The sequence below is a fragment of the Salvia splendens genome, chromosome 15 (assembly GCF_004379255.2).
Source record: "Salvia splendens isolate huo1 chromosome 15, SspV2, whole genome shotgun sequence".
NCBI classification, from domain to species: domain Eukaryota; kingdom Viridiplantae; phylum Streptophyta; class Magnoliopsida; order Lamiales; family Lamiaceae; genus Salvia; species Salvia splendens.
In genome coordinates this window covers 10,656,253-10,726,843 of record NC_056046.1, presented here as the reverse complement: position 1 = coordinate 10,726,843, position 70,591 = coordinate 10,656,253, and the positions used below count along the sequence as shown (strand labels likewise).

Here is a 70,591-nt window from a genome sequence, read left to right as displayed (position 1 = left end):
AAGCTGGAGCAGAAAATGGACTTGAAGATGGATGAACTGAAGAAGTCACTTTTGAGTGCCATCGAGAAGAGCACTCCACCACCTCTCCCAACTGGGAACTACAAGGGTGCAGAGCAGGGGAATCAAGGGGCCCAATACGAGCATCCGAATGACTTGATCAGTACGGAGCAAGCTAATGCTGCTGGGTATTTTAACCAGAATGGGAATTGGATCCAGGGGAGACAACGGGATGCACCATGGAGGGACCACCCGAATTTTCGATGGGGAGAAGGGAACCAAAACCAGAACCAAGGTCAAGGCCAGAACCAATATAACCCTTACCCGAACCAAAACCCTAACCGTGGACCAGCAAACCCAGACTTCCAGCCCAACTGGTCAGGAAGAAACCAACAAGCCCAAAACTATAACCCACAAAGCTCAAACTCGAACCCTGTTTACGTGCCACCCCATCAGAGAAACTTCCAAAACCACCAAAATCAACCAAACCAAGCATCCCAACACCATCAGAACCAGAATCAATTCCAAGCCCAGCACCAGAATCAATATCCTCAAGATCAGTACACTCCTCCTGCCCAATATAACCAATACCCGCCTAATCAAGGACAGCAAACCTTCCAGAACTATCAACACCAAGGGCCGGGTCATTTCCAAAACTCGAACAGGCCGAGGAGATCCGTTGAGGACATGATGAGTGAAATGCTAGCATCACAACAGAACATCAAAGGGGAATTGCAAGCCCATAATGAGGTCGTGCAGGGGATGCAAAATGCCCAGAAAGAACATAAGGCGAACATGGATATGATGAATAGGCAGTTAGCTCAACTGGCCAGTTCGATGGGTGATTTGAAGGGAAATGCAGGAAAACTCCCATCTACAGTCCAAATGCCCGAGAAGGCAAATGTGAGTAAGGTCACGTTGAGGTCAGGAACTACTTATGATGCACCTCAACCGAAACAGCCGAGTGAAGGATCGAATGGAACGAAGATAGGAGGCGAGACAATTTCAGCTGAGGAAATAGGGAATTTCATGCCTCGAATGCAGGATCCATTCTTCCTGGATGATACACCAAGTATAAGAGGTGAACCCGATGCCTTACTGACCAGGAAGGAACCTCCTCAAGAGAAAAATCCCAGAATGGAGGCTCGGACCCAAGAGCTACCAAAGAAAGTTGCTGAGGAACCCGTAGAAGAGAAAAAAGGGGAGAAACCATTCCCATTCCGATTTGTTACAAAGAGGAAGAAAGAGAACCCGGTCGACTACTTGTCGATTTTTGGAAGGTTGGACGTCACCATACCATTCCTCCAAGCCGTGAAACTACCCCCGCTCGGAAAATTCATTAAGGATTTCATAGCCGGGAAAGCTCAAAAAGATGGACAAATCATGGTGGAAGGGATCGCATCCGCAATTGTGCAAGAGAAACTGCCGCCCAAAAGGGCCGATCCAGGTATGTTCACTTTACCCATAACTATAGGGGATGTGAAGGTTGAACATGCGATGTGTGATCTTGGAGCTTCCATTAATGTCATGCCATTATCAATCTATAACCGACTGAAAGGAGTGAGGCTGTCAAACACTAGGGTGTTGATCCAGCTGGCTGATAGGTCGTGCATAAGCCCTGAGGGAGTTTTAGAGAACGTGTTGGTTAGAGTACAGGAGTTCACATACCCTGCTGATTTTTATGTGATCAAAATGAGTGAGCATGAAGCGAGAGAGTCTAGTGGAGTCTTGTTAGGGAGACCTTTTTTGAGAACGGCTAAGACAATAGTGGATATGGCCGAGGGGACTATTTGCATTGATTTTAATGGTGAGAAGTTTACTTTTGATGTAAATGATGCCATGAAGAAACCCATTGATTCTGAAAATCTATGCTTTGTTGATGTGATTGACCCTCTAGTCCAAGATTTTCTTGAGACCGAACTATTACAGGAAAAACTCCAGGCTTTAGATGCTTGTGATCAGGCCGACGAAGAAGCTGCTGCGTGGTGTGAGTTGATCAGTAGCCAGGGGTTGACCGACGAAGAAATAGAAGGAGCGATCAAGGAATTCTGTCAAAAGTCGGCGTTCATTGGAGCCGCAGGGGCCAAGCTTCCAGTCAGTACGGAAGAACCTTCAGGGGAGGCCCAGAAAAACCCTCTACCCGAAGACACACTTCCACCCCAAGTCGAGCTAAAAAAGTTACCATCGAACTTGAAGTATGCCTACCTCGGGGAGGAGAACTCATATCCCGTAATCATCAACAGCAGTCTCACAAAAGAACAAGAAGCGCGGCTACTGACTGTGTTGAATAGGAATAAGAAGGCAATCGGATGGAGCCTTACAGATCTAGTAGGGATAAGCCCCGACGTTTGCATGCACCACATCAGGCTAGAAGAGGGAGCGAAGGCTCATCGAGATGCTCAAAGGAAGGTAAACCCTAACATGCGAGAGGAAATTTTAAAGGAAATCTTGAAGTTGTTGTCGCTAGGGATTATCTATTCAGTGCCGGACAGTGAGTGGGTCAGCCCGATCCACATGGTTCCAAAGAAATCCGGGATCCAAGTTGTCAAGAATGAGAGGAACGAGCTGATTCCAACAAGGCTGGTCACGGGTTGGCGAATGTGCATCGACTACCGGAAGCTGAACAACGCAACAAGGAAGGACCATTTTCCTTTGCCTTTCATCGACCAGATATTAGAGAGATTAGCTGGGAAAAAATTTTTCTGCTTCCTAGATGGGTACAACGGTTACTTCCAAATTCACGTGGATCCTGAGGACCAGGACAAAACCACTTTTACTTGCCCGTTTGGAACCTATGCATACCGTCGCATGCCTTTCGGTTTATGCAACGCTCCAGGAACGTTTCAACGATGCATGATGAGCATATTTTCCGATTTGATTGAGGAGTGCATAGAAATATTTATGGATGACTTCACGGTTTACGGAGACTCGTTCGACTCTTGCCTTCATCATTTGGACATAGTTTTGGAAAGGTGTCAAGCAAAGAGTCTGGTTTTGAACTTCGAGAAGTGCCATTTTATGGTCACCGAAGGGATAGTCCTAGGACACGTAGTCTCAGAAAGAGGTATCCAGGTGGATCGAGCCAAGGTGGATGTCATATCCAAATTACCATTCCCTACTGATCAGAAGGGAATAAGGGGTTTCCTGGGACATGCTGGATTTTATCGAAGATTTATAAAGGATTTCTCCAAAATCGCCCAACCCCTTACCAGACTGCTTCAAAATGATGTGGAGTTCGTTTTTGATGAGCAATGCAAGGCAGCTTTCGATCTTCTCAAAGAAAAATTAGTATCCGCACCTATCATACGAGCTCCTGATTGGAACCATCCTTTCGAAGTAATGTGCGACGCCAGCGACTTTGCGGTAGGGGCCGTGCTGGGTCAGAAGATCGATGGGAGGAGGCACGTAATTTTTTATGCGTCCAAGACTCTAAATCAAGCCCAGCGGAATTACGATACCACCGAAAAGGAGATGCTGGCAGTGGTGTTTTCTTTCGAGAAGTTCCGGCCATATCTGCTGGGATCTAAGGTCGTAGTATACACTGACCATGCAGCCCTTAAGTATCTAGTTACCAAGAGAGAATCAAAACCACGCTTGATCCGATGGGTACTCTTGTTGCAAGAATTTGATTGGGAGGTGGAAGATAAGAGAGGAGTCGAAAACAAGGTGGCAGACCATTTGAGCAGAATAGTGCAAGAAGGAAACAGCGAGGAGGTGCACGACCAGTTTCCAGAGGAACACTTATGTGAGGTGATTTTTGCACCCAGAAAAATTGATTGGGAAGAAGTGTACAAACTTACTGGTCAGAATGATGCAGCAAAAGGAAAAGAGAAGGTAGGGCAGGAGCCATGGTATGCGGACCTGGCCAACTACCTAGTAACTGGAGAACTTCCAGAGGTACCAAGTGTTACCAAAGCCCAACGAATGAAGATCAAGAGTGAGGCAAAATATTATTTTTGGGACGACCCTTACCTATGGAGGGTAGGATCCGATCAAGTGATAAGAAGGTGCATTCCTGACTGGGAACAGCGGGATGTGTTGACCCACTGCCATTCGTTAGCATGTGGAGGGCACTTCGGATCCAAGAAGACGGCAAGGAAGATTCTGGATAGCGGTTTTTACTGGCCAACTCTCAACAAAGATGCATACGAGTTCTGCAGGAGCTGTGAGCGTTGCCAACTGACCGGTGGAATATCTGCCCAAGATGAGATGCCGCAAGTACCGATTATTGTTTGTGAATTATTCGACATATGGGGAATGGATTTCATGGGGCCTTTTCCCTCGTCCTATGGCAATCTGTATATCCTAGTCGCGGTGGATTACGTCTCCAAATGGGTAGAAGCGACGGCCACAAGTACGTGTGAAGCAAAGGAGGTGGCCAAATTCTTAAAGAGTCACATTTTCAGCCGTTTCGGAGTCCCAAGGGCGATCATCTCTGATCAAGGTACACACTTTTGTAATCGTACAATTGAAGCTTTAATGAAAAAGTACGGTGTGCACCATAGACTTTCAAGCCCCTACCACCCGCAAGCTAACGGCCAAGCCGAGATCTCTAATCGAGAGATAAAGAAGATTTTGGAGAAAACTGTAAATCCTTCTCGGAAGGATTGGAGCGTGAGATTAGAGGATGCTCTCTGGGCATATCGAACAGCCTACAAGACCCCCATTGGTATGTCCCCTTACCGAATAGTTTTTGGAAAAATGTGCCACTTACCTGTAGGGATCGAGCACCGAGCATACTGGGCAGTACAGAAAGTGAATATGGATGCTACAGCCTGTGAGGAGGAAAGGAAGCTGCAATTACAGGAGCTTGAAGAACTTAGATTGGAATCTTTCGACTCGGCCATGTGGTACAAGGAGCGAACGAAATTATGGCATGATAGAAATCTGAGAACCAAGGAGCTCCATGTTGGCCAGAAAGTACTACTCTTCCAGTCGAGATTGAAGTTAATGCCCGGGAAACTCAAATCTAAGTGGACAGGACCGTACATCGTAACAGCCCTCCGAGCTAATGGAGCGGTGGAGATTTCAGGGAGTCTTTCTAACTCTGAGCCTTTTGTTGTGAATGGACATAGGTTGAAAATCTTTAGGGATAATAGTGAGGTGGGGGTAGTGGATGAAATTCCACTACTACCACATACTAAGGTCACATACTGATTAGTAAGATAGGAATTTGGAATTCCACGTGGCTAGTTTCATTTTGATAATATTCTGCATATACTGGCTAGGTAGGATTCCAAATTACCTAAGGAGAATGTAAATACTGTATATACGTAATTAATTTTTGCATGCTTAAAAATTTTCTAAAAATCCAAAAATATATTTTCGGGCCTTAAATTTAGGTTGGGGTACACTTTGACCAAAAGATTACCTATTTAGTGTAATAGGTAAGTATAGAGGGAAATTGTGGATAGGACGTAAATTTGAATTAAGCGTGTGCAGCTTTTGCAGGGTGGCAGTGCTGGAATGGTGTGGAGCAGAGAGAGTACACACGCTAGCCAATCAGGAACCAACGCCTGTCGCCCAACCACTTTTCACATGAAGCGGCATGACCGGTAACCACTGATAGCCGGTTGAAATCACCCGCAACTGCCATTTCTAATCCGAACTAAACCAACCGACCCTCCCTTTCTCCCTCAAAAACCCTCATTTCCAAAATACCTTTCAAGAAATTCTCCTCTATCCCTCTCACAGAACCATCGTTCTCAAACCAAACCCTAATTTCTACCGTCAAATCACAAATTACAGTCATGGGTAAGAAAGCTATCGCGAGGAAAATCAAGCCCCGTCGTGCGAACACCCAAGATACGCAGCCGCTGCGAGAAGATACCCCGGAGGCCCAACCACAGTCGAACCAACCACCCGCACCGACTGCTCAACCGCCGGCCACTATTTCTTTGGATACCGTAATGGTATTCCTTCGCCAACAAGACCCGTCTAGGGACTGGACGGCGGCATTGACCAATTTCGGCCACACGGGGGGCATAGGAACCGCACCCAGTGAAATTCCTCATGCACAGGTCAGACACGCAGAACTACAGTCGGAGGAAGGATCTCCCTCAGCCACCGCGGCATCGGAACCCTCGGCACCAGATTCGGCAGACCTGGAAGCTATCGCCGCGTTTTACAGCTCCGACTCTGAGGAGCGAAAGAAAAGGTCCAGCCAAGTAAGGGAAACCCAGGGAGAGAGTGGCGGAGCAAAAATGACGCCCGAGAAGGACCCAGTATTTCAAGAAGTAAGACGGCCAGAGATAGATCTGAACGAATCAGCCAGGAAACAGGGCCTCATGACGGACGAGGAGTTTGACTCGATAATGAACAGGGTAAACCGAAGAGAGGAGACAACTGACTTGGTGGCTGAGGGTCTGGACCTCGCACCAAGATCAGTAGGAGAGAATGAACAAGCTCTTAGAGAACCCATACCGAAGGATAAGACATCCCAGTCAGAAGGAGAAGAGGAGAGGGAAAAGCAGAGTGAAGCCAAGGAAGCAGGAACAGAGACAACAGAACCAGAGGTAGAGGCATCCACCCCAGGGGCACCTCCGGTAGTTAAACCGATCCCCGTCAGAAGGAAACTGGTAGTGAAGACAGGCTCCAAGGCAGAGCCACCCAAACCGCAGAGGAAATCGCAGCGTTGTTTGGGTAAGTGGGCACCCAACAGGGCGAAACCGAACACGGCGGAGGATCCCCTAGAGATCGTGAGTGACGACGAACCCTGTCCGGCGCAAGAGGATCAGGGTGTGGAAGCCGAACGGGTGGCTGAGGGACTGGACCTCGCACCCGAGTCAGTGAGCCCCGAACAATTGGAGAAGGAAGATGCCAAGAAAGAGTGTAGCTCCACTACCCAGGAGACGCCACCAACCAAGGCGGAAGAGGAAGCTAGATACCAAGCAGAAAGGAAAAGAAAGGGCAAGACCGTTGTGGAGAAAAAATCAAAAACCAAAAGAATGCGTACCCCGAACACAGGCATAGTGATCACTGAGACTGCCCGGAGGACCCCATCAAACCGGCAGACACAGAGCGATAGTGAGTACGAGGCCAGTGAAGAATCTGAATCAGATAGCGACACAACCATGGAAGAGGAGGAATACAAGGAGCGGGAACTCCCCAACGATCATCGAGAACTGTTGCATCCACCTGCCGAACCACTCCGGTATAAGCGTTGGACGGTGGAACTCACGGATGACGTTGTGGAAGAGATGAAGTTGTTTGACGACAAGAAGCTCCAGTCAGTTTACCGCACAAAGAACGCAAAAGGCAAGAAGGTTAAGTGTGGAAAGGTAATTCATCTCCCATCCTTAGATGAGATGCAAATTAGTGAATCGTTTCTAGCCCTTTTGCATGAGTTGGGTTTTGAATGGTTGTTGAGGAATGAGAAGTTAAGTGTCCCGGTCGATTTGGCCAAGGAGTTTTTCGCAACTTTTCGATTCGAAGTCACAACTGATTTGGATATAGAGTGTGTTAGCTTCAGGGTATTTGGAGGAGAAATTAGGATGAATCTGATTGAGTGGACTGTGAGGTTGGGTATATGCAGTTTGGAGGAGGCAATAGGACTTGAATGGAGGAACAGGGAGCGGGGGATTCCCCGCCGGCATGTGGAATTTGAGCCCCAGTCGGCTTGGGAGGAACTTACTCACCCCGGAGCAGGGCAGTTCCAATCCACGATCTCCCGATCGATCCACCTTAGCGACCCCGTTTTACGCCTGGTTCAACTTTTTTAGACTACAATCTTTTGGGGCAGTCTAATTCGGCAGTCCGGACATCAATGACGGAGTTGTACCTTATATGGTGTGCAAAAAAGGGCAAGAAGCTGCACTTAGGGTTCTGGACTGCATACACATGTCACCTCGTCGCAACTCACCCAGCACGGAATATTTCCCTCTGCCATATATTGGGAATCTTCATGAGGAACAACATCACCGTTTCGGAGGACGAAGACCTAACCCCACTAACGATGGTGAGCGCCCCAGGATTGTTCGACATCCCTCTGTTCGTCCGAACGAACACGGTGTACATGAGGCAGGGCGTGCCCTACTTTTATGCGATGGGAGAAGAGGCAATACCCACTGCTCGGATAGCAACAGCTCAGGAAGCACCAGGACATGACCAGAGGCGAGACAGAATTGAACAATCTGTGGAAAAGATGGCTGAGGAAAATAGACAGATGAGGGAAGAGATGATTCGTTTAGCGTCAGCAATGGAACAGGTATTGAAGGAGTCTGCGGAGCAGAGAATACTGACTCAGAAGCAAGCCGCTCTAGAAAGGACAGTCACTGAAATGGCAGAGGAGAATCAGCAATTGAAGGCAGAGGTGATCAAGCTGGCAGGAGTTGTGGAAAGGATGTTGAAGGGCTCTGCAGAGCAGGATATGATGCATCAGAGGCAGGCGGCCATGGAAGCTATCGTATCAGATCTCGGGGAGGAAAACTCCAAGATGCAAAAAGCAATGAACAGAATGTTAACCAGTATGGATAACATCTTAGAAGAAATGACCTACCTGAGGAAGGAGCAAGCTGCAGGACCGAGTGGCCATGGTGGCCGGACTGATGAACCACATATCCAAGAGACCGGAGTAGCAGATGAGCAAGAGACAGCGGACGCCGAGGTGCCGGCAAGAGCCGAGGAGCCGGCGAAGGAAAATGAAACTGGAACGGAAGAGGACAACCCGAAGGAACAACCTGCACCACCTGCCCCACGAAGGAGCAGGCGACTTCGATAGACTCCCCCCTACTGACCAAGTTAGTTTTTTTTTTTTAAGCTTTTTTAACTTTTCGTATTTTTGTTATGTTGTGGTATTCGGTTAGGTAGTATAATCTGTGTTTGCGAGCAAACCCCACTTTATAACACTTAGCCTATTCCATAGTCTAAGTGTGAGAAGTTAGGGTTTGTTTCTTGGTAGCATGTTTTCTGTGTTTCTTTTGTATATACGTGTTTCTTTGTTTAGTGGATTTTGTCCGGTGTTCAAACCTCTCCCACTTAGCCTATTCCATAGCCTAAGTGTGAGAAGTTTCTGTTTGAGTTGTTATTTTTGTTTGTTATTTTGTTGTCTGTGTGTCTACCATACTGGCCAGTACTTTTTTTTTTCCACTTCACAGCCTTATCTGGGGCAGACACTTGTGAAGTAGGAGGGGGGACGTAATGGCCAGTATGATGTATATATGTGTGTTCTGTGTTTGTGCTCGTTTTGTGTTTTTTAGGTCTAGTTTTTTTATGTTGTGTGCTGATTTGGGCTTAAAACTCAACCGTCCTGAGCTGGAGGTGAGGGGAATTGAGGGAGATAAGACAAGCTGGAAAACCGAAACCACTCTCCTTAGTACCTCCTGACCAGTATAGATGATGTGAGTATGAGAGAAAAGCCCACACTTAGAGCCAAACACGAAAGCACTCTAAAATGTGAGTTATAAGCCTTAAAGTGGAACCACTTTCCACATACACTTAAAGAAAAGAGAGGCTGCCACAATTTGCCTAGTCATTGATAAATATTGACAAATGGTGTGATTAAGTTGGATAAATATTGATGATGTGGAAGAGATAGACATGAATTAAATATTGAAAAAGTGGATAGTTGGGTTGAGTTTGGTGGTTGCTGAGAGCATCTCCAATGGCGGACGTCCGGTCGGACGTCCGCGACGGGCGATCGGGACGTCCGCCATTGTGGCGTCGAAGGTCGGATACGGACGTCCCGTAAGGACGTCGGGTGTCCTCGGACGTGCGGGCGACGGGCGGGCGGACGTCCGCCATTGTGGAGTGGGTCGGACGTCCGGGTCGGACATCCGGTAATTAATTTTTTTTTAAAACTCTATATATACGGCTCGTTGAACTTCATTTCATTCGCACCACTTGTGTTAACAAGTTTCTCTCTTCTTTTACTACAAATTTCATTTCTACTTAATGGAGAACGATAGGAACTCCCCTGCCACGAGCGAGTCGCAGACTCCGGCGTTTCCCATCGACCTGGAGGGAAACGTTAGCGGAAATGCGACAACAGTTCCGACAATGTCGGGGATGGGTGGAATGGGTGGGATGATGTCCCCTTATATGTACAATTGGATGGGTGGGATGGGTGGTATGATGCCCAGGGCTGCGGGGATGGGGGACATGACCCCAAATATGATGATGCCGGGGATGGGGATGGGGGGCATGACCCCAAATATGATGATGCCGGGGTCGGGGATGGGGATGGAGGGCACGATCCCAAATATGATGGGGATGAGTGGGATGATGCCGGGGATGATGCCGAGGGGAGGGGGTGGCAGGGGCCCACAAGCGGACGATGTCTATCGGCCAGTTATCGATATGCTGTCTACTGATACCCCCTCCACTTATGTTCCGGAGACTCAGTTCACCAGCTTGGAAACTTTCTCTTTTGAGGAGTTGGGGCTATCTTCAGTCAGGGAGACTCCAGGCAGGGGGAAGGGACGTGGCAAGGGCAAGGGGAAAGCCCCTGGCTCTTCCTCGCGAACGGTAGCAGAGGAGGAGGATGAGGATGAGACGGGAAAGAGGACGGTATGGAGCCCGTGGGAAAATGTCGCTCTTGCGAAGGCTTGGGTTTCAGTAGTCGAGGATCCCTATGTCGGTGCCAACCAACATATTGACAGACTGTGGTATCGCATCACTGAAGCCTACCACACACACAAACCGGCTGGGGCGAAGCGTCGCGTTCCCGAACAGTGCCGGAAACAGTGGGAGGGGTTGAGGCCTAAGCTTAGTCGATTTGCGGGCCTCTACCAAAACAATCTCCGCCAGGCAAGCAGCGGTATGTCCGAGGAGGATGTCCGGAACCGTGCCTTTGCTCAGTACCCCGACAGAGCCTTGAAGTTCGAACAATTCGATCAGTGGGAGGCCTTTCTCGTGGTGAAGGATTCCCCAAAGTTTTGTGGGGGAGTCGAATCGGGCTGGGCGAAGCGGACGAAGATCAACGCTTCTGGTGAATACAGCAGCAGTGCTGGTTCGCATGAGCTCCCAGAAGCCGACGAAGTGTCCCCGCTACCTCAATCAGACTCTCGCCGCCGTCGTTGCCCGGTTGGGCAAAAGGCTGCGCAGCGGAGGGCTAGGGGAAGCATCAGCGGGTCGTTCGAGGTCCAATCGGAGGCCCCTGCTCCCCCAGAAGATATCGACCGACTCGCCCGCGCGTAATTAACGACTAGCTTGGTCCGGACCATGCATAGGTGGCATAGCACGACCGATCCGGTGTACAAGAGGATGTTGAAGGATGTCATCGATGGATGTCGGCGCGATTTGGGGATGCCACCCATTGGAGATGATGGCGCCGAGATTAGCGGCGGGGACGACGGAGCCGGCACGGGCGACGGGGGCGGCACGGGCGACGAGGACAGCGCGGAGTGAGCCGGGGATATTGGACTATGTATTTTTCTTTTTTTGAATGACTATGTATTTTGTTTTTTTTCTAACTATGTTTTTTTTTATGTTTTATGACTATGTATTTTTGCCCATATTTTGCTTTCCCGTATTCCGTGTCAAAATTATAATTCTGTTTTTACGTAATTACATTATTGTGATTTTTTTATTGCGGGAAGTCCTAGTGGGAAGGGCGATGGGAAGGGCGGATTGTGCAGGGGATGTCCTAGTGACGTGGCAGTGGGATGAGAAGTCCTAGTGACGTGGCAGAAGGTGTTTTTGGGATGTTCTAGTGGATGTCCGAGTGGGACATCCGCCCACTGGAGATGCTCTGATAAACATGGTCTTACAATTCCATTTTTAATTGTTGGATAATTGTACCAAATTAACCACTTTATTAGTTTCAAATGGTTGTTTTATTATTGCGTAGGGAGAAAGAGTGGTGTAACTAACCTACGGAAAGCTAAGCGAGAAATGAAAAACAAGGGGGGAATTGGGGAACAATTTTGATCGAAGGTAATAAAATTAAGTGAAAGAAATACGTTTTATTTAATTTTCAGAGAATAACTTTTCAGTTAGTACTTAGTGATAAATAACCGGGAGCCACCAGCCGCCGTCAACACAATTAAGAAATATCATCGAAAATAACCTTTTATTCGGCCAACGTTTTCTAGAAATATTCGTTTATTTGAACGGAATTTCAATATTTCATTTTGAAATCATATTCCCTCTATTCATTATAATGATTAAAACTTCCATTTTATCATTATTAATTAATTTATTCGGCAATATAAGTCTTAGCTTATTTTTATTATAATCAGGTCGCACATTTCATTAATACAAATTTAATTATAAAATTAACATAAAGTGAGATTCATATTTTAATAATTTGTATAGTATTTCATTTTAAATATTACTCCTAGTAAATGAATGGGAGTAATTATTTCTGATATATTTAAAATTATAAAAAAAATAATGTCAAAATTTTCAGTAGTTCTGTCACATCAAACAGTAATTCTACTCCAACCATTTATACCAAACTCAAACTCAAAAGAATATTCCATATTCACCGATTTTTTTATCTTTTCAATCTTATCTACATATTTATTTAAATTACACATAGAGTCCACAATACTTTATCAATAATTTCTCAAACATAATTAAATAATTTACTACAATTGTTTATATTGATATATTTTTATATATTAAATTCTCCATTCATTATACATTCAATAAAAAATATATATAATATCACAAATTATACAAAATAAATAATAATAATAATAATAATAATAATAATTTATATAAGATAAAATGGATCTTATATAAAATGTATTGCAAAATAATTAATAATAAATTATCAATAAAAATTAATATGTCAAAAATTGAAAACATATTCAATTTAAAGTAAAATATATCATGTGTGATCATTGAATTAAGTCCATTCACTTCAAGATAACATTTTATTTGGGCAATTAAGATTTAAAAACATCTTTAATTAATCTTTAAAATTTTAATAAATATATTTAATTGAATTGCCCAAAAGCCCAACTTTGAAGTCCATTTATAACCTAACGAAAACTGAGCCGTTGTCTTCTTCATTATATTCTTCTTCTCCATTTTTCCGTTTCTGCATATCTCTCGTCTCTCTGTCTTCTTCGAATATCATAAAAAAGGAAGGGCTCAATTGCAATTTTGGATAAGTTTTGCGTCGTGCTACAGTGCTACTCCAAAGATGGCGTAGTACTGTTCAAAAACTCAAAAAAGGACAACTTTGGGATGGGTTATGGGGTATTGTTGGAGCTCAATTCCAGCCAAAAAAATGGGTTTTCCAGTATGGTTGGGATGCCCTAAAGAACGGCATATTTGGGTCAAATATTCATTAAGGAAAAAATTGGTTGAGAACTGAAAGGCGCAGCGCGGCGGAAATTGTCGTCGTTGCAGTTAAGCCCTCCCAAAATTGGAAGCCAAAATCTTGCCCAACAAGAAGAAATGCAGCAACGCCTCACCCTTGTCCACAGTGCCAACCAACCCATGATAAACCTGCAAAATTTCGTCTTGGCACTCGCCCAAGCTCGCCCAATACCTCCCTCCGCCGAAACCCTCATTCGGGATCGCCTTCACCGCTTTATTTCCGACTACAGAACCCCCGACCACCCAACCTACTCTCATGTAATCATCCTTTCCCTTTCGTATCTGTTTGTTACGTTTCTTTTCAAATTATATATGCGAATTTCATGTTTGAGGCCATATTCATTCAATGTCACATTGTCGTATGAAAAGTTGAAATCTTATGTATCAAATCATTGTGACATTATTTAAATTTGGTGAAATTTTGTGCTAATATGTGGTATTTACCTTTTCAGTTTTATGGATTTGTGCGTGATTTCGTTTTGGCAGTGTGTAATCACACATATTCATCTGTTCTTAGTCAAGATGGTTTATATGATGGCATTGTTTTTGACCCAGGATCTCGTATATGATACTTCTGTGTGTATGTGAGATGGAATTTGAGTCCATAATTTGTTTGAAAATTTTAATAGATTTGTGTAGCATTATGCCTCCTATTTTTAATTGAGCTGGTCTCCCGTTGAGGATGGGGGGAAGGGAGGACTGAGGAGGGTGTGCGAATCGAAGTTTTCGCCTTTTTAGTTATCTGGTTGAAGTTTATCATGGCCTAGATTTTGTTTTCTCGTTGTGCTTCTCAGATGATAGAAAATGCTCTTGGTGTATTGAATGAGAAAGGAGGCTCCTCCCAGAAATCTATATCCCAGTATCTCGAGAAAAACTACGATAATCTGCCTTGGGCGCATGCCGGTTTGCTGAAGCATCATCTGCAGAGGGCTTGTCAAGAAGGGCAGGTTATAAGAAGTCGCAGAAACAAATATCGGCTTGCTAGGGATGTGGATTCGGGTACAAAAGTCAGCAAGAAGCCACGACAGACGAATTGGAAATGGGAGTGTGAGGCAGAGAAGCCCCAACAGCTTAAGATTAGACTGGTCAAGAAGAGAAATGACGAGAGCGAAACAGTCAAGGAATGTGATGAGAAAGAAGAAGCTTTAACAGAAAACAGTGAGGATCAGACGAAAAGTTGGCTATCTTGTGTTGGAGAAAAAAGTTTCCATACCAATTCTCCTTCCATTTTGCAAGATGGCATGATTGCTGCCGCTGATGAAAAGAAATGCTCTGAAGAGGAAGACGGACCTTGCTCAGTTGCAGAAGCCGGCATTCATACACCAGAGCATCGAGTAGACCATGAGCAGCCAGAGCCTTCCACTCCTGAAAGGCCTCCGGGTCTTGATTCGTTTGGAGTTGAGAATGTACATGAGTCAGATGTTGTGGATGTCATAAAAGGCCACGAAGAATCTGAGTTGCCTGCAGTGCTTCAGACTGAGCCAGATATGATGACTATAGATTCTTCTGAGTTTGCATTGTTGATTGAACAAGAACCTCAAGAACAACCCCCGTTGCCAAAAGAAGAGATTTTGCAAGGGAAGCAACTACGAAGGAGTCTGAGAACTCGCCCCGCCAGACCCCAAATTTCTCGAGATATAGCTGCATTGCTGCCAATAGATTGTCATAAAGGGCATCCAGTAACAGTCCCCAGGCGTCAAAGGATGTTGTTGAAGCAAAGCCCTAGGAGCTGGCCACCCACAAAAGCCACCTCTGTGGATAAACTTCAGGATTCTCCCAAATCTCGAAACGAAATAATGCCGCGGCTACTCAAACCTGTAAAGTATGTGGATGACTGCAGAGAAGAGGAGTTCAAGCAAACGGGATCCACCCATGTGCCTAAACCGCATCTGCACAAAGCGCTAAAAGAACAACAGCTTGGAAGACCACCAACACGTCGTTCTGCCAGGCTCCTGAACCAAACATGACGCATCCTCATCATATTCAACGCACTTACTTGAATTTGGATGAACAGAGTCTCAGCATTCCACTTAAAGCCCCAAACGTCGAAGCCATTGGAGACCTGCTAGGGTCGGATGCAACCTTAAGCCAGCTTAGGTGACTGGAGGAGGCTTCAAAAGACTGATTTTCAGTTCAACCTAGGTCTTTATTTGATCACTTATTTGTTTATTTATTTAAACTAATTTAATGCTTTCTTCAATAGCTACTGATTAGTTCATTATAAGATCGTTATATTACTTTCTAACATTTCATTTCTGAACTCAGAAACAATGCTGGCTAGTCAGCAAACACGGTAAGAGATGAAAACATCAAATTTTCCCTATTTGTGGTTTCTTGAAATGTATTTAGATGAGGAAGGCTTTGCACATTATATTAGAAACATATGTATAGTAGTTAAGATTATGAGCATGTGACAGTAAGCCGAAGCATGAGCAATTATGAATGGCCACACACACAGAGAGATTTATATCTTACAACTTATACATAATTCTTCCACTTTTGTGATTTCGAAAGTATTTGGGAAGATATTTGTTGTTTTAGTTATATATGTAAAGACACGATTGCTGATACAGAGTTGCCTGTTTTTCAACACTTCCATATCTAGAGAATGCTCCTGTTCATGCTTTCATGCAATCATCACTTTGCACACACCAACTATATTAATTCATTAAAGTATCAATGTATCATCAGATTTAATATTTTATGGACTTCTAACTTTACATAGCTTGAGCTATTTTTTTCATAAAATATGCTGAGTTTCATACCTTCGGATCATCGGATGCCTGGTGCATTACATCCACTATGGGACCGCCGCGCCTATAGCCCCGGCGGGGGCGGTCCCGGGGCGGTTTATAGTGGGGGAGATGTCCGCCCCCGGGGCGGACGACGAATTTGGGGCGGTATGCGGCGGACGACGGGAGGGCGAGGACGCGCCGGGCGTCCTTTCGCCGCGCCTATCGGCGCGCCGGCGGTCACCTCGAATTTTTATTTATTTTTATTACTTACCTCTATAAATACCACTCTCCACCACCTATTTTTTCACAATTTTCACAAAATCCCTCAATTCACTATCTACACTTTTACTCTCTGTAAAATGCACGGTGGAGACGACGAATCACCCGGCTCGCAAGAATCGGGCTATGGCGGCAATCCTTCGCAGCCGTCGGCCGGCTATCCTTCACAGCCATCGTTGTATAATTTTACCCTTTTGCAATACAACGAATATTCGGCCCAAATTACCTCGTTTTCTAATTATTTACATTGCGATAATTTTAATTATACTTGATTGAAACTAAAAACATTTTAAAATGAAAATTGATTATAAAATTTGGGGGCTATTGGAAGTGTCCACCATAGTGGCGGAAACAAAATTTTGGGGCTATTGACAAAAAAAACTGGGGCTATGGACAAAAACTGGGGCAGGGCTATTGGGGTGTCCGTCTTATAGTGGACACCCTTAATTCTAATCCAAATAATGATCAATAAGTTTTACATAGTATATTATATGGGGGAGTGATCAATTGCTAACTCATCATTTAATTGTTAACTACAGTTGATTTAAGACCATAGGATTTTATAAATCTTATGGTCTAAAATTTGACAAGTGTAATTTTTCATTTTTATTAATTAAATAAAAAAAGAAAAAAACCCTACCAAATTAGGGTTTTGGATGAAAATGTAAATATAGTGTTTCGAAAATATTAACACAATGCTTTGAGAATGTCAACATAATGTTTTGAGAATGTTAACACATTGCTTATATTGACATTCTACATGTATTATATTAACATATTTTATATACTATGTTGACATTTGTTGTTGTACGAAAAATTGAAAAATTTTGAATTTTTTTTCAAATTTTGACATCGGAACATATGCAAGTGAGATCTCGTTAGAATCCTTATGAAATTATCTCTAATTTGATATATGTTGTCTGAAAAAATAATTTAAATCAAGAAAGTTATATGCGTTTTAAAGTTATGGGATATTTTTCAAAAGTTAGTTACAACTAATTTGTTGTAAATTGACCTTAATACCCTTGTTGACGTTTTTTGTTGATCGTATTGACATTCCGGGGCTGATGATCGAGGCCATTGATTTGAATATCTAATGGCTATTATTTAATTGTAGTTAACAATTAAGTATCGAGTTAGCAATATAACACTTCTCATACTATATTATATGACTATATGAGGGCATCAGCAATGGGGCGACCTAAGGGGCGCCCTAAAGCCCGCCCTATGCACCGCCACGTCAGCATTTTATCCTCCCACCCTTCCACCTGCAGTGGGGCGCTCTAAGGCGCGCCCTATAGGTTTTGCTATTGTTTTGTTAATTAATTTAAACGTTTTCAAATATATAAATGCAAACTAATTAAAAAATACTACGATTAAATGAAAACGACAAATACTACATTGATTAAAAAAAAGGTACACGAGTTAGAAAAAAAAACAGTTCTACTCTACAAAATTCCCATCTTCCGTCACAGCTCATCGATCAACCCCTAGAGGTATTCGGCTCTGACCGGATCCATACACTTCATGTGGGCGTTGTGCGTGTCCAACAACGTCCGCGCCATCGAGGCCGTTGCCAACTCCAAGTAGGCAAGTGCCACCGGGGTCGGGGTAGGGGTCGAGGTCGGGATCGGCGATGGGGAGGCGGCTTGCGAGGAGGATGTCGCCTTCGCCTTCCCCTTATTCTTCGCAGACTTGACGCCTATGGGACGCCGGGAGGACGAGTTTCGCTTTCGCTGCTCGTGTAACCACTAGCGTCGGTGGTCTTCGTCCTCTTTGTCGCACCGGTGTGCAGAATCCCGCCTTGGAACTTCTGTTTGTCCCTCAAGAGCGCCCAGATGCTTGAAATGCTTGAAGTCGTCGTACATGGACTTGTACGACAACATCGCTCTATCGCGCACATCGCTCAAGCTCTCGCCGCTTCCCTGCTCCCTCGAGCACTTCTCGTATTCCGCCGCAAACAGGTTGACTTTCTTCTTCACCTGATCCAAGTGCTTGCGGAGCTGCTCCCTATGGCACTTATACGCGGTCGGCGGCTTCGCCTCATTGTAGCGCTCGGCGATGCGCTCCCAGTACGCGAGCTGCTTTTGGTTGTTTGCGAATATTGGATCCTCCGATATATCCACCGAACACCTCGCCAAGACGAGGGTTTCATCCGGTTGGTAGTTAGTACGTCCGGGAGCATACTCTTCATTCGTTGCTGGAGGTGGCAACTTGTACGCCCTGTACTTGGTCCGCTTCTTTCTGGCGGGGGCGGCGGCGCGACGGGAAGGGGCGGCAGGGCGAGTTGGAGACGGCTCCATGTCAGCGACATCGTACGAATCCGTACTGAAATCGGGATTGTACTGCGTGTTGGGGTCGAACGACCGATATTCGTCAGGTTGTGTACCCGGCCAACGTGCACCGTCTCCAAACATCGGGCTAATGGTACTTGAGTATTCACCGGAATCCATTCTATAGCGTAAGTTGAGAGTGGAAAACAGAATCGAAAGGTTACAAATGAAATGTGGGGTAGGGGTATTTATATAAACACAATTTTCGAATTTAAAAAATAAAAAAATCAAAACGCGTTGCATCGTCTGCGTCACCCACAGTGGGCGGCCGATGGCGCGTACGATGCCTATCGTCCGCGCTTCGTCCGCGGACTAAGCTTAGGGCGAGGACGGCGCATCGTTCATCGTCCGTGCACCCACAGTGGCGGACGATGGCACGCCCGAGGCATTGGGCGGCCTATCGTCCGCCCCACTGTGGATGTCCCATAAAAATAGAAACTTTTGAGATTACACGAGTTTTAATCCACAATTACTAAAATAAGAGAAAAATAATTGAGGTATAGTGGAAAATAGACTCACCTTATTAGACATAAAGAATTTACCAAAAATGAAAGTATGCTCTTTTTATGGGATAAATCAAAATGAAAAGAATTTATATTTTCTTGGGATGAATAGAATAATTTTTTTCCCTTGTATTTCACGCTAAAGATACTCTAGTTTACCCAATTTGATATGTATTCAAACTCTGTGTCTATTATAAGATACTCTAATTCTAATTCTAATTCTAATTCTAATTCTAATTCTAATTCTAATTCTAATTCTAATTCTAATTCTAATTTTTCCAATTCATATTCTAATTTTAATTCTAATTCTACTCTAGCAAAGGTTTCAAACTGTAATTTGTGGTGAATGATGACAATTTCCAATTCCGTGATTTACACGCTTGGGAGACGGCAGGGGAGTGGGGGGACCACTCGCATTCGGGTGCCCTACCGTGAGGTCATAATTGCAGAAAACAGAGGGCCCCACCTGTGCCCCCCCCAACATGTAGGTGGTGGGCCCCCCCACAACAACGGCATGTTTGGAGCCTGCCTCCTTAATGCGCCTTCCCATCATTAATTAATGTCGCCCTCGTGTGTCTAATTCTACATCTACATTTACCCTAATTTCGTGTTTCCACAAAATTGCACCTCCCCATTCCGGAAATTGTAATTGTAATTATAATTATTCATCCAACATTTTTCATGATTTACTTGTCTCGTTGCTCCATCATCCATGCTACAATTTTCAACTATGCTACTCATTTCTAATTATTGTGTTCCACCCGTGGAAATTTACCAAATCGGATCAAATTCTTTTGTTATTATAGTTTAAACTTCAGTCAATCCTTAACGGGGCGGACGATAGCGCCCGATTTATTACTATAGTTTAAACTTCAAGCCATCTACAATGAGGCGGACGATAGCGAGCCTAATGCATCGGGCGCGCTATCGTCCGTCATTGTGGCACCGCGGACGATGGACGATGCGTCATCCGTCGTCGCCTGACGCTTAGTCCGCGGACGAAGCGCGGAAGATAGGGCATCGTCGGCGTCATTGTCCGCCCACTGTGGGCGACGTGGACGATGACGCGGACGATGCAACGCGTTTTAGTAGGGATAGGAATAAGAAGGCAATCGGATGGAGCCTTACAGAACTCATATCCCGTAATCATCAACAGCAGTCTCACAAAAGAACAAGAAGCGCGGCTACTGACTGTGTTGAATAGGAATAAGAAGGCAATCGGATGGAGCCTTACAGATCTAGTAGGGATAAGCCCCGACGTTTGCATGCACCACATCAGGCTAGAAGAGGGAGCGAAGGCTCATCGAGATGCTCAAAGGAAGGTAAACCCTAACATGCGAGAGGAAATTTTAAAGGAAATCTTGAAGTTGTTGTCGCTAGGGATTATCTATTCAGTGCCGGACAGTGAGTGGGTCAGCCCGATCCACATGGTTCCAAAGAAATCCGGGATCCAAGTTGTCAAGAATGAGAGGAACGAGCTGATTCCAACAAGGCTGGTCACGGGTTGGCGAATGTGCATCGACTACCGGAAGCTGAACAACGCAACAAGGAAGGACCATTTTCCTTTGCCTTTCATCGACCAGATATTAGAGAGATTAGCTGGGAAAAAATTTTTCTGCTTCCTAGATGGGTACAACGGTTACTTCCAAATTCACGTGGATCCTGAGGACCAGGACAAAACCACTTTTACTTGCCCGTTTGGAACCTATGCATACCGTCGCATGCCTTTCGGTTTATGCAACGCTCCAGGAACGTTTCAACGATGCATGATGAGCATATTTTCCGATTTGATTGAGGAGTGCATAGAAATATTTATGGATGACTTCACGGTTTACGGAGACTCGTTCGACTCTTGCCTTCATCATTTGGACATAGTTTTGGAAAGGTGTCAAGCAAAGAGTCTGGTTTTGAACTTCGAGAAGTGCCATTTTATGGTCACCGAAGGGATAGTCCTAGGACACGTAGTCTCAGAAAGAGGTATCCAGGTGGATCGAGCCAAGGTGGATGTCATATCCAAATTACCATTCCCTACTGATCAGAAGGGAATAAGGGGTTTCCTGGGACATGCTGGATTTTATCGAAGATTTATAAAGGATTTCTCCAAAATCGCCCAACCCCTTACCAGACTGCTTCAAAATGATGTGGAGTTCGTTTTTGATGAGCAATGCAAGGCAGCTTTCGATCTTCTCAAAGAAAAATTAGTATCCGCACCTATCATACGAGCTCCTGATTGGAACCATCCTTTCGAAGTAATGTGCGACGCCAGCGACTTTGCGGTAGGGGCCGTGCTGGGTCAGAAGATCGATGGGAGGAGGCACGTAATTTTTTATGCGTCCAAGACTCTAAATCAAGCCCAGCGGAATTACGATACCACCGAAAAGGAGATGCTGGCAGTGGTGTTTTCTTTCGAGAAGTTCCGGCCATATCTGCTGGGATCTAAGGTCGTAGTATACACTGACCATGCAGCCCTTAAGTATCTAGTTACCAAGAGAGAATCAAAACCACGCTTGATCCGATGGGTACTCTTGTTGCAAGAATTTGATTGGGAGGTGGAAGATAAGAGAGGAGTCGAAAACAAGGTGGCAGACCATTTGAGCAGAATAGTGCAAGAAGGAAACAGCGAGGAGGTGCACGACCAGTTTCCAGAGGAACACTTATGTGAGGTGATTTTTGCACCCAGAAAAATTGATTGGGAAGAAGTGTACAAACTTACTGGTCAGAATGATGCAGCAAAAGGAAAAGAGAAGGTAGGGCAGGAGCCATGGTATGCGGACCTGGCCAACTACCTAGTAACTGGAGAACTTCCAGAGGTACCAAGTGTTACCAAAGCCCAACGAATGAAGATCAAGAGTGAGGCAAAATATTATTTTTGGGACGACCCTTACCTATGGAGGGTAGGATCCGATCAAGTGATAAGAAGGTGCATTCCTGACTGGGAACAGCGGGATGTGTTGACCCACTGCCATTCGTTAGCATGTGGAGGGCACTTCGGATCCAAGAAGACGGCAAGGAAGATTCTGGATAGCGGTTTTTACTGGCCAACTCTCAACAAAGATGCATACGAGTTCTGCAGGAGCTGTGAGCGTTGCCAACTGACCGGTGGAATATCTGCCCAAGATGAGATGCCGCAAGTACCGATTATTGTTTGTGAATTATTCGACATATGGGGAATGGATTTCATGGGGCCTTTTCCCTCGTCCTATGGCAATCTGTATATCCTAGTCGCGGTGGATTACGTCTCCAAATGGGTAGAAGCGACGGCCACAAGTACGTGTGAAGCAAAGGAGGTGGCCAAATTCTTAAAGAGTCACATTTTCAGCCGTTTCGGAGTCCCAAGGGCGATCATCTCTGATCAAGGTACACACTTTTGTAATCGTACAATTGAAGCTTTAATGAAAAAGTACGGTGTGCACCATAGACTTTCAAGCCCCTACCACCCGCAAGCTAACGGCCAAGCCGAGATCTCTAATCGAGAGATAAAGAAGATTTTGGAGAAAACTGTAAATCCTTCTCGGAAGGATTGGAGCGTGAGATTAGAGGATGCTCTCTGGGCATATCGAACAGCCTACAAGACCCCCATTGGTATGTCCCCTTACCGAATAGTTTTTGGAAAAATGTGCCACTTACCTGTAGGGATCGAGCACCGAGCATACTGGGCAGTACAGAAAGTGAATATGGATGCTACAGCCTGTGAGGAGGAAAGGAAGCTGCAATTACAGGAGCTTGAAGAACTTAGATTGGAATCTTTCGACTCGGCCATGTGGTACAAGGAGCGAACGAAATTATGGCATGATAGAAATCTGAGAACCAAGGAGCTCCATGTTGGCCAGAAAGTACTACTCTTCCAGTCGAGATTGAAGTTAATGCCCGGGAAACTCAAATCTAAGTGGACAGGACCGTACATCGTAACAGCCCTCCGAGCTAATGGAGCGGTGGAGATTTCAGGGAGTCTTTCTAACTCTGAGCCTTTTGTTGTGAATGGACATAGGTTGAAAATCTTTAGGGATAATAGTGAGGTGGGGGTAGTGGATGAAATTCCACTACTACCACATACTAAGGTCACATACTGATTAGTAAGATAGGAATTTGGAATTCCACGTGGCTAGTTTCATTTTGATAATATTCTGCATATACTGGCTAGGTAGGATTCCAAATTACCTAAGGAGAATGTAAATACTGTATATACGTAATTAATTTTTGCATGCTTAAAAATTTTCTAAAAATCCAAAAATATATTTTCGGGCCTTAAATTTAGGTTGGGGTACACTTTGACCAAAAGATTACCTATTTAGTGTCACTCCAATTTGTATTTAAGTGCCATTTTGAATTATTTTCCGTAATAGGTAAGTATAGAGGGAAATTGTGGATAGGACGTAAATTTGAATTAAGCGTGTGCAGCTTTTGCAGGGTGGCAGTGCTGGAATGGTGTGGAGCAGAGAGAGTACACACGCTAGCCAATCAGGAACCAACGCCTGTCGCCCAACCACTTTTCACATGAAGCGGCATGACCGGTAACCACTGATAGCCGGTTGAAATCACCCGCAACTGCCATTTCTAATCCGAACTAAACCAACCGACCCTCCCTTTCTCCCTCAAAAACCCTCATTTCCAAAATACCTTTCAAGAAATTCTCCTCTATCCCTCTCACAGAACCATCGTTCTCAAACCAAACCCTAATTTCTACCGTCAAATCACAAATTACAGTCATGGGTAAGAAAGCTATCGCGAGGAAAATCAAGCCCCGTCGTGCGAACACCCAAGATACGCAGCCGCTGCGAGAAGATACCCCGGAGGCCCAACCACAGTCGAACCAACCACCCGCACCGACTGCTCAACCGCCGGCCACTATTTCTTTGGATACCGTAATGGTATTCCTTCGCCAACAAGACCCGTCTAGGGACTGGACGGCGGCATTGACCAATTTCGGCCACACGGGGGGCATAGGAACCGCACCCAGTGAAATTCCTCATGCACAGGTCAGACACGCAGAACTACAGTCGGAGGAAGGATCTCCCTCAGCCACCGCGGCATCGGAACCCTCGGCACCAGATTCGGCAGACCTGGAAGCTATCGCCGCGTTTTACAGCTCCGACTCTGAGGAGCGAAAGAAAAGGTCCAGCCAAGTAAGGGAAACCCAGGGAGAGAGTGGCGGAGCAAAAATGACGCCCGAGAAGGACCCAGTATTTCAAGAAGTAAGACGGCCAGAGATAGATCTGAACGAATCAGCCAGGAAACAGGGCCTCATGACGGACGAGGAGTTTGACTCGATAATGAACAGGGTAAACCGAAGAGAGGAGACAACTGACTTGGTGGCTGAGGGTCTGGACCTCGCACCAAGATCAGTAGGAGAGAATGAACAAGCTCTTAGAGAACCCATACCGAAGGATAAGACATCCCAGTCAGAAGGAGAAGAGGAGAGGGAAAAGCAGAGTGAAGCCAAGGAAGCAGGAACAGAGACAACAGAACCAGAGGTAGAGGCATCCACCCCAGGGGCACCTCCGGTAGTTAAACCGATCCCCGTCAGAAGGAAACTGGTAGTGAAGACAGGCTCCAAGGCAGAGCCACCCAAACCGCAGAGGAAATCGCAGCGTTGTTTGGGTAAGTGGGCACCCAACAGGGCGAAACCGAACACGGCGGAGGATCCCCTAGAGATCGTGAGTGACGACGAACCCTGTCCGGCGCAAGAGGATCAGGGTGTGGAAGCCGAACGGGTGGCTGAGGGACTGGACCTCGCACCCGAGTCAGTGAGCCCCGAACAATTGGAGAAGGAAGATGCCAAGAAAGAGTGTAGCTCCACTACCCAGGAGACGCCACCAACCAAGGCGGAAGAGGAAGCTAGATACCAAGCAGAAAGGAAAAGAAAGGGCAAGACCGTTGTGGAGAAAAAATCAAAAACCAAAAGAATGCGTACCCCGAACACAGGCATAGTGATCACTGAGACTGCCCGGAGGACCCCATCAAACCGGCAGACACAGAGCGATAGTGAGTACGAGGCCAGTGAAGAATCTGAATCAGATAGCGACACAACCATGGAAGAGGAGGAATACAAGGAGCGGGAACTCCCCAACGATCATCGAGAACTGTTGCATCCACCTGCCGAACCACTCCGGTATAAGCGTTGGACGGTGGAACTCACGGATGACGTTGTGGAAGAGATGAAGTTGTTTGACGACAAGAAGCTCCAGTCAGTTTACCGCACAAAGAACGCAAAAGGCAAGAAGGTTAAGTGTGGAAAGGTAATTCATCTCCCATCCTTAGATGAGATGCAAATTAGTGAATCGTTTCTAGCCCTTTTGCATGAGTTGGGTTTTGAATGGTTGTTGAGGAATGAGAAGTTAAGTGTCCCGGTCGATTTGGCCAAGGAGTTTTTCGCAACTTTTCGATTCGAAGTCACAACTGATTTGGATATAGAGTGTGTTAGCTTCAGGGTATTTGGAGGAGAAATTAGGATGAATCTGATTGAGTGGACTGTGAGGTTGGGTATATGCAGTTTGGAGGAGGCAATAGGACTTGAATGGAGGAACAGGGAGCGGGGGATTCCCCGCCGGCATGTGGAATTTGAGCCCCAGTCGGCTTGGGAGGAACTTACTCACCCCGGAGCAGGGCAGTTCCAATCCACGATCTCCCGATCGATCCACCTTAGCGACCCCGTTTTACGCCTGGTTCAACTTTTTTTAGACTACAATCTTTTGGGGCAGTCTAATTCGGCAGTCCGGACATCAATGACGGAGTTGTACCTTATATGGTGTGCAAAAAAGGGCAAGAAGCTGCACTTAGGGTTCTGGACTGCATACACATGTCACCTCGTCGCAACTCACCCAGCACGGAATATTTCCCTCTGCCATATATTGGGAATCTTCATGAGGAACAACATCACCGTTTCGGAGGACGAAGACCTAACCCCACTAACGATGGTGAGCGCCCCAGGATTGTTCGACATCCCTCTGTTCGTCCGAACGAACACGGTGTACATGAGGCAGGGCGTGCCCTACTTTTATGCGATGGGAGAAGAGGCAATACCCACTGCTCGGATAGCAACAGCTCAGGAAGCACCAGGACATGACCAGAGGCGAGACAGAATTGAACAATCTGTGGAAAAGATGGCTGAGGAAAATAGACAGATGAGGGAAGAGATGATTCGTTTAGCGTCAGCAATGGAACAGGTATTGAAGGAGTCTGCGGAGCAGAGAATACTGACTCAGAAGCAAGCCGCTCTAGAAAGGACAGTCACTGAAATGGCAGAGGAGAATCAGCAATTGAAGGCAGAGGTGATCAAGCTGGCAGGAGTTGTGGAAAGGATGTTGAAGGGCTCTGCAGAGCAGGATATGATGCATCAGAGGCAGGCGGCCATGGAAGCTATCGTATCAGATCTCGGGGAGGAAAACTCCAAGATGCAAAAAGCAATGAACAGAATGTTAACCAGTATGGATAACATCTTAGAAGAAATGACCTACCTGAGGAAGGAGCAAGCTGCAGGACCGAGTGGCCATGGTGGCCGGACTGATGAACCACATATCCAAGAGACCGGAGTAGCAGATGAGCAAGAGACAGCGGACGCCGAGGTGCCGGCAAGAGCCGAGGAGCCGGCGAAGGAAAATGAAACTGGAACGGAAGAGGACAACCCGAAGGAACAACCTGCACCACCTGCCCCACGAAGGAGCAGGCGACTTCGATAGACTCCCCCCTACTGACCAAGTTAGTTTTTTTTTTTTAAGCTTTTTTAACTTTTCGTATTTTTGTTATGTTGTGGTATTCGGTTAGGTAGTATAATCTGTGTTTGCGAGCAAACCCCACTTCATAACACTTAGCCTATTCCATAGTCTAAGTGTGATAAGTTAGGGTTTGTTTCTTGGTAGCATGTTTTCTGTGTTTCTTTTGTATATACGTGTTTCTTTGTTTAGTGGATTTTGTCCGGTGTTCAAACCTCTCCCACTTAGCCTATTCCATAGCCTAAGTGTGAGAAGTTTCTGTTTGAGTTGTTATTTTTGTTTGTTATTTTGTTGTCTGTGTGTCTACCATACTGGCCAGTACTTTTTTTTTTCCACTTCACAGCCTTATCTGGGGCAGACACTTGTGAAGTAGGAGGGGGGACGTAATGGCCAGTATGATGTATATATGTGTGTTCTGTGTTTGTGCTCGTTTTGTGTTTTTTAGGTCTAGTTTTTTTATGTTGTGTGCTGATTTGGGCTTAAAACTCAACCGTCCTGAGCTGGAGGTGAGGGGAATTGAGGGAGATAAGACAAGCTGGAAAACCGAAACCACTCTCCTTAGTACCTCCTGACCAGTATAGATGATGTGAGTATGAGAGAAAAGCCCACACTTAGAGCCAAACACGAAAGCACTCTAAAATGTGAGTTATAAGCCTTAAAGTGGAACCACTTTCCACATACACTTAAAGAAAAGAGAGGCTGCCACAATTTGCCTAGTCATTGATAAATATTGACAAATGGTGTGATTAAGTTGGATAAATATTGATGATGTGGAAGAGATAGACATGAATTAAATATTGAAAAAGTGGATAGTTGGGTTGAGTTTGGTGGTTGCTGAGAGCATCTCCAATGGCGGACGTCCGGTCGGACGTCCGCGACGGGCGATCGGGACGTCCGCCATTGTGGCGTCGAAGGTCGGATACGGACGTCCCGTAAGGACGTCGGGTGTCCTCGGACGTGCGGGCGACGGGCGGGCGGACGTCCGCCATTGTGGAGTGGGTCGGACGTCCGGGTCGGACATCCGGTAATTAATTTTTTTTTAAAACTCTATATATACGGCTCGTTGAACTTCATTTCATTCGCACCACTTGTGTTAACAAGTTTCTCTCTTCTTTTACTACAAATTTCATTTCTACTTAATGGAGAACGATAGGAACTCCCCTGCCACGAGCGAGTCGCAGACTCCGGCGTTTCCCATCGACCTGGAGGGAAACGTTAGCGGAAATGCGACAACAGTTCCGACAATGTCGGGGATGGGTGGAATGGGTGGGATGATGTCCCCTTATATGTACAATTGGATGGGTGGGATGGGTGGTATGATGCCCAGGGCTGCGGGGATGGGGGACATGACCCCAAATATGATGATGCCGGGGATGGGGATGGGGGGCATGACCCCAAATATGATGATGCCGGGGTCGGGGATGGGGATGGAGGGCACGATCCCAAATATGATGGGGATGAGTGGGATGATGCCGGGGATGATGCCGAGGGGAGGGGGTGGCAGGGGCCCACAAGCGGACGATGTCTATCGGCCAGTTATCGATATGCTGTCTACTGATACCCCCTCCACTTATGTTCCGGAGACTCAGTTCACCAGCTTGGAAACTTTCTCTTTTGAGGAGTTGGGGCTATCTTCAGTCAGGGAGACTCCAGGCAGGGGGAAGGGACGTGGCAAGGGCAAGGGGAAAGCCCCTGGCTCTTCCTCGCGAACGGTAGCAGAGGAGGAGGATGAGGATGAGACGGGAAAGAGGACGGTATGGAGCCCGTGGGAAAATGTCGCTCTTGCGAAGGCTTGGGTTTCAGTAGTCGAGGATCCCTATGTCGGTGCCAACCAACATATTGACAGACTGTGGTATCGCATCACTGAAGCCTACCACACACACAAACCGGCTGGGGCGAAGCGTCGCGTTCCCGAACAGTGCCGGAAACAGTGGGAGGGGTTGAGGCCTAAGCTTAGTCGATTTGCGGGCCTCTACCAAAACAATCTCCGCCAGGCAAGCAGCGGTATGTCCGAGGAGGATGTCCGGAACCGTGCCTTTGCTCAGTACCCCGACAGAGCCTTGAAGTTCGAACAATTCGATCAGTGGGAGGCCTTTCTCGTGGTGAAGGATTCCCCAAAGTTTTGTGGGGGAGTCGAATCGGGCTGGGCGAAGCGGACGAAGATCAACGCTTCTGGTGAATACAGCAGCAGTGCTGGTTCGCATGAGCTCCCAGAAGCCGACGAAGTGTCCCCGCTACCTCAATCAGACTCTCGCCGCCGTCGTTGCCCGGTTGGGCAAAAGGCTGCGCAGCGGAGGGCTAGGGGAAGCATCAGCGGGTCGTTCGAGGTCCAATCGGAGGCCCCTGCTCCCCCAGAAGATATCGACCGACTCGCCCGCGCGTAATTAACGACTAGCTTGGTCCGGACCATGCATAGGTGGCATAGCACGACCGATCCGGTGTACAAGAGGATGTTGAAGGATGTCATCGATGGATGTCGGCGCGATTTGGGGATGCCACCCATTGGAGATGATGGCGCCGAGATTAGCGGCGGGGACGACGGAGCCGGCACGGGCGACGGGGGCGGCACGGGCGACGAGGACAGCGCGGAGTGAGCCGGGGATATTGGACTATGTATTTTTCTTTTTTTGAATGACTATGTATTTTGTTTTTTTTCTAACTATGTTTTTTTTTATGTTTTATGACTATGTATTTTTGCCCATATTTTGCTTTCCCGTATTCCGTGTCAAAATTATAATTCTGTTTTTACGTAATTACATTATTGTGATTTTTTTATTGCGGGAAGTCCTAGTGGGAAGGGCGATGGGAAGGGCGGATTGTGCAGGGGATGTCCTAGTGACGTGGCAGTGGGATGAGAAGTCCTAGTGACGTGGCAGAAGGTGTTTTTGGGATGTTCTAGTGGATGTCCGAGTGGGACATCCGCCCACTGGAGATGCTCTGATAAACATGGTCTTACAATTCCATTTTTAATTGTTGGATAATTGTACCAAATTAACCACTTTATTAGTTTCAAATGGTTGTTTTATTATTGCGTAGGGAGAAAGAGTGGTGTAACTAACCTACGGAAAGCTAAGCGAGAAATGAAAAACAAGGGGGGAATTGGGGAACAATTTTGATCGAAGGTAATAAAATTAAGTGAAAGAAATACGTTTTATTTAATTTTCAGAGAATAACTTTTCAGTTAGTACTTAGTGATAAATAACCGGGAGCCACCAGCCGCCGTCAACACAATTAAGAAATATCATCGAAAATAACCTTTTATTCGGCCAACGTTTTCTAGAAATATTCGTTTATTTGAACGGAATTTCAATATTTCATTTTGAAATCATATTCCCTCTATTCATTATAATGATTAAAACTTCCATTTTATCATTATTAATTAATTTATTCGGCAATATAAGTCTTAGCTTATTTTTATTATAATCAGGTCGCACATTTCATTAATACAAATTTAATTATAAAATTAACATAAAGTGAGATTCATATTTTAATAATTTGTATAGTATTTCATTTTAAATATTACTCCTAGTAAATGAATGGGAGTAATTATTTCTGATATATTTAAAATTATAAAAAAAATAATGTCAAAATTTTCAGTAGTTCTGTCACATCAAACAGTAATTCTACTCCAACCATTTATACCAAACTCAAACTCAAAAGAATATTCCATATTCACCGATTTTTTTATCTTTTCAATCTTATCTACATATTTATTTAAATTACACATAGAGTCCACAATACTTTATCAATAATTTCTCAAACATAATTAAATAATTTACTACAATTGTTTATATTGATATATTTTTATATATTAAATTCTCCATTCATTATACATTCAATAAAAAATATATATAATATCACAAATTATACAAAATAAATAATAATAATAATAATAATAATAATAATAATTTATATAAGATAAAATGGATCTTATATAAAATGTATTGCAAAATAATTAATAATAAATTATCAATAAAAATTAATATGTCAAAAATTGAAAACATATTCAATTTAAAGTAAAATATATCATGTGTGATCATTGAATTAAGTCCATTCACTTCAAGATAACATTTTATTTGGGCAATTAAGATTTAAAAACATCTTTAATTAATCTTTAAAATTTTAATAAATATATTTAATTGAATTGCCCAAAAGCCCAACTTTGAAGTCCATTTATAACCTAACGAAAACTGAGCCGTTGTCTTCTTCATTATATTCTTCTTCTCCATTTTTCCGTTTCTGCATATCTCTCGTCTCTCTGTCTTCTTCGAATATCATAAAAAAGGAAGGGCTCAATTGCAATTTTGGATAAGTTTTGCGTCGTGCTACAGTGCTACTCCAAAGATGGCGTAGTACTGTTCAAAAACTCAAAAAAGGACAACTTTGGGATGGGTTATGGGGTATTGTTGGAGCTCAATTCCAGCCAAAAAAATGGGTTTTCCAGTATGGTTGGGATGCCCTAAAGAACGGCATATTTGGGTCAAATATTCATTAAGGAAAAAATTGGTTGAGAACTGAAAGGCGCAGCGCGGCGGAAATTGTCGTCGTTGCAGTTAAGCCCTCCCAAAATTGGAAGCCAAAATCTTGCCCAACAAGAAGAAATGCAGCAACGCCTCACCCTTGTCCACAGTGCCAACCAACCCATGATAAACCTGCAAAATTTCGTCTTGGCACTCGCCCAAGCTCGCCCAATACCTCCCTCCGCCGAAACCCTCATTCGGGATCGCCTTCACCGCTTTATTTCCGACTACAGAACCCCCGACCACCCAACCTACTCTCATGTAATCATCCTTTCCCTTTCGTATCTGTTTGTTACGTTTCTTTTCAAATTATATATGCGAATTTCATGTTTGAGGCCATATTCATTCAATGTCACATTGTCGTATGAAAAGTTGAAATCTTATGTATCAAATCATTGTGACATTATTTAAATTTGGTGAAATTTTGTGCTAATATGTGGTATTTACCTTTTCAGTTTTATGGATTTGTGCGTGATTTCGTTTTGGCAGTGTGTAATCACACATATTCATCTGTTCTTAGTCAAGATGGTTTATATGATGGCATTGTTTTTGACCCAGGATCTCGTATATGATACTTCTGTGTGTATGTGAGATGGAATTTGAGTCCATAATTTGTTTGAAAATTTTAATAGATTTGTGTAGCATTATGCCTCCTATTTTTAATTGAGCTGGTCTCCCGTTGAGGATGGGGGGAAGGGAGGACTGAGGAGGGTGTGCGAATCGAAGTTTTCGCCTTTTTAGTTATCTGGTTGAAGTTTATCATGGCCTAGATTTTGTTTTCTCGTTGTGCTTCTCAGATGATAGAAAATGCTCTTGGTGTATTGAATGAGAAAGGAGGCTCCTCCCAGAAATCTATATCCCAGTATCTCGAGAAAAACTACGATAATCTGCCTTGGGCGCATGCCGGTTTGCTGAAGCATCATCTGCAGAGGGCTTGTCAAGAAGGGCAGGTTATAAGAAGTCGCAGAAACAAATATCGGCTTGCTAGGGATGTGGATTCGGGTACAAAAGTCAGCAAGAAGCCACGACAGACGAATTGGAAATGGGAGTGTGAGGCAGAGAAGCCCCAACAGCTTAAGATTAGACTGGTCAAGAAGAGAAATGACGAGAGCGAAACAGTCAAGGAATGTGATGAGAAAGAAGAAGCTTTAACAGAAAACAGTGAGGATCAGACGAAAAGTTGGCTATCTTGTGTTGGAGAAAAAAGTTTCCATACCAATTCTCCTTCCATTTTGCAAGATGGCATGATTGCTGCCGCTGATGAAAAGAAATGCTCTGAAGAGGAAGACGGACCTTGCTCAGTTGCAGAAGCCGGCATTCATACACCAGAGCATCGAGTAGACCATGAGCAGCCAGAGCCTTCCACTCCTGAAAGGCCTCCGGGTCTTGATTCGTTTGGAGTTGAGAATGTACATGAGTCAGATGTTGTGGATGTCATAAAAGGCCACGAAGAATCTGAGTTGCCTGCAGTGCTTCAGACTGAGCCAGATATGATGACTATAGATTCTTCTGAGTTTGCATTGTTGATTGAACAAGAACCTCAAGAACAACCCCCGTTGCCAAAAGAAGAGATTTTGCAAGGGAAGCAACTACGAAGGAGTCTGAGAACTCGCCCCGCCAGACCCCAAATTTCTCGAGATATAGCTGCATTGCTGCCAATAGATTGTCATAAAGGGCATCCAGTAACAGTCCCCAGGCGTCAAAGGATGTTGTTGAAGCAAAGCCCTAGGAGCTGGCCACCCACAAAAGCCACCTCTGTGGATAAACTTCAGGATTCTCCCAAATCTCGAAACGAAATAATGCCGCGGCTACTCAAACCTGTAAAGTATGTGGATGACTGCAGAGAAGAGGAGTTCAAGCAAACGGGATCCACCCATGTGCCTAAACCGCATCTGCACAAAGCGCTAAAAGAACAACAGCTTGGAAGACCACCAACACGTCGTTCTGCCAGGCTCCTGAACCAAACATGACGCATCCTCATCATATTCAACGCACTTACTTGAATTTGGATGAACAGAGTCTCAGCATTCCACTTAAAGCCCCAAACGTCGAAGCCATTGGAGACCTGCTAGGGTCGGATGCAACCTTAAGCCAGCTTAGGTGACTGGAGGAGGCTTCAAAAGACTGATTTTCAGTTCAACCTAGGTCTTTATTTGATCACTTATTTGTTTATTTATTTAAACTAATTTAATGCTTTCTTCAATAGCTACTGATTAGTTCATTATAAGATCGTTATATTACTTTCTAACATTTCATTTCTGAACTCAGAAACAATGCTGGCTAGTCAGCAAACACGGTAAGAGATGAAAACATCAAATTTTCCCTATTTGTGGTTTCTTGAAATGTATTTAGATGAGGAAGGCTTTGCACATTATATTAGAAACATATGTATAGTAGTTAAGATTATGAGCATGTGACAGTAAGCCGAAGCATGAGCAATTATGAATGGCCACACACACAGAGAGATTTATATCTTACAACTTATACATAATTCTTCCACTTTTGTGATTTCGAAAGTATTTGGGAAGATATTTGTTGTTTTAGTTATATATGTAAAGACACGATTGCTGATACAGAGTTGCCTGTTTTTCAACACTTCCATATCTAGAGAATGCTCCTGTTCATGCTTTCATGCAATCATCACTTTGCACACACCAACTATATTAATTCATTAAAGTATCAATGTATCATCAGATTTAATATTTTATGGACTTCTAACTTTACATAGCTTGAGCTATTTTTTCATAAAATATGCTGAGTTTCATACCTTCGGATCATCGGATGCCTGGTGCATTACATCCACTATGGGACCGCCGCGCCTATAGCCCCGGCGGGGGCGGTCCCGGGGCGGTTTATAGTGGGGGAGATGTCCGCCCCCGGGGCGGACGACGAATTTGGGGCGGTATGCGGCGGACGACGGGAGGGCGAGGACGCGCCGGGCGTCCTTTCGCCGCGCCTATCGGCGCGCCGGCGGTCACCTCGAATTTTTATTTATTTTTATTACTTACCTCTATAAATACCACTCTCCACCACCTATTTTTTCACAATTTTCACAAAATCCCTCAATTCACTATCTACACTTTTACTCTCTGTAAAATGCACGGTGGAGACGACGAATCACCCGGCTCGCAAGAATCGGGCTATGGCGGCAATCCTTCGCAGCCGTCGGCCGGCTATCCTTCACAGCCATCGTTGTATAATTTTACCCTTTTGCAATACAACGAATATTCGGCCCAAATTACCTCGTTTTCTAATTATTTACATTGCGATAATTTTAATTATACTTGATTGAAACTAAAAACATTTTAAAATGAAAATTGATTATAAAATTTGGGGGCTATTGGAAGTGTCCACCATAGTGGCGGAAACAAAATTTTGGGGCTATTGACAAAAAAACTGGGGCTATGGACAAAAACTGGGGCAGGGCTATTGGGGTGTCCGCCTTATAGTGGACACCCTTAATTCTAATCCAAATAATGATCAATAAGTTTTACATAGTATATTATATGGGGGAGTGATCAATTGCTAACTCATCATTTAATTGTTAACTACAGTTGATTTAAGACCATAGGATTTTATAAATCTTATGGTCTAAAATTTGACAAGTGTAATTTTTCATTTTTATTAATTAAATAAAAAAAGAAAAAAACCCTACCAAATTAGGGTTTTGGATGAAAATGTAAATATAGTGTTTCGAAAATATTAACACAATGCTTTGAGAATGTCAACATAATGTTTTGAGAATGTTAACACATTGCTTATATTGACATTCTACATGTATTATATTAACATATTTTATATACTATGTTGACATTTGTTGTTGTACGAAAAATTGAAAAATTTTGAATTTTTTTCAAATTTTGACATCGGAACATATGCAAGTGAGATCTCGTTAGAATCCTTATGAAATTATCTCTAATTTGATATATGTTGTCTGAAAAAATAATTTAAATCAAGAAAGTTATATGCGTTTTAAAGTTATGGGATATTTTTCAAAAGTTAGTTACAACTAATTTGTTGTAAATTGACCTTAATACCCTTGTTGACGTTTTTTGTTGATCGTATTGACATTCCGGGGCTGATGATCGAGGCCATTGATTTGAATATCTAATGGCTATTATTTAATTGTAGTTAACAATTAAGTATCGAGTTAGCAATATAACACTTCTCATACTATATTATATGACTATATGAGGGCATCAGCAATGGGGCGACCTAAGGGGCGCCCTAAAGCCCGCCCTATGCACCGCCACGTCAGCATTTTATCCTCCCACCCTTCCACCTGCAGTGGGGCGCTCTAAGGCGCGCCCTATAGGTTTTGCTATTGTTTTGTTAATTAATTTAAACGTTTTCAAATATATAAATGCAAACTAATTAAAAAATACTACGATTAAATGAAAACGACAAATACTACATTGATTAAAAAAAAGGTACACGAGTTAGAAAAAAAAACAGTTCTACTCTACAAAATTCCCATCTTCCGTCACAGCTCATCGATCAACCCCTAGAGGTATTCGGCTCTGACCGGATCCATACACTTCATGTGGGCGTTGTGCGTGTCCAACAACGTCCGCGCCATCGAGGCCGTTGCCAACTCCAAGTAGGCAAGTGCCACCGGGGTCGGGGTAGGGGTCGAGGTCGGGATCGGCGATGGGGAGGCGGCTTGCGAGGAGGATGTCGCCTTCGCCTTCCCCTTATTCTTCGCAGACTTGACGCCTATGGGACGCCGGGAGGACGAGTTTCGCTTTCGCTGCTCGTGTAACCACTAGCGTCGGTGGTCTTCGTCCTCTTTGTCGCACCGGTGTGCAGAATCCCGCCTTGGAACTTCTGTTTGTCCCTCAAGAGCGCCCAGATGCTTGAAATGCTTGAAGTCGTCGTACATGGACTTGTACGACAACATCGCTCTATCGCGCACATCGCTCAAGCTCTCGCCGCTTCCCTGCTCCCTCGAGCACTTCTCGTATTCCGCCGCAAACAGGTTGACTTTCTTCTTCACCTGATCCAAGTGCTTGCGGAGCTGCTCCCTATGGCACTTATACGCGGTCGGCGGCTTCGCCTCATTGTAGCGCTCGGCGATGCGCTCCCAGTACGCGAGCTGCTTTTGGTTGTTTGCGAATATTGGATCCTCCGATATATCCACCGAACACCTCGCCAAGACGAGGGTTTCATCCGGTTGGTAGTTAGTACGTCCGGGAGCATACTCTTCATTCGTTGCTGGAGGTGGCAACTTGTACGCCCTGTACTTGGTCCGCTTCTTTCTGGCGGGGGCGGCGGCGCGACGGGAAGGGGCGGCAGGGCGAGTTGGAGACGGCTCCATGTCAGCGACATCGTACGAATCCGTACTGAAATCGGGATTGTACTGCGTGTTGGGGTCGAACGACCGATATTCGTCAGGTTGTGTACCCGGCCAACGTGCACCGTCTCCAAACATCGGGCTAATGGTACTTGAGTATTCACCGGAATCCATTCTATAGCGTAAGTTGAGAGTGGAAAACAGAATCGAAAGGTTACAAATGAAATGTGGGGTAGGGGTATTTATATAAACACAATTTTCGAATTTAAAAAATAAAAAAATCAAAACGCGTTGCATCGTCTGCGTCACCCACAGTGGGCGGCCGATGGCGCGTACGATGCCTATCGTCCGCGCTTCGTCCGCGGACTAAGCTTAGGGCGAGGACGGCGCATCGTTCATCGTCCGTGCACCCACAGTGGCGGACGATGGCACGCCCGAGGCATTGGGCGGCCTATCGTCCGCCCCACTGTGGATGTCCCATAAAAATAGAAACTTTTGAGATTACACGAGTTTTAATCCACAATTACTAAAATAAGAGAAAAATAATTGAGGTATAGTGGAAAATAGACTCACCTTATTAGACATAAAGAATTTACCAAAAATGAAAGTATGCTCTTTTTATGGGATAAATCAAAATGAAAAGAATTTATATTTTCTTGGGATGAATAGAATAATTTTTTTCCCTTGTATTTCACGCTAAAGATACTCTAGTTTACCCAATTTGATATGTATTCAAACTCTGTGTCTATTATAAGATACTCTAATTCTAATTCTAATTCTAATTCTAATTCTAATTCTAATTCTAATTCTAATTCTAATTCTAATTCTAATTCTAATTCTAATTCTAATTCTAATTTTTCCAATTCATATTCTAATTTTAATTCTAATTCTACTCTAGCAAAGGTTTCAAACTGTAATTTGTGGTGAATGATGACAATTTCCAATTCCGTGATTTACACGCTTGGGAGACGGCAGGGGAGTGGGGGGACCACTCGCATTCGGGTGCCCTACCGTGAGGTCATAATTGCAGAAAACAGAGGGCCCCACCTGTGCCCCCCCCAACATGTAGGTGGTGGGCCCCCCCACAACAACGGCATGTTTGGAGCCTGCCTCCTTAATGCGCCTTCCCATCATTAATTAATGTCGCCCTCGTGTGTCTAATTCTACATCTACATTTACCCTAATTTCGTGTTTCCACAAAATTGCACCTCCCCATTCCGGAAATTGTAATTGTAATTATAATTATTCATCCAACATTTTTCATGATTTACTTGTCTCGTTGCTCCATCATCCATGCTACAATTTTCAACTATGCTACTCATTTCTAATTATTGTGTTCCACCCGTGGAAATTTACCAAATCGGATCAAATTCTTTTGTTATTATAGTTTAAACTTCAGTCAATCCTTAACGGGGCGGACGATAGCGCCCGATTTATTACTATAGTTTAAACTTCAAGCCATCTACAATGAGGCGGACGATAGCGAGCCTAATGCATCGGGCGCGCTATCGTCCGTCATTGTGGCACCGCGGACGATGGACGATGCGTCATCCGTCGTCGCCTGACGCTTAGTCCGCGGACGAAGCGCGGAAGATAGGGCATCGTCGGCGTCATTGTCCGCCCACTGTGGGCGACGTGGACGATGACGCGGACGATGCAACGCGTTTTAGTTTTTTTTTTTTAAATTTTAAAATTTAAATTTTTTTATATATATACCCCTGGCTTCACTTTTCATTTGTATCTTTTCGATTCACATTTCAACTCTTAAATTACGCTATAAAATGGATTCTGGTGGATACTCAAGTCCTAGTAACCCGATGTTTGGAGATGTCGCACGGTGGCCGGGTACACAATCTGGCGAATATCTGTCGTTTGACGCCAACACGCAGGATGATCCGGACTTCAGTACGGATTCGTACGGTCTCTCCGACATGGAGCCGTCTCCAACTCGCGCCCAACGCCCTTATGAAGTGTACGGATCCGGCCCAAGCCGAGCGCCTCCAGAGGTTGAGCGATGAGTTGAGCCGGAAGTTGGAGCTTTTGTAGGATAGTCATTTTTTTTTATTTCTAACTCATGTAATTTTTTTTAATCAATGGATTTTTTGCCGTTCTTTTAGTTAATCGTTGTGTTTTTTAATAAGTTTGCATTTATATATTTGAAAATATTTAAATTAAATAACAAAACAATAGTAAAATGAGTAGGGCGCCCCATTGCAGGTGGAATGGAGGAGGATAAAATGCTGACGTGGCGGTGCATATGGTGGGCTTTAGGACGCGCTTAGGGCGCCCCACTGTGGATGACCTCAAATTAAATAAACTAAATACAACTAGTAATATAATTTAACTATGTTGCATAATTTAGATTTAGAGTTAGGTACGAATAATAATACTACTTTTTTAACGTATCTTGATAAACTCGTGAATCATATCGAAAAGTTTGTTAAAAATATGAAGATACTTACCAATATTTTAAGAGTTGTAAAGTAAAGAAAAAATGATGTTTTTTTCTCGAAAGTAACCCCAACCAACATAGAGACATATATGATCGAAAGTGATCGTAATTAGGAGCTCGAGACACATGCCTTTTTAATTTGCATGATACACCAACAAACTGAATTGCTAGTAATAGTATATCATTTCATTTTGACCTATTGCACATTGAGTCATTACTGTTTGCTATGCTTGCAGCACTCCAACGTGATCTGCTCCGACTTCTATAGGTATACGTTTTTTTTAAATTCCAAGTCATTTTATTCATTTTACCAATTAGCATTGAGAATATGTTGCATTTACTTTGAGTAGTGATATGATAGTTAGGTAAACGTAATTTTTAACTAATCTACGTACTATTCATTTAAATGCCAAATATTTTCTTTCAAATATATGTATATATTGAGAAATTACAGTCACACGTGCACCAACTAAATCTTTTCTTTAGGCATAATCATACATAAGTTCCACTATATATAAGACCAATCGCATATATTCAAATATTATTGTCGGTCCATGAATATTAGTAATTCTTACTCCCTCCATCCCACAAAGATTGTCCCATTTTTCCATTTCCGTCTGTCCCACGAAGATTATCCCATTTCACCTTTTACCATTTTTTATAGTGGACCTCATATTCCACTAACTCCTTCTTACTCACATTTTATTATAAAACTAATATCTAAAAGTAGGACCCGCGTTCCACTAACTTTTTCAATTCACTTTTCATTACATTTCGTAAAACTCATGCCCCGTCAAAATGGGACAATCTTTATGGGATGGAGGGAGTATTTAGCTACGGTCACTTTCATGAGTTACATATTATACTAGTACTACCGTTCGAGTATTTTTTTTCACGTTTCAGTTATTTGAAATACTTTGCAACCTATAATGAAAAATGGACCAAATTTACGCTTAAGATACCATGACCAATTTAATCTAGAGAATATTATGTTGCTACGTTGATTTGGTCCTACTATTTTTCTTGACATAATGTGAAAGAGAGAATTATGAATTTATACTGGAATACGGGATGCATAATAGTAATATAGAGACTGAAGTATGTGAATTTGTATGTGAAACACTGTTAATTAGGATTGGCAATTCATTATGTGTTTCATGTCGTTATCATGTCAGCACTTAAACGCGAGTATGATCTGCGAGAGATCAGCTTGACATGCATGCTTTTTATGGAGGTGGCATGATTTAATTTGTGTTCATATAGTTTTAAACTTTAACTAAAACATGTAATTAATAAAACAATAAAAATAGTAGAACATAGATTTCTTGTGTTAGACCATGGGGCGCCCTAAGGCGCGCCACGTCAGCATTTTTATCCTCCTCCTTCTCCACCTGCAGTGGGGCGCCCTAAGGCGCGCCTTATAACGCGTCACATCATCATTTTATTGTTTTGTTTAATTAATTTAACTGTTTTCAAATAACAAGTAACGAGTAAAAAAAACGACTAAATAACAAGCGGCGAAGTTTTAATAAAAAAAATTACACCATTCAACTAAAAAAGGAAAAAAACTAAGTCGGGCCAATTTCCAACTTCCTACGCAACTCATCGAGTAATGCACGAAGATACTCGGCTTGTTCGGGGTCGGTGCACTTCTTGAGGGCCTTGTGCGTCTGCAACATCGTCCTTGCCATCGACGTTGTAGCTAACGACGCAAACGCGGTGGACGTCTGCGTCGGGAGCTCATCCGGGTCCGGATCAGGGGTTGCAGCGGTCGACGATGACGTCGCGGTCGCCTTCCCCTTGGCCTTCGCAGCCTTGATGCCGGGAGGACGCCGGGAGGATACCGGTGTGCCGGAACTCCCTTCATCCACGTACGTCCGGTTGAGGTCAACCGGGTTAGTGCCGCTGCCGCTGCCGCTGCTCGTATAGTCACCAGCTTCGGTGACCTTCGTCCTCTTTGGCGCACCAGTGTGCAGAATTCCACCTTGGAACTTCTGCTTCTCCCTCATGAGCGCCCAGATGGCCTCGTGCTTGAACTCGCCGAACATCGACCGGTACGACAACATCGCTTTAGAGCGCACGTCGTGCACGCTCTCGCCGCTCCCCTGTGACCGCGCGCACTTCTCGAACTCCGCCGAGTACAAGTTCACTTGCTTCTTGATTTGATCCCAGTGCTTGCGGAGTTGCTCACGCTTGTGCTTGTACGCGGTCGGCGGTTTGATCGAATTGTAGAGGTCCGCGATGCGCTCCCAGTACGCGGTCTGTCTCTGGTTGTTGGCGAATATCGGATCTTCCGATATATCTACCCAACATCGGGCCAAAGTGAGAGTTTCGTCGCCGGTGTAGTTCGTACGGCCGAGGGCGTACTCATCGCAGTCACCGGGAGGCGGCAACTTCTGCGCCCGCTGCCGGTTCCGCTTCGCCTTCCCCTTGGCGGCACCGGTCGCTGCGGGGGCGGGATCGGCCGATGCGGTTGGGCGGTGCGGCGACGGCTCCATATCAGACAACCCATACGATTTCGTACTGAAATCGGGATCGTAATGGGTGTTGTCGCCGAACGAACGATAATCGCCGGGTTCTGTACCCGGCCAATGCGCCTCTCCGCTAAACGTAGGGCTATTGGGGCTTGAATCCATTTCGTAGTAATTATGTAAATGTAAGTTTCGAAGATGAAATCGTGTGAAATGAAATATTACAAATGAACGCTATTTATAAAAAAACGAAACCGCGTGCCATCGTCCGCGGCCTTCACAATGGGCGGACGATGTCGCGGACGATGGCCATCGTCCGCGGTTTAAGTCGCGCCCGAAGCATAGGACGCGACTATCGTCCGCGGCCTATGCCACACACCCACAGTGGGGGCGGACGATGCGTGCCATCGGGCTTGCCATCGTCCGCCCATTGCGGATGGTCTTATAGAAAAGTAATCCAAAACCGGTTTGAAGTTGGTCTTAGGTCGCATAAGGAGTAATTAATAAGGATAAATAGAGATTGCTTTATTTAGTAACTTCATTATGCTTTTCAAAGACAGTGTTGCTGAATTCGTACAAATAAACTTGCCACTAATCTGAAGTGACTGAACAAGTCCAAAGATTAATCCATTTTTAAAATAGTGACGTTGCAATAATTTGGTGGATGCCATTTGATTAGGGAGTTAATACCACAATAAATCATGCTTTATAACTTTATAAGGTTTTAACTGTGGTTCCAGCTACATAGATATGGCTGTCTTTTTTTTCTTGATGTAAACGAAAGAGCATCCTGCTTATTTTTCTTAACTTTTAATCCCCACTTGTTCTCATTATTTTTTGAATATTTCCATTTTTAGATGCAAAATATGTAGTACAGTAGTACTTCCTACTTCACTTAACTCTAGCTCCCAATTGAAAAAAAGAGAAATAAATAATCCTCCAAAATGAAGGACTCTATAAGAATTTGGTTCTTCTAAATCTTACAACTAATACGGATACATAATTATTTATGTTATACATGAAGTGAAGTTAGAATATAGTAAATGAATACTCCCTCCATCCCCTTAAAATAGAAACTCTTTCTTTTTTAATCCGTATTTCAAAAAAGAAACTTTCCCTTTAAGAAAATTTATTTCTCTCTAATTAGGTGAGACTCATTTTCCACTAACATATTTTTCTTTCTATTTCTCTTACTTTACCAATTTTGTATTAAAGCTTGTGTTATTTCCAAAGTTCCTATTTTTAGGGGATTGGATGAGTATTACTTATTTAGTCATATATTTAGAACATTTATATGAGCATTAGGATGTTATTTATATCTTTTAGTATAGGATATTTCTTAAAATGTATCTGAAAATGTAGAATTTTAAATAAATATCTACGGAATCTTTATTAATAGTAACATATAAATGAGAAATATTATTATTATTTTTGCCTAAACTCTCTCACTCTACCCATCGATATCACTCTCCCAATTTCTACATCTCACGGTTCTTTCTCCCTCTTTTCTCTGGCGATATTATTTTATCCGGATATATATTATATTTGTATGAACCACCCTCGCAACACATGAAATGATGTGTGTATTAATTAGTTTGGCATTAATATTACCAATCATTTCAGCAGCTGACCTTTAAACCGACAGTTCCGGTTCAATAAAGGGGACCTTGCCTTCCCCCCATCATTCCTGCCACGTGCCCTTTCATAACCCTATTTTTGCCCTTGCTTTCCTTTCTTTTTTATCCTCAACCCTTTTCCCTTAATTTTAAAGGATCTATTGAAAGATATTAACTATAAATATGCTGCGTTCACATACACAAAAATATTCGGTTATTGAGAAGAAATCAACTACGACACCCAAACATTGGGACAAATTCTTGTTTATTTCCAAGGCAGCCAATGTGAATAGACAATAGTGAAAGAGACTAGTATATGAAATCAACTGAGGGAACTATTCAAAGTCTTTTTTTTTCCCAATCCTCTACGGGAGCAAAACAACTTAGGAAATAAATTTGTAATTTTTAACGTACATCCTTAATGGAATACTCTATGTAATTCTTTAATTTCTCGAGAAAACACCACCATTTTAGGACACACATTAAATTGCAAAAAAAAAGAAAAAAGAAAAAGAGAAGGTGACGTTATTTTTTAAAAAATCATGCGAAATTATATACATGAAAGTTATAATTTAGCATTTATGTACCAGTCCAAAAAGAAAATTATTTTGTTTGAATAGCCGTAACTCACACTTAATCAATGATCATGTAAATATTTGAAGTTTGGACCAATATAGAGGAACAACTTAAGTAGTGAAAAAACATTCCAGTCTTGACGAGTATATGTATATGTGTATATTTCAAAGAAATCATGATTTTTTGCCTTGACCATTTCGCATATGACCTTTCCACCCTTTCCCATTTACTCTCCGATATATAAATATGTTATATGTATTACTCCTCACAACATTAATTAAATATTCTTGTCTCCACAAATATAAATTGATAGCTTTTGTGGTCCTCTCTCCTTAATTTCTCATCATTTCATGGAGAATTGTCATACTCCTTTTTGCTTGGACTTAACCATAGGCTTCTCTTCTTCATCTCTTTTATCCTCCGGTAAGAACTAACCAACCTTTTCATAATTTCATTTCTTATTTAACTCACAATCTTTGATCTAGCTAGGTATTTCTCCATCATAACTGGAGTTTGCTTAATTTTGATGTATATATTTTTGCCTATTTTGGGAGTATTTTAGATGTGAGTTTTTCCTGATCTAAATCAGATGGATATAATATATATGTATCTTATTTTAATTAGATGGAAACTAAAAAGGGCACCTTTTTTGGGTGGTAGCATAGAATCAGAAACATGAGTATATTGTTTGTCCTTTTTTTTGTATGTATGCAAAATTAGGTTTGTGTGGTAAGAACTACTACTAATTAATTAAAGAATGTTTGTAGGGGAAAGTGGTGGTGGTAGCACAATGAAAGAGCTGGACATAAACCAAGTGCCCTCATCAGGAACCGAAGAAGAATGCATGGAAGTAGAAGAAGAAGACGAAAGCCAGAATGGGGGCGGCCCGGCTCGGAGAAAGAAGCTTCGCCTCACCAAAGAACAGTCTCATCTTCTTGAAGAAAGCTTCGGACAAAATCACACCTTAAACCCTGTATGCAATAACAAAACCCTCTTTATTACATCTCCAAAATCTTCAAATTACTACTAATATTTACTTGTCAGAGAAAAGTGATTACATGTTAATTTGTATTTGTGTGTATTTAATCAAATGCAGAGAGAGAAGGAAACTTTGGCAGAGATATTAGGCTTAAAGCCAAGGCAAGTTGAGGTCTGGTTTCAGAATCGAAGAGCAAGGTATTTTCATATTTTGACCAATTCTAAATGGATATCTACCTTAATTTCGTGAACTATGTTTTTAACATGTTAATTAGGTTTAATTAGTTACAATTAGGCTCACTGTTTTGGACATGAAGGTACTAAAAAGTGGAGTAGTATGTATCAGTATATATGTACTTTTTTTTGGAACAGTTGTATGTATAGCCGTATAGGTAGTTTAGGAGATGTAATTGTAGAAATTATATGCTCCATATAGGTAGTTTAGGACATATAATTGTAAAAATTATAGTCAGGTTGGATTTGGCTCTATACTAAAGGTTAATCAGGCACAATTTCCATGTCAATTAATTTGATCCAATTGGAAAGATATAAAGTGCAATTTTGTGCATCTAGTTCATTTTAGAAATTAAACAGGCATCTTTTTATTTTAGAAATTTGATCCAATTGGAGTAGTTATTTTTAGATTCTTTAATAATGTCGAATCATGTCAAAAATGCATAAAATAACACACACATATGTTTCGATATTTATGGATGAACCTTATATGGAATAAAAATTTAATGGTCTGGTTCTAAATAATATTGACTCCGTCTTTAATTTGGGTTTCATAAATTTATGCAATTAAAAACATGCGAAAATAAAAACTGGTAAATGTGTAACTGATGCGCAAGAATAAATGAAACCAGTCAAGATTTTATGCATACACGTTAATTTAAAGAAACAATTTGACCGAGTCAATTAAGTAATAAATAGCTTTTCATTAATCAAAACTACTTTTTATGAATATTTAATAGGAGCAAGCTGAAGCAGACAGAAATGGAGTTTGAGTATTTGAAAAGATGGTTTGGATCACTGAGTGAGCAAAATAGGAAGCTGCACAAGGAGGTGGAGGAGCTCAGGGCAATTAACGTCGGCAGCCACCGCCACAGCCACCTCTCGCCGCCGGCTTCCACTCTCTCGATGTGCCCTCGCTGCGAGCGTGTCACCGCCGCCTCCAACACAAAGATGTCTCATCTCCGGCAACGGCAACTCTCCGCTGCTTGCTATAATTAGTAGTGTTAATTCACTACTACTACTAATTTGAATTAGTATATATAATTATATAGACTAGTTTTTTAATGCACTTAATATTGCATGGGAACGATCTTTGTTTCGCTTAATATGACATTATAATCCTCCAAATTGCGTGTTGTCGTCTTATTACTTTTGTGATCTTTTAATATGAATGCGCTGCGTACATTATGATTTTGAGACAATCTATGAGAGTTTAGGATCAATCCTACTAAAATTGCAGGCTAATCGAGTTAGAAATTTTGAGCCTTCACCCTAAATATTCGGATTTTGGGCTAGCCCAATGAACAACTGATCGAGCTAAAATCTTTAATTGAAATTATCTTGTACGGAGTATATTATTTTAATCTTAAAGATTTGATTTATTTTTGTGATAATATGTAGTACACATCTATATTATGAACACAATAGATACTAGTATAAATTAAATATATATTTAGCATACATTAGTATGAAATATAAAGTGAATATAAGAAAAAACATCACCGCAACAAAAATATATAATGAATTCACAAACAACGAAATATAATCAATTTTCAAAGAAATGTGGAGGAATAGTTCAAATCAAAGAATACATAGGAGATCAGTCTCATTTTAAGTGGAACATTTTATTTTCAGCACGATATTTTATGTAACGTTGTTTTATGAGTTAAGTGAAGAGAGTGAAGTAAGAGAGAGGAAAAAAATAGAAAGAGTGATGTTTTCATTGTTTGAAATGTGTCATTTTGAGTGAGACATCGCATTCCAAAAACGAAAATGTGGATCGGAGGAATAGTTCAAATGGAATAATACAACATACGGCAAATGAAAAGTAAATAAAATATCCTAAAATTTTGCATCCAACGAGCTTGTTTGATTAGCTCGATTCCTAATCAGATTGTAATTTTTTAACCCCAATCCTCTAAATTTAGTGGGCTATAGGTCAACCTACATATTCAGATCGAACTGAGATTCGTACGTGATAGCCTGGTAGGTATAGATACTAAAGATTAGTACTCCCTCCGTCCCTTAAATTTTGTCACACTTTGATCGGGCACTGTTATTAAGAAATATACAGTGAGTTGAAAAAGTTAGTGGAGAGTGAGCCCTACTTTTTTATATTAGTTTTATAATAAAATGTGAGTTGTAATGAGTTAGTGGAATATGAGGTCCGTTACAAAAAAAAATGGTATACACATATAATATCGCTTGTAACAAAATTACAAAAATAGTTCACTAGATATTGCATTTTTTGCTCAAACCAAATCTTGGGCATTTAATTGGGCTACACCAACACAAACAGTTCCAACGCCTATAATGGGCTAGCTATTTGAAAACAAGAACTATCTTTTATCTACAACTAATTAATCCAAAGTAGAAATTAAGTAGTTGGGCTGGGAACTTGGTTCAAGAATTATATTCAAATTGTTACAAAAAGCCCAAACTAGCATTTAATATGATCTAATTAAATATTAACAAATGTATGATTTGATAATTGATACCACCGCAACACAGGTGCAATCCAAATGTTATATTCCAGTATTCCACTAACTAACCACCAAAATAAATATGGAGTACTTTTTATATATACTCCTACTAACTATCGAAACTCCATCGCAAAGATTTAACTAACGTTGATCATTAATGCAAAATTCGTGTTTCAAATATTCATTGAAACTATAAAAGAAGTCACGATTCATACAAGAGAGCAACTTTAGGGTTGTTTCGCTGAATAAAACAATATTCCTTATAAAGAATAACGAAGAGACTATACACAAGAGAGCCCCCTACTACACGACCCTACTATATATATATATATATATATATATATATATATATATAGAGGGGTGCATTATAATGATAACCCCAATTTCTGTAATAACCCTATAACTAAATCTGGACCACACATTTTTAAAATCACGTGGTCTAGATTCAAACTTAGCTTTCCTTCATAAAAAAGGCGCAGAGGGTAAATATGTCATTTCGCTTATTTAATTTCTGAATTTCGCCCATGATAAAATTTATGTATCTAGATTTCGCTCATTTAAATACGTAAAATCTTATTTCCCATGATATACAGATGTATGAGGTTCAGTTACACGTATGTATGAGGTTCAGTTATACGTAAAATCTTATTTCCCATGATATACAAATTTCGCTCATTTAAATACGTAAAATCTTATTTAAGTATCATTTTATCATTTTATCAGTCAAAAGTATCATTTTATCAACTCAAAGTATCATTCTATCCGGCAAAACTATCATTCTATGCAATAAGCCTAACATATATCATTTTATCATTTAATCAGTCAAAAGTATCATTTTATCAACTCAGAGTATCATTCTATCCGGCAAAACTATCATTCTATGCAATAAACCTAACATATATCATTTTATTATTTTATCATTTTATCGGTAAGTCAAAAGTATCATTTTATCAACTCAGAGTATCATTCTATTCGGCAAAACTATCATTCTATGCAATAAACCTAACATATATCATTTTATCATTTTATTAGTCAAAAGTATCATTTTATCAACTCAGAGTATCATTCTATCCGGCAAAACTATCATTCTATGCAATAAACCTAACATATATCATTTTATCAGTTAGTCAAAAGTATCATTTTATCAACTCAGAGTATCATTCTATCCGGCAAAACTATCATTCTATGAAATAAACCTAACATATATCATTTTATCATTTTATCAGTCAGTCAAAAAGTATCATTTTATCATCTCAGAGTATCATTCTATCCGGCAAAACTATCATTCTATGCAATAAACCTAACATATATCATTTTATCAGTCAGTCAAAAAGTATCATTTTATCAACTCAGAGTATCATTCTATCCGGCAAAACTATCATTCTATGCAATAAACCTAACATATATCATTTTATCATTTTACGTGATATTTGGCGAAATTCAGAAATTAAATGAGGGAAATGACATATTATCATTTTATCAACTCAGAGTATCATTCTATCCGGCAAAATTATCATTCTATTCAATAAACCTAACATATATCATTTTATCATTTTACCTGATATTAACCGAAATTCAGAAATTAAATGAGGGAAATGACATATTTACCCCCGCGCTTTTTTTTATGAAGTAAATCTAAGTTTGAATCTCAACCACAAGATTAGAAAATATGTGTGGTTCAGAATTGGTTATAGGGTTATTACGTGATTTAGGGGTTATCATATGATCACAACTATATATATATATATATATATATATATATATATATATATATATATAACCCTATAACCAAATCTGGACCACACATATTTTCTAATCTTGTGGTTCAGATTCAAATTTAGATTTACTTCATAAAAAAAGCGCGGGGTAAATATGTCATTTCCCTCATTTAATTTCTGAATTTCACCAAATATCACGTAAAATGATAAAATGATATATGTTAGGTTTATTGCATAAAATGATAGTTTTACCAGATAGAATGATACTCTGAGTTGATAAAATGATAATATGTCATTTCTCTCATTTAATTTCTGAATTTCGCCAAATATCACGTAAAATGATAAAATGATATATGTTAGGTTTATTGCATAGAATGATAGTTTTGCCGGATAGAATGATACTCTAAGTTGATAAAATGATACTTTTGACTTAGTGATAAAATGATAAAATGATATATGTTAGGTTTATTGCATAGAATGATAGTTTTGCCGGATAGAATGATACTCTGAGTTGATAAAATGATACTCCCTCCGTCCCGGACTACTCGCACATTTCCTTTTCAGCACGGAGATTAAGGAATGAGTGTATAGCAAAGTCAACAATTGCGGCTGTAGGTGATAATTTTTACTAAAAATGGAAAGAGTGCAAATAACTTGGGACGCCCAGAAAGGAAATAAGTGCAAGTAGTCCGGGACAGAGGGAGTATTTTTGACTAACTGATAAAATGATATATGTTAGGTTTATTGCATAGAATGACAGTTTTGCCGGATAGAATGATACTCTGAGTTGATAAAATGATACTTTTGACTGACTGATAAAATGATAAAATGATATATGTTAGGTTTATTGCATAGAATGATAGTTTTGCCGGATAGAATGATACTCTGAGTTGATAAAATGATACTTTTGACTGACTGATAAAATGATAAAATGATATATGTTAGGTTTATTGCATAGAATGATACTCTGAGTTGATAAAATGATACTTTTGACTGATAAAATGATAAAATGATATATGTTAGGTTTATTGCATTAGAATGATAGTTTTGCCGGATAGAATGATACTCTGAGTTGATAAAATGATACTTTTGACTGACTGATAAAATGATAAAATAATAAAATGATATATGTTAGGTTTATTGGATAGAATGATAGTTTTGCCGGATAGAATGATACTCTGAGTTGATAAAATGATACTTTTGACTGATAAAATGATAAAATGATATATGTTAGGTTTATTGTATAGAATGATAGTTTTGCCGGATAGAATGATACTCTGAGTTGATAAAATGATACTTTTGATTGACTGATAAAATGATATATGTTAGGTTTATTGCATAGAATGATAGTTTTGCCGGATAGAATGATACTCTGAGTTGATAAAATCATACTTTTGACTGATAAAATGATAAAATGATATATGTTAGGTTTATTTCATAGAATGATAGTTTTGCCGGATATAATGATACTCTGACTTGATAAAATGATACTTTTGACTGATAAAATGATAAAATGATAAAAATGATACTTAAATAAAATTTTACGTGTTTAAATGAGTGAAATTTGTATATCATGGGAAATAAGATTTTACGTATAACTGAACCTCATACATATGTGTAACTGAACCTCATACATCTGTATATCATGGGAAATAAGATTTTACGTATTTAAATGAGCGAAATTTGGATACGTAAATTTTATCATGAGCGAAATTCAGAAATTAAATAAGCGAAATGACATATTTACCCTCTGCGCCTTTTTTATGAAGGAAAGCTAAGTTTGAATCTAGACCACGTGATTTTAAAAATGTGTGGTCCAGATTTAGTTATAGGGTTATTACGGAAATTGTGGTTATCATTATAATGCACCCCTATATATATATATATATATGGCTTTGATCTATGAAAACAAGATTTAAATACAGAAACGCAGAACAATATCATGCGTAGGGCATTTTTAGGTCATGATTAGTGTATTTTTAGGTCATATTAACCAAGTATGACCTAAAATGATCTTAAGATGACATTAAACTCAAATCTTATAATATGACCTAAAACTGCTTAATTATGACCTTCCGTATTTTTAGTTAATTATTGACCATTAGATCATCTAATCCTAGGGCTGAGATTTGGGCTGCATTTCTGGATTTAAACACATACTTATTTTGATCATCTCCCTATATATATATATATATATAGGGTTGCGTTAAAGATAGAACCATTCTTAAGTATAGAACCTAGAACTCTACATATTTTATTCATTGGATGAGGAAAAAATGACGGTCAAGATTAAAAATCATACATATTAGACTATGTTTTCACGACATTCCGGACTCAACATGTGAAAAAACTCACATGTTGATGGAAGAATGAATGAAACGAAGAAGAGTCCATGCATGCTTTATTTTTCACTTATCTGCATTCACCCATTAATAATAGTTTTGGTTGTAATGGGAAGTTGTTGTGCAAATCAACACCATTGGATTAAAAGATCTAACGACCTCCGTTTGACATTTGTTCTACGTTTAAGAATGGTTCTACGTTTAAGAATGGTTCTATCTTGATCACAATCCTATATATATATATATATATATATATATATATATATATATATATATATATATATATATATATATATATATATCCTTTACTATAAAAATAAAATTAAAATAGCAAGATATATAGGCGCCTCACTTTTAATTTTGTTCTCTACATTTTTATGAAAAAACAAATTAGACTAAACAAAATTAAGGAAAAAAGGTTCTGATTTTCCTTCCTCTCTTTTGTTGATAAAGAGGCTACGGCAAGATAATAATGCTGTGGTCTTTTTTTCCTTTTCAGGCCAATGTGTTGGGATTAATTTCTTAACAAATATTAGCAAACCAAAAGTCTAAATTGAGAATTATTAGTCTTACTTTTTTATGCATATGGAAGTATGGTGCAAGCACATTACGGCGATTCGCGTCATCAACTTCAAACACAAAGATTGCTAATATGAATCCATAAATATTCAATTCGGTAAAACCAAACGACCAAAATAAATAAATAAAAAATTTCAAGATATATATAATTAATTGAAATGAGCTAGGATAGGGACATCTTAGCCAGATTTAGAAGTAACCAAACCACAAACTAATGTGATGGATATTAGTCCAAAATAAATATCTAGATATTTTTCATGAACTTTATATCTACATAATGATAATTAAAATAGTATTATTTGTATTAGTGTTAATCGACATAAATAACATAAAATTTACCTAACTTGTAATCAGTACAACTTTTATAACATTTTAATTACAACTTGACGACCTTTTAATATGGCATTTACAACTCTATTTTTTCAACTGTAAAACTAGGGCGGGCAAATCGTGCGGATTGGGTCGTTATCGGGTCAACCTGATAATGACCCAACCCAATAAGGCCTAACCTGAACCCGACCTGTTAAGAAAACTATAAATCCGAACACGAACCCGACCTGCTACCTTCAAATCCGAACACGACTCGCACCCGACACGAACCCGTTATCGACACGATATAATATGGGTTGACACGACACGATAACAACCCGAACCTGACATTACACGATTAAAACCTAATATTACACGATTAAACCTTAATTTTTAACCTACTTTACACAATTAAAATTCGTTTTATACTATTTAAACCTAATTTATAGGAAATTTAAAAATTAAAGTAATATATATTTTTTTAAATAATAATAAAAATAATAATATTAATTCTTAATGGGTTATCCGTATCCGACTTGCATCCGACCCGAACCCAACCCGAAATTATCGGGTTCTTAATGGGTCAACCCGATAAGGACACGGATCCAATAAGACTTGATCCCAACCCAATAATTTCGTGCGGATTCGTGTCAGATTATCGTGTCGTGTCAAAAATTGTCAGCTCTATGTAAAACCATGTGTTTTATTTGTACTAAGGTGGTGTCGTTATTGCAAATTAATTGCACTTTTATTTTCGGCAACTGACTGCCTTTTAATTTGTTATTATTGTAATTATGTTCTTTGCATTAATTACTAATTATTCTCAATACACTGTACACCTGGAGATGCTGTATGGGTTAATATTTCAGTAGTATCTTATAGTAGTCAACACACTATTAAAGTTTTTTTTTCAACACACTATTAGAGTGCCCACGCAGAATATACAGAAAATCAATATTCATTCTTTGTGTAAAGAATAAATGGGTAGGGCTCTAAAAAGTTGTTTCGCCTTTGAATTTGCAAAGTCATAAAAACCATAGGCATCATATAGTAGCTTTAATTCGCTTTCTCTTTTCTTTGTTAAACGAATTACGGTGCAATAAATTACATTAATACTTCAATCCTACTTCGTCCGTATGCTCAACTATATATAGTACTAATAATTAAACTAACAAAATTATATTTACGATTTTCTTAAAAAAAACTGATCCAAGCGATTGATTATTACTCGGATTAAAAAAATTTATCTGTTTTGAGAAAATCAAATAACTACAAATGATACAATTCTAATGATCATAATTGATTTTCATAAATGACAAACAAATTCAATTCAAACACAATGGAAAGAAAAGATGAAATAAAAAACTACTCCCACTAGCAATCTCATTAATATATAAGAACAAAAAAACTGACAATTATGTGTGAATGATCACACGCCTCAAACGAAAAAAGCTACTAATATTAATTGAATGCACAATAATAAAAAACAGAAATAAAGAAAACGATGAGATAGTGGTTGATGCTTGAGCAGCAGTTGATGAAGACTGATCTTGATGTGGTGGCTTCCGGTAGTAATAGGGAAACCACGGCACTATAGGCTCCGGCGGCGGCTGTGCGCCGCCGTAAGTAGAGGTTGGTGGTGGATCGTATGGGAAGATTCCGGCGGGAGGGTTGTTGGAGAGGGCCGGAGGGGAGAAAGTGGTAGATGGCGGAGTTGTGGTCGCCGGAGGGTTTTCTCCGGGGCTTATTGGAGGAGGGTAACACGGATACGGGCACTCCTGCGACGTCGTGTTGGCCGGAAAGTTGAAGATTGTTGAGAGAAAGGCTAGAGTTGAGAGTAGCTTGTGAAGAGTGGAGGTAGCCATGGTTTAATGGAGTTGTGTTTGAGAAGAGTCAACACTATGTATAATAATTTGTGAAGCGATGTGGCTATTTATGTGCCTTTTTAGTTATAAATTCTCGTAAAAAAACATAAGGTATATTTTTATTTACCTTTCCAAAAGGTAAATATACCTTTTTCAAATATTAAAGAAAAAGTAAATAAAAATAATTACCATATTTATCTTTTTATGTGGAGAAGAAATAAATACTACTTCTACTACATTATATTTCTTCAAAACTGAAGAAGGTATGATACCTTCTTAAATATATTTCCTATTAGCGAATGAGTTAAATTTTATGATAGGAAGAATAAATTTAGTATAGTACTTTAGTTATTTCTCTCTTTCCATTACCTCTTCCTTTGGTGCTCTTAGTGTAGTTGGGTGAATTTTATCATGATAGAAAGAGACCAAAAAGCTTGGTATAACTAAAGCAAAGGCTGAGGGGAGAGCTACTTTTAAGTTTTTAGTGTAAACTTTTGAGCTACTTTTAAGTTTTTAGTGTAAACTTTTGAAGCTGAAAATTCATGTTGTATTGCAAGGATAATAAGTTATACTTATAGTATGAGGGTGAAAATGTGAAATATTAAGATTTATCTCCATCTAATTTGTTATGCTAATTAGCATAAGTAAGTGCAGCTCTATAATTTATAGTCGAGTTTAAAATATTTTTAATAATATTTGTATCTAAACAAGTTATTTTGAATAGGGGTCAAATTGGCCTTCATGTTTTGCCGTACAACAAGAAAGTAAAGCTCCGACCTGGTCCGGTCCTTTAACAGGTGTTATGGGCCTGATTCGCACCAAACTAAGGTGCAACTTGGAAACGGGCTTGATTTTAATGGGCCTGAGTTACCAATAGAATTTATGGGACTAGTTTGTAAATTCTGAAAGGAGTCAAGCCCAATCTAAGAAAAGGGATGAGTAAAATATGAGAAATGAAAAATGAAGCGAATATGAGATTCATATTGAAATTTGGAATAAAGAAGTGCTTATCGATATGCATTGGTTTGATGAGAGTTTCAAAGTAAATTATGTTGTCACCGCTTGGATCCGACAACATGTCGATGAATTGGCCAATCACATCTCGCCAAATCCCATGCACCTCATCGATGCCAATTGGCTCTAATATTTTATGGTTATACTTATCCACATTATTTTCCAGTGGGAGAACATGTTTTCTAAACAATGAAACCGAACTGAAATTAACTAAATTCTTTTATATATTTTACACATACTTTAATATATTTGTATTATGGGTTTTTTATTTTGCTCATTTGTATTTATTTAAGTATATAATTATATTAAATTGCATATTCATGCGTACACGCGATTCAAAGTTTTATCGGTGAAGTGGGCACACTTATCAAATCACATACACTCCGTAAATAGATTCGACCACGTATGTACTACGTTCTCGTTATATGTTTCTTTTAGTACTACTTACCAACTTTTAATACACACCTTCATGCACAGTAACATACTGGACTACATATTCAACCTTTAATTTATTCAAGCTGAGAATAGATATTACCATATACTTGGGAGAACTCGTACCAAAAAAATAACTTATTTAAAAAAACCTCATTTAATCTCAAAATTTAATACCACTACCCATAACTACTGTCAGACATGGTAACAGTATATCTCACCTACTAATTCATTCATTCTTTTTCCTTCCTTCAAAATGATTTAATACTAATATATATTTAAAATTAAACCTATTCATTTATTTATTTTTTTTGAATAGGAATAAGAGTGCCATGTAGTGCATGCGTTGGTGCTACGTCGTACCTACTGTTTGATGAACTCTATGTGCCAATTACATCACGCCACGTCTCACATCTCAGTTCTATTTAACAAGGATATTACAGTTTCTTTCCTTCCAATGTAAAGGAAATGGAGATCTGGTGATGCACCCCCCCCCCTCTCTCTCTCTCTCTCTCTCTCTCTCTCTCTCTCTGTAGATATATGTGTGTTACATTTATGTGTATATGCGTGTGTTTCATTCATGCTTATGAAAACGTGGAGAAAAGAGGAAAATGTTTGATTAGCTCTGGCTTTCAGAATGTGATAAACGAGCAAGAGAAATATTTATTGTGCTTGTTGTATGATGATATATGATAAATAGTAATGCACACAAGAATTACTTCATATCTTCTTGAATTGCTACATTCTGAGAGCCAGAGCTAATCACTCAGTTTCGCCCCCCGGCAACGCATTCAGATCAAAGGCCAGCGTCTTCTTCGCCGTCTTCGTCTTGCTCGCACAAATCTGTCGCCAGTGAGTATCAAACAGTTATAATCACCACTTTTACCATCTACTCTTTCTACTTATCTACTTATATACCTACCTTCTCCTGCAGCATTTTATTCTCTTCCTCCAGCAGCTTCTCCTGTTCTCACATCAATACATTTATTAAGGTAAGTGCCTCTGATTTTCTCCCTCCATCCCACCCAGGAATATGTACTTTCTAAATTTAGAACCATACTTTAATTACTTTTTCTCTCTACCTCTTTCTTACTTTACCAATTTTGCATTAATAATTCAAAGTGTATATTCTTGTGGGACGGAGGGAGTAGTATTTTATGAACACATCTCGATCTGCAATTTCATCTAGTTTCTCCTCATACACATTTGAATACACAAGTCAATTTATAATGATGATATAGCTCTGCCTAGAAATTATCAAAGATTTATGCAGTTCATGTGTAAACTACAAGATGGAAATGTCTACCTTTCCCTGAAGGCTAGATAAAGACTCCAGAAGCAAATTTGTCTGCACAACCAACACAATTACTTATCATATAAAACTATTAAACACGAAATAAATAAATAAAAGTGAATAGAGCATCAAAGGAAAACGACACCCTAACATAAATCTGTAGATAAACTCAACTAAGTCCACTAAGAGGTGGTCTCTTGCAAGGAGGACATCCGACTGCCTTACTCCATAGGCAAAACTGGCAAATTGATCATAAGACAGAACAAAACTTCTCTAAATCTTAGAGTATTATACTCCTTCCGTTTCATCTCACTGTAGTTGAGTTATTTCTTTTTTGGCAGTTCCATTGTATTTAAGTCATTTTTTTATGGAAAAAATCAACACAATTAACCTTTCTTACTGGACTCATTCCTACTCTGTCTATTCCCCACTTAATTCATTGAAAACTTTTCTTTAATTCTTTCCTAGGCCTCCTGGTCCCACCTCTGGCATGTTAAAGGTTGGAGAATCAATCGGTTTAGCCAAGATTTTAAGCTCACTCAACTACTCTTTATCTACTTTTCATGTAATTGGGCATAACATAACACAGTGGCCTATTGCTATATCTGCCTAGTCATAGTTAATACAAATGGCTTCCAAAGGGCCAAGTAAGACTGATAACTTTTGGCAAAAAGAAAAAGATGGGATTTTTTTATATTTGAGATGAGCATGAAATTAAAGTCTAGTTAGGTACCTTAGTTGCCTACTCATGGTTGGTACAATTGGCTTCCAAAAGCCAAGTAAGGCTGATAGCAAAAAGAAAAAAGATGGGATGATTTGATAGTTCAGATGGGTATGAAAGTCAAGTTAGGTACCTTAGTTGCTCGGGTCTGTAGTAGTGCAGTTTCAAACTGTTCCTCCAGATGTACAAAGTCGGTGACGCTGAGGTCATCAACGCATGGCTTGTCGAGCTCCCTGCAAAGACAAGATGAGTTATTGTAGCCAAGCCACTAAATGCAAACTTAAGAAAGTGAAGTAGAGGGATGAACTGTCTGCCTTTCCACAATTTGAAGAAGCTCTTGACAATTGAGGAAACGCGAGTATTTTGAATATTGAGCCTGACATGAAAACAGAAAATCCTTCATGATTCATTGAGTTTTAGGCATACCATCACCACCCTAAACTGATTTTTAGAGACTAATTGACATGGATTTACAACATATAAAGGGAAAAAAAAGATTCTTACTACGTTCTATTCTGAAATTTAGTAAGGGAGATTAGAAAATATCGAGAACCAAATACTAGGAAATTTGCAGGAACGGTAGAATAAACTCCGAGAACTAAAGGTAGATAATTGGTCTATGAATCAGAAAATAATGGCCTGGTGTGTATGTATTTATAAACGCACAAAAGCTGGAAAGAACTACCCATACATAATACTATCTTCATAAAAAATAATGACTACTACTGTATAAAATGCAAACAATTCTACAGAAAAAGTAATCAAACTAAGCATATGCTGCATACATATATCTATTTACATTTATATGTACTTCTTATGTACATTTACAAATCTTTGTAAACATAAATACATTTACTATGTTGTACACATGGTTACATAAGCTATACTATAAACATGTGCATTTTAGAATGAAGATTGTCTAATGACATGTCATAGGCATATAATTACATGTCCATTTTGATTATGGTCCGAACTTTGGAGCGAATTATTAAAATGCCACAAACCTTAAAAAGAACAAAATATCTATTGAATTTTCATGGAAGTTGCAAAATAGCCAGATTTTTAGAAAATGCAAGAAAATGTCTTGAACTTTCATGGGAGTGGCAAATATAGCAAGATATTGAACTTGAAAATGCAATAAATGTCATGAACTTTCATGGGAGCTGCAAAAATTGCATGCCATTGAAATTTCAAGCTTTGAGCTATGAGGTGGAAAATTTGAAGGTGAAGTTGACATCTAATATTCTTTAACCTACCCGAAGTTGAACAAAGTCTTTTTAACATGAAAAATTGAAAATAAACATATCTCAAATATGATGTTTACTAAACTTGAAACAGCACAAGGTGGAATAGAAAACTTCTACAGAATTTGCACATTACATACATGTCAACTTCGAGTCTTCCATGTTATAGATCAAAGCAAAAGTGTAAGTTCAGGCCAAGCTCCATAGAAGTTGACATTTATATTTTCCATTTCACCTTCCATGAAAGTTCAAGATATTTTTGTATTTTCAAAGTTTGGGTTGTTTTATGGAAAGTTCCAAACTTTAGGACAAACTACAATACCCTCTAGTTATGTGTACATGTGGTAGTATACAACAAAAAATCAATGTACACAAATGAATATATGGAGTTTTTTTTCATCTACGGCTGGACTACAGGGAATCACTACATTATTGGTACATGCCATACTTATCTATCTTATACACAGACTTCAACATTCATGCATGTATTTACTTTTCAAACTTACTATATAGGAACAATGATAGAATTTAGTTTTTTTTGGGGGGGGGGGGGTAATGATCAATAAGCTTTAGAGACAGAGACAGCAAAACCCCTCACCGAGGAGAGATAGAAAAGGACTTAAAATTAATACACTCGTATAAAACTATCACAGGATAAACACCTTCGAGAAGGCCACACCTCCAAGGAGGGCAATGCCAACAGCTTGACAAAACTCAATTAAATTTTTGAACACTTTAAACTGAGAAGTAACCCTGTGTATAGACTACCAAAGATTCTAACTTGAAATAGAAGTCTAAGAATGTAAACTCCTATACATGCTCCAGGCAAAGATAAATTAAACATACTAAGAGATAAGAAATTTTTTTGCAGGAATAAGAAAAGGGAAGTAACTGAAAATGCTAAAGCTGCTCATTCAACTTTTTTCCATTTCGCTTAAAAAAACACAACCGCAAGTTAAAAAGAAAACGAGAACAGTGTAGGAAAGGCACAGAGACTAAGCAAATACATGTGTACGAGACAGAAGGGTAAAAACTGAAGTATGGGGGTTTATATGTTTCAGCACGACCACTTGTTTTGATAACTTTGTAATATTGCACAAACTGTTCGTTAATGTGAGGTAAGATGAATACACAGCTTGCATGCATACCCGCAGATATGTTTTTGGCTTTACCAATAAAGAAACCCAAAACAGAGGTCTAAACGGTTAAACCACTTTAATTTCATAGGCAGAATCGCTTACCTGTGACTCACCAACTTGACTGGAGCAACCTGCTTCTGTCTCAGCCCGATTATGATACCGTTGAACAATCTCAGTCAAGCTGGATAGCAATTTAATTTCAGAGAAGTGAGAATATCATTAAAAACACCAAAAGACACAAGTTAACATGCAAGATTTATAACAGATTAAGTTAAATAATAGTGCAGTCTATGGGTAAATATCCAGAAATCCTTGATCCATCTATCAATCAGAAATTGAAAATTAAAATAAAAATTAAAATAGGGATCGAGATTCGCGATTATCTCTGTCTGAAATCACAAGTCGTAAACAGCAACCCTTCCTCTGTATCTCGCTCAAACTGAGATATGTATCGGAGCCTTTCTGTCAGTGGTGCCTCCACCCACGGCCCTTTCTCTCAGTAGAAAATTGTGCGGTGAATGTGGAAAGAAATAGCGACGCGCATGAATGAGCAAGTCGAATAGTCAGAGAAAGGCAGAGCTGAACATAACCACCATTTTTAGAGCAATTCTGAGAGTTTAGGGAACTAATCATGAACACACCCGGACCTGTTGTTCTCAAATGTTCAAGTCATTCCACGAAAATGGGAAAAGACAGTGCTGAAATTCAATTTTCATTACACTCAAATATGGAGTTGCCGACGTTCAATGAAAGTGACATGATCTCTTTGATAGCGAGGGCCGAACAATACCACTTTGCACAACACTTGGCATGCATGTGGTGCTAATTTTTCTATCCGGACTGGCATGGATTAAAATGCTTCTATGTCTTTCGCCATTGCTTACTTGGGAAGACATTGCACGTGAACTCCAAAAGTAGTTTGAAATGAGTTTCACTTTGAACGCCTATGAAACATGACGTGCCACTACATAGGATGGATCCTTGAACGAGTAAATAGCGGTTTTTGATATACTATTACCTCAGCTTCCAGAGCTAACATACCAGCAATACGTTGGTTATTTCTTGGGAATCTCAAACCCCAAAAACAGTTACAAAATGAAATATACAAATATCTAAAGCTACTCAGATGCATCCAAAGACTTCCTTGACAATCCCTCCGTGTACGCACCCCCGGGCGATGGCCATACCCCATCGTTAAGCTACATCTACCTCAACCTCCATCCTATCCTATGAACGGCAACATGGCTACGTTCATGGGTCCGAGGGTGAACTTTTTGAAGGTGAATCAAAGTACGACGACCTTTACACTGCATACCCTCATTCCAAAATATTTCAAATGAAGAGTTTGGAAAGACATCGCCGTGGGGACTTGTTTCAAAAGTGGGTTAAAGATTGGTCCAACCCTTTGATGTCCGCTAAAAACATTGCAAGTTTTAGTTCGGGAGGACAATGTTGAGAATAGCGAAACGTTCCATGACGTCGGCAACATAGGATCGGAGGATACCGACTTAGAAGATCCTAGAGAAGGTTTGATTTCAAGTCCAATTTTTTAGCTTTGTGGACAAGGCTATTTTTTTGGGAGGGGGTGCCTTTATTCGCAACATTGAGGCAATTACAAAGATGAGATTGCTGAGTTGAAGGAAGTGGAGGTCGCTAGTTGTTACAAGGTTGTTACGACAGTTCCAAAGGACTAGTATAAGGTGGAATTAACATTGTGGCAGTCATGAAATGGTGGAGTAAGTGGCCATCATGCTATCTTTTCCTTGCAAGCACTAAGTTGAAAACAATGTCATCTTTATTGCTTCATTTCATTAACAACTTCTTTGGTAGCTTCTTTGCACAACAACAAAGGAAAAACATAGCTCCTGGTAAGAAACATAAAACTAAGTCCATTCATATTCATGGTAATTTCAAAATTAGTGAAGTTTATTATTTGGGTATGAGAGGAATAAGATGATTCACTTGATTGGAATACTATCTATGAAGCTTCGCTCTTCAAGGGCTAGAGAACCTAGTATGCATAATAAGTCTAAGAAAAGAGTCTCCTATATCAAGTTGTGTTAAAGGTTCTAGTAAAGACACATGAACCATATCCACATTACAAAACAAAAATGCAAAACGGAGCGATAGTTGAAAATAAAGGGCATGATGAAGAAATGGATGATGGAGAACTTGAGCAAGAACAAGTTGGGAATATTGATGCATCAAAGGAGAAGTGGAAGAGGGATTCGTTTCATTGGATACCAATGATAACAAAGAGGTGAGAATGACTATGTTAAAGATGACAAGGATTGAGGAAGATTTGAATTTAGGCATAATATACAATGGTTTACTACTTTATGTTTTAATTGTTGTGGCAAAACTTAAATGATTAGACATTATGTCCTAATTATTATGCTGAGATTTAAGATAATAAGCTTCCTAATTTTGAACTTTATACTATTAATTATTCTATATGTATATATATATTAATACTAAATTTATTAAATTATTTTATCAACCGATATGTTCTGCTATGCAGACAGCTATATTATAAGGATCTCAAATAATAAATTACTACGCAATAAGCAATTTTGAATAGGAGGCATGGTCATTAGAAATCATTTACGAATCGTGCTTTTGTGTGGATTAGAGAAGTGGTAATGAAAGAGTTAGTTTAAGGAGCTTGATTTTCGAGAGTTTTATTAGAAGGTTAAATAATGCGGGTGTGAACGGAATGGCTTGTTTTGCTTAAACTGTATTCAAGACTGGAGGTATCCAGCCAGAGCTTATATAGAAAATAATTCGAATAACTCTAAACTATAAAATATCTCAAATATGCAAACTTCTAAGTGGATTTGAATAGGGTATGTTCTAATAGAGTTTTTGGATTAGAACATTTTATGGAATAGCTAGTTCCAAAGATTGAAGGATTAGAAAAGATCAATTGATTATATAAGAGGATCCTAATTTTAAATGTGGCGACTCTAACTAGTATTGTTGTTTGGTTGGTTGTTTACTATTTGGGACACTTATACAAAATTGTCAAATGCATGTGAAGGCCCATTTTCCAAAAATTTTATACTTTAATACTAGTATATGTTACTATTTTGATTTTCTCCTCCATAACCTATCAACATGGATTTTGTTATTGGAAGATTAAACCTAGACTTTACCATGAAAAAAAATCTAAAACATGCTTTATATTTTATTATCAAGCTAGCACCAGCTATATTTACCTACATATTAAGGCTAATAAGCTTAATCGAACTAAATGAGTTTTCTAAATAGATTTAAATTAACAAATGAAATACGATGAAATCATTAAAGTAAATACACATCCTCTTATGTTCAGACTAGACCTAAGAGCATGAAGATATAATACTTTTAGTTAGTTTATAATTTTTTATAAAAAACAAAATGTATAGATATTTAATTAGAAATTAAAGTATAAATTAGTTATACAAAGTTAATAATTTCAAGCTATTTCAACTAACAATTTGCTCACAATCAAACTGAGAGTAATGGCCAGTTTATGACTTTATGCTACTCATTTAAATAATGAATTTCACCCGAAAATATATCAAAGCAACATCCATGTTTTATTTATTCATTCTATAGCCTTATAGCCTTGGGACTAGCCATATTACACACCTAAAATCTATGCAAAATAACTATGTTTCTCTATAATTCCAACTATTTGTGTTCTGAATAAATACAAAGATTACCTATGTTTGTAAAGATAAGTGCACTATGTAGTAACTTTAGAATAAATATCTATATGTTCTACCATGTTTCTCTATAATTTTTGAATAAATACAAAGATAACTATGATTGAAAATATATAAAGGATAACACAAAAACAAACACTATCTTATAAGGAAACGCAATTTCTGGCGTTGAAAAATGTTGAAAAATGGCCAAAATTTAGGGCACAAGGAAAAGCGTCCTTAAGAAGGACAAATTTATCAACTATATGTATCAATATTTTGGGTTTCTAAGATGTTTCAAATTGTGCCCCTTAATTTTTGTTGAGACGCCAAGAATGGGGATACTTTTTAAAGCATGGGTCATGGGTGATGTATTTAGAAAACAAAAATTAACGTCCTTAATGGAATACCTTAATCGTTCTTTTTATGTCATGTAACTCATGTATAACGTACAACCTTTCAATGCATCGCAATATAGAAATGATCCTTAAAAGTCAAAACGTTCCAACAAGGGTAAATTTTTTTTATTACATACCGAAGTTGTCAAGTTTGGTTTTTTCCGCAGTTTGAAAACTTGTGGTACAAAAATGTAATTTTGGGTGTAGAGTGGAGGCAAAATAGTTAGTTTTAAGAAAGCTAAAATAAAATATATATAGATCATAAAGCACAAGACAATTTTTTGTTTTGGGTGCTTACCCTAGCACTGAATGGACCCACCCTTTGTTTGTGATGTTTGTATGTACATAGCAAAAACTTCTGATCTTTATAAGTGTACAACCTTAATGACATAAAATGAAGAAGATTAAACAAGAATATATAGTTTTACTTCTTGTTTATTATTTATGTAAAGTTATCCCAATTTATCATTAGGTAGAAAATATATTCCACGTCATCAAAAAACGATATTTTTATTCTCCATCAATCTTGTGCTTGTAGGAAAAATTAGTTATAGCATCTGCTAAAAAGTCAAATCGTAGGACTTCACTGGAACAGTCTCAAATATCTTTTAAAGTTGCAAATTTGTTGAAAGGTCATACGTTACTATAAGTACAATAACTACTGTGTTGATATTATATGAACACTAATATTTTAGAATAAAATCATTAGACATTGTTTTCAGCACAAAACAAGAAGTGGACAAAACTGGTGCATGCAATATCACTAAAGAAAAGCGAATATATCAAAATTAAATGATAAACTAAACGAAGGCAAACAAAAATGCATGCAATGTAATAACAGCCACAAAGGATATAGCTAGTAAACATAAACTAAATGAAGGCTTTCATAATCACCCAAATGAAATAGTAACGCATGTGTGCGCATATATTAATTGTCTATGTGTAGTATTACCAGGAGCTACTCATTACAGAAGAAAACTAAATCGACATAAATAATAGTAACTAATCACCATTCCAAATTCACCAATGACAAAAGGTTTTGGTTGTTGATGGACATGAACCAACACCAACACACAGGTATAGGTGACACAATTCAAATGAGATTGGACTATAACTAAGCACCTTGCCCTTATCGCCTATTTTACCGTGGCCTCGGGCAATCTAAAGTGAGTAATAAGCTGATTAATAAGTAATCTCTGATGTGTTATGTATATTCCCTCGGAGGAGCCTAAAATGCCTTCTAATCCTTAACAAGAGTAGACCTGTGACAAACACGGATTTTGTATTTTTTTAAGGGCTAGGTTTGACTAGTTTTAAATGTCAATCATGCAAATTATGTTCTTAAATTGCATATATTATACATTTCGTATTTTGAATGTCTTTGTTGATAAATGATAGAAAAAGATTGAAAAAAGATGCAAAAAGGCCAAGGTGTAGCAGCCTCTGTTCGAGCTCATTCTGCCAGCAAGTTTGAAGTCCAATCAGTGCTCACTACATGTCATTCTCTTCGTCTTCGAAAGAGCTTCGCGTGGATACCTTAAACGTCTAAATCGGAGTTCTGTAGAGAAAGTTATTACAATTCTACGAACATTGCGCAATGCAGTCAAAGCTGACGGAAATTTGGGCGGAAATTCAAGAAAGAGAATAAATTATTAAATTGTGAAACCAAATCTCCCTCATTCTTATAGGGCACGAAAATAACCAAGACTAACCCTTTTTCTAGCCTATAAATACTCATAAACCTAATTCATAATCCCAATCTCAGAGCCTCTAATCTTACTCTCTCTCTCTACACTTTCTTCCATTCCATATTCCATACATAATTCATCCATCTTCCATCTTCCATTGGAGCGGAGCTCTGCAGATCCAGGCGAGAGAAGACTGAAGATTGAAGATTCAACCTTGGGTTTTATCAATTTCTTTCATGTCTAGTACTTTTATTATTGATTTTACTACTTGTCTATGAGTAGTTAAATATCATTTTTAGATTTTTTGGTGAAAACTATTATGAACATGTTTTGATTTATTGAATTGAACATTTTCCTAGCTCTTGTGATTGTTTTGTTCGTTCTCGTGCTTTTATTGTTCTTTTGTCTGGCCAACTTTAGAACTATGTCCGTTTAACTAGATTAATCGAGAGATAGCTAGTTTTACGTGGTAAGAGGAACGAGTACAACACAGAGGTTTATCTGCACTCGAGAGAGGAGACCATTTGTGAGGACTTGAGTCTTAGGTACTTAAGGAGTTAGAATCTAATCTACTGGAGGGAGACTTTGATAGTTAGAGTCTAATCTACTGGATAGGTGCACTTGAGAGAGGGTTTATTTGAAAAGCGCGACTTTCCTAATAATTCTGGAGACACATAAAGATAAAGGTTCTGTGAGATTAATCATCACTAGGTCGTAGTAGTTGGATCCTAAAACTCTACTTTCTTTAGCCTGCTTTGTATTATTTTGTTTTTATATTTGTTTATATTTATGTCTAGTTTATAAAACCAAAACCCAAAACTCTGTGTCTCTAGATAGTATATGACGCTTAGTATATGATAGTCAGTTGCAATCTTATTCCATGTGTTCGATATCCCGGTACTGACCTTTAGCTATACTAGTTCTATCCTGTAAACTTGCAGGTATTTTTAGTACTAATAAATAGTGCATCAACCTGCCAAAAGCCATTTTGCGAGAGACAAAGTCTCTATCATGCTTATCAGTATATATTCATTAAACACAAGTTCATACAAGAAAAGGTTGAATATCAATTGCAATTGCTAAGAGCTAAGTTCGCCTATTTTATCTCAAATTTCTAAACATTATTGCATGTCACCAAATCTCATCCTGCCAAGTGAAAGCTCTAACTGAAACTACAAGGTTGGTGGTTGGGTTGGTGGCTACTTTAAAGGGCATCAATTTATGCATTTTCTTGCACTAGTTAAAGACACTATTCACATGCACATGCACTATTGAGAAGGAAGCTAGGATAGAAAATGAGCAGCTAGCTAAAAGCATGTGTGTTTACCAAGTAGATTTGAGATTGCACTTAAAATTAGTAGAGCACCTAAGTCAAAAGCCACTAAGTCTAAGCACGTCTCTTACTTCAAGGCTAAGTAATTCTCTGAGCGACAAGTAACCGCCACCATTATAGTTCTACTATTAATTAAAATATTCAGAGAAAATCAATTCGTAAGTCGGGAAAAGTCTAATTAGAAGCGAATTCCGATGCACACGGTTCCAGATAAGGTTAAACTAAACCACAGTAATTGTACGACAAAACATGAGGTTTTTTTTAAAAAAACAAATATTTGGGGGGGCAAATCAGAATATGATGGAAGGCGGCACCTTTATGCTAAATTAAGACTATTTCGGGCAATCGTGATCACTCAAGCACGAGATCTAAACTCAGCCATGGAAAATAGAGCTTAAATAAAATAGGAACCTGTTGGTGCTGCAGAAGTGGTAAGGCTTCCCCCGGCAAGAGTAGATAATGGCAGCGATGTCGAGGTCGCAGAGCACCGATAGCTCCTTGGCCTTTTTAAACAATCCATTCCGGCGCTTGGAGAAGGTGACCTGGCGCGAGCTCTTATCTTCGATTCGCTTGATCTCGAGCTTCCTCCTCCCCATTTTCCCCCAAAATTAGGTCTCAAAATAGGGTGGCATTGAGAGGTTGGGTTTTTGTTTTTTATGTCAAAAAATGGTGGGGGAATCGGGGATAAAGATTATCGCATATAAATGCGGGGACGAAACGAAACGACGTGGAATCTAGTTTGGAAAGGGGAGGACGTCTAACACTTGTCGTAGTCAGTGTGGTCTCTAGAAGCGGCGAGGTGAAAAATTAAAATTAATTTATTGAAAAAAGGGACACGCGGCTATTCAACACGTGTGTAAATCAATCTATCCGACGTGGGCTCTACATACATGTGTGTTGCTGTTGCACATTCAAGTCAATGGGACAACAACTTCTTGATATGGTATGTAATAGGTAGATTTATTTGCATAATATATGCTCCTATTGTGGTATCTAAATAATTGTATTCAAGTTAAAGGAATATTATCTCATGGATCACAATGAATTCAATATTCAACTATTACGCACTTTTTCATATCACTTTATAGTATATCTACAGTTATTTAAGCATTCATGCTCGTCTCAAATTTATATATTCCTTTTATCTATCAAAATTATTCTTATCTTCCATTTCAAGATGTTCAAGAAAAATAATTCATACAAAATTGGAAAGTTTCTATCAAATTATTAATACATTATTTTATTTATTTTTCTCTTTATCTCTTATATTTAATCCACTTTTTTCATTTACTCAACTATTTTACAAATTTCTCATTAAAATATATGTCATTTATCCAAATAACTATTTTTAATGGACAGATGGAGTACTATTATTAGCTAATTATTCAATTTAATCAATTCAATTTATAAAATTATCTAAATATTAATCAAATATGATTTATTATATTATTGGGTATGTGACCTAAATAATTATTAGCTAATTATGTGCGTGTACTTATCTAAATCCAAATAAAAAATAATTTCATAATTCATTATAGTCTCAATATGTTAATTATCCGAAATGTTTGAATTGACTTACGTTCAAAGTTCAAACACATTTTTTCCTAAATGTCACAAACTATATTATGAAAATAATATACTACTAATTCCCTTCGTCTCTTTCTGTTTTACTCAAATAAATAGGAGAAATTTCGGAAAAATGCCTCAATTCGCAGGCCTTTCGAAATTTGTTGTTAAATTCGTTGACCTTTCGAAATATGGAATCATGGCGTGCGAATTTTTCAGAATATGGGATTTTCGAATTTTCTTGTATTTTTACTTCTTTTTCATATTATTTCTTTCACTATATTTAACAACTAACCAAATTATCCCTCATATTTTTTAACACAATTTTTTATTTATTTTATTCCATCAGCCACCTTTCCGCAATCACCATCTCTAGCTCCAAACCCTCCCACGCTCTCATGGCGGAAAACGCCCATTTCAATTCTTCCGCCCACCAAGGCCAAATTCCTTCACAATTGCATAAACCATTTGCTAATCTAACTGACCTAACGGTAAAGGTCTCACCATCCAATTTCAATTTTATTTTATGTATTTGCTTTCATGTATTCTGCAAATTAAATCAAACCTTAAAGAACACAGAATTGAATTAAGAATTTAACTGGGAAAAATGAGGCAGCCCGAGTTGGAATGGCACCGGGCAGCAGCTGTAATATACGCCTGCTGGAGCCAACGGCGACTTGCGACGGCGGCGGTTTGACTACTGCGGACAGCAGTAGCAGCTGCCCTTGGAGGACAGCAGGCAACCCGTAACGAAAAGAAGAGGCGTCGAGATCTTCTTTTGAGAGAGGAGATAGAAAGGGAAAAGAGAGGAGGTCGAGAATCTAGTGTGCCGGACAGAGGACGCAATCGTGTTAAGACGAAGGAGGAATTTGAGTTTTTCTAATTGAATTTCTTTTAGATGGATCATGGGAGAGAAAGGGTGGACGGTAACGAAGGGGAGGAGGAGAATGTGGGTGGAGGCGGTAGTGGTAATTTATAAAATTGGAGTTAAAAAAATTAAATTATACCCTAAATATTAGGGGTAATTTGGTTAATTTGTAAATATTATAATAGAAATAATACAAAAATCTCATATTCCGAAAAATTCACACGCCACGATCCCATATTTCGAAAGATCAATGAAGTTAACAAAATGTTTCGAAAGGCATGCGAATTGAGCCAGTTTTTCCGAAATCTGTCAATAAATAGTGTGGCAAATGGCAATATCCGACCATATTTTTATATCCAAAACTACAGTTTGCGGAAATTGTGGAATTCCATTTGGCAGTACCCATTCGCTTGTATTTGGAGTTACTATTTGATTTACTGTTCTTTAATCTTTCTTGAAGTTTATAAATAGACACTACGCGATGTTAAAGTGAAAGACGCCAAGGACGTTTTCACATTGAAATATTATTTTAACAAGTCTAAACAGTTTCAGTTTGTATATATATCCAATTATTTTAACAAGTATATACAGTTTGTATCCCCAATTAAGACTTCTTATGATATCAATTTGAATAGCATAAGTATTGAAGTAGGGGTAAATATTTGGAATTTTGTCTAATATGATCCGATTTGGAAATTCAAAAGTTCATAAAAAGTAAATCCAAATAAATTTGAATTGTCTAAAAAATATAAACCTAGCTATGAAAACCAATCTAAATCGAAGTATCAAAATTTCAAAATTTCATAAAAATGTCAAGAAAACATAAATCCGAATATATCTATAAAACACTCAACAGACTTATTCATTCATACACATGTAAAAGTCTAAAACAACTAAACACAATGAGGTATACAAATACAAAATTAGAAGTATGTACAATT

General features: G+C 39.8%; 4 protein-coding genes across 6 annotated transcripts; 3 read left to right on the top strand and 1 right to left on the bottom strand.

Moving 5' to 3' along the window:
- Nucleotides 1-12,947: 12,947 nt before the first annotated feature.
- On the top strand, nt 12,948-15,592 carry LOC121767379. Of its 2 annotated transcripts, none has more exons than XM_042163633.1 (2): nt 12,948-13,527; nt 14,064-15,592. In XM_042163633.1, the coding sequence occupies exons 1-2, from the start codon at nt 13,348-13,350 to the stop codon at nt 15,234-15,236; spliced, it is 1,353 nt and encodes a 450-aa protein (XP_042019567.1). In that variant the 5' UTR covers nt 12,948-13,347; the 3' UTR covers nt 15,237-15,592. The 2 variants fall into 2 exon arrangements, with proteins under 2 accessions (XP_042019567.1, XP_042019568.1); XM_042163634.1 differs by having other exon boundaries at nt 13,825-15,592.
- A 15,437-nt stretch (nt 15,593-31,029) lies between these two features.
- Nucleotides 31,030-33,674, top strand: LOC121767401. 2 transcript variants are annotated; one of them, XM_042163667.1, is made up of 2 exons: nt 31,030-31,609; nt 32,146-33,674. In XM_042163667.1, the coding sequence occupies exons 1-2, from the start codon at nt 31,430-31,432 to the stop codon at nt 33,316-33,318; spliced, it is 1,353 nt and encodes a 450-aa protein (XP_042019601.1). In that variant the 5' UTR covers nt 31,030-31,429; the 3' UTR covers nt 33,319-33,674. The 2 variants fall into 2 exon arrangements, with proteins under 2 accessions (XP_042019601.1, XP_042019602.1); XM_042163668.1 differs by having other exon boundaries at nt 31,907-33,674.
- Nucleotides 33,675-44,042: 10,368 nt separating this feature from the next.
- On the top strand, nt 44,043-46,103 carry LOC121767835 (homeobox-leucine zipper protein HOX3-like). The gene is made up of 4 exons (XM_042164157.1): nt 44,043-44,179; nt 44,524-44,729; nt 44,853-44,932; nt 45,709-46,103. Exons 1-4 carry the CDS (start codon nt 44,107-44,109, stop codon nt 45,965-45,967), a joined length of 618 nt encoding a protein of 205 aa, XP_042020091.1. The 5' UTR covers nt 44,043-44,106; the 3' UTR covers nt 45,968-46,103.
- A 10,206-nt stretch (nt 46,104-56,309) lies between these two features.
- On the bottom strand, nt 56,310-68,002 carry LOC121768161 (agamous-like MADS-box protein AGL27). The gene is made up of 7 exons (XM_042164542.1): nt 67,628-68,002; nt 60,211-60,289; nt 58,040-58,101; nt 57,859-57,958; nt 57,017-57,058; nt 56,633-56,674; nt 56,310-56,553 (listed from the first exon to the last, which is right to left on the bottom strand). Exons 1-7 carry the CDS (start codon nt 67,810-67,812, stop codon nt 56,473-56,475), a joined length of 591 nt encoding a protein of 196 aa, XP_042020476.1. The 5' UTR covers nt 67,813-68,002; the 3' UTR covers nt 56,310-56,472.
- Nucleotides 68,003-70,591: the final 2,589 nt, after the last annotated feature.

What these genes read in the sequence shown, in the direction of transcription:
- LOC121767379 (XM_042163633.1), top strand. Translation starts at nt 13,348, where the DNA reads ATGCAGCAACGCCTCACCCTTGTCCACAGTGCCAACCAACCCATGATA. An exon ending in ACCACCCAACCTACTCTCAT is followed by an intron (nt 13,528 to 14,063) that starts GTAATCATCCTT and finishes TGTGCTTCTCAG; the next exon opens with ATGATAGAAAATGCTCTTGG.
- LOC121767401 (XM_042163667.1), top strand. Translation starts at nt 31,430, where the DNA reads ATGCAGCAACGCCTCACCCTTGTCCACAGTGCCAACCAACCCATGATA. An exon ending in ACCACCCAACCTACTCTCAT is followed by an intron (nt 31,610 to 32,145) that starts GTAATCATCCTT and finishes TGTGCTTCTCAG; the next exon opens with ATGATAGAAAATGCTCTTGG.
- LOC121767835 (XM_042164157.1), top strand. Translation starts at nt 44,107, where the DNA reads ATGGAGAATTGTCATACTCCTTTTTGCTTGGACTTAACCATAGGCTTC. An exon ending in TTCATCTCTTTTATCCTCCG is followed by an intron (nt 44,180 to 44,523) that starts GTAAGAACTAAC and finishes GAATGTTTGTAG; the next exon opens with GGGAAAGTGGTGGTGGTAGC. An exon ending in TTTCAGAATCGAAGAGCAAG is followed by an intron (nt 44,933 to 45,708) that starts GTATTTTCATAT and finishes AATATTTAATAG; the next exon opens with GAGCAAGCTGAAGCAGACAG.
- LOC121768161 (XM_042164542.1), bottom strand. Translation starts at nt 67,812, where the DNA reads ATGGGGAGGAGGAAGCTCGAGATCAAGCGAATCGAAGATAAGAGCTCG. An exon ending in CACTTCTGCAGCACCAACAG is followed by an intron (nt 60,290 to 67,627) that starts GTTCCTATTTTA and finishes ATTGCTATCCAG; the next exon opens with CTTGACTGAGATTGTTCAAC. An exon ending in CTTCTTCAAATTGTGGAAAG is followed by an intron (nt 57,959 to 58,039) that starts GCAGACAGTTCA and finishes TTGTCTTTGCAG; the next exon opens with GGAGCTCGACAAGCCATGCG.